The 72,089-nt window shown below is 39.6% G+C and overlaps 3 protein-coding genes across 4 annotated transcripts; 2 read left to right on the plus strand and 1 right to left on the minus strand.

Annotated features, from left to right (window-relative positions):
* Positions 1 to 13,314: 13,314 nt before the first annotated feature.
* Positions 13,315 to 16,387, plus strand: LOC122040701 (G-type lectin S-receptor-like serine/threonine-protein kinase At4g27290). Its single transcript, XM_042600128.1, has 7 exons — positions 13,315 to 14,675; positions 14,770 to 14,889; positions 14,961 to 15,100; positions 15,172 to 15,382; positions 15,524 to 15,761; positions 15,833 to 15,980; positions 16,053 to 16,387. The coding sequence occupies exons 1-7, from the start codon at positions 13,352 to 13,354 to the stop codon at positions 16,347 to 16,349; spliced, it is 2,478 nt and encodes an 825-aa protein (XP_042456062.1). The 5' UTR covers positions 13,315 to 13,351; the 3' UTR covers positions 16,350 to 16,387.
* A 398-nt stretch (positions 16,388 to 16,785) lies between these two features.
* Positions 16,786 to 23,443, minus strand: LOC122040702 (katanin p60 ATPase-containing subunit A1-like). Its single transcript, XM_042600130.1, has 7 exons — positions 23,225 to 23,443; positions 21,461 to 21,920; positions 20,095 to 20,292; positions 18,906 to 19,150; positions 18,343 to 18,501; positions 18,155 to 18,242; positions 16,786 to 17,383 (listed from the first exon to the last, which is right to left on the minus strand). The coding sequence occupies exons 1-7, from the start codon at positions 23,341 to 23,343 to the stop codon at positions 17,102 to 17,104; spliced, it is 1,551 nt and encodes a 516-aa protein (XP_042456064.1). The 5' UTR covers positions 23,344 to 23,443; the 3' UTR covers positions 16,786 to 17,101.
* Positions 23,444 to 27,917: 4,474 nt separating this feature from the next.
* On the plus strand, positions 27,918 to 33,503 carry LOC122040703 (brassinosteroid LRR receptor kinase BRI1-like). 2 transcript variants are annotated; one of them, XR_006128702.1, is made up of 2 exons: positions 27,918 to 31,539; positions 32,419 to 33,503. XR_006128702.1 is itself a non-coding variant. In XM_042600131.1 (1 exon), exon 1 carries the CDS (start codon positions 28,065 to 28,067, stop codon positions 31,452 to 31,454), a length of 3,390 nt encoding a protein of 1,129 aa, XP_042456065.1. In that variant the 5' UTR covers positions 27,918 to 28,064; the 3' UTR covers positions 31,455 to 31,768. The 2 variants fall into 2 exon arrangements, 1 of the variants encoding a protein (XP_042456065.1); XM_042600131.1 differs by lacking the exon at positions 32,419 to 33,503 and having other exon boundaries at positions 27,918 to 31,768.
* Positions 33,504 to 72,089: the final 38,586 nt, after the last annotated feature.

Below are 72,089 nucleotides of genomic sequence, written 5' to 3' on the forward strand. Positions count from 1 at the left end.
CAGGACTTTCTCCTTTACCAAGATCACACTTGGACTTTCCAATTGTCTAGCTCCTCACCAGGACTTTCCAATTGTCTAGCTCCTCATCAGGACTTTCTCCTGCCTAGCTCCTCACTAGGACTTTACCACTACCTAACTTCCAGTTAGGACTTCCATACGTCTAACCTCCAGTTAGGACTTCCATACACCTAACCTCCAGTTAGGACTTTCCGAGTCAAGTCTCCTGTCAACCTTGACCTACTTGACTTGTATTCTCATCAACTTGGTCAACCCTTTGACCATCTCTATAACCGGATGATTGCTTCAGCAATCTCCTTATATTATCAATCTCCTTTATTGTCAAACATCAAAACTCAAATCCCGACTCAAGCTTGACTTAACTCAAGCTTAGTCAAACTGGTCAAACTTGACCAAAGGAAATTGCCCCAACACACAGCGTCTGTAAAAAAATAAAACCTTTCATTTCTTTCCAACCAAGATTAGTAGCAATATCACAATTAAAATAAACTGAAATGAACAACTAATTAAAAATAAAAGAGACAAACATATTTGAATTGGTTACAACATAGGTGGTTGTTAATCCAAGATGGTTGCAAAGCTCTACTAGAAATATCTCCTTCTCTGTAGGTGGAGAAGTCTCTTACACTCTTTGAAAAGCTCAGAAAATCTCTAGGAAATGATTACAATAGTTGTTCTCAAGTTCTCTCTTTCCTAGGTCCAGGGGTCCTTTTATAACCCCTGAAAAATCTTATCTACTGCTTGAGGGCACCTCCAAGGGGCTTGGAGGGCGCCTCTAACTAGGCAGCAGATAAAGCTTTATCCGCTGCCAAAACGGCTACATAGACTGGGTCGAGGGCATCCTCAATAACATGGAGGGTGCCCTCAATACATCATGGAGGGTGCCCTCTATACATGGAGGGTGCCTCCTATACATCATGAAGGGTGCCCTCTGTATCATGGAGGGTGCCCTATATATCATGGAGGGTGCCCTCTATACATCATCGAGGGTGCCCTCTATATTATGGAAGGTGCTCTCTATATCATGGAGGGTGCCCTCTACCTGCAGCGTATAAATAGCTCCAGCTTTCCTTTGGATCTTCCGCTGCTCCGTTCGCTTGGGTGATTGCGGCCAACCAAAATAAGGCTCACCCGAACCTGATTTCCTACCTTCTCCTCGAGCAGGCTTCCGCTCCGGCTTCTCGTCCCTCGAACGTCGTGTACGTTCTTCTAGTCCACGAGTGTACTCTTCCATAGCTCTCTCGTCCCTCGGATGCACCGAACGCGTCGGCTCTCTTCCTGTGCCATCCTTCTCGCTAGTTGCGTCTTCCGCTCGACTTCCTGTGCTCCTAAGCGCTTGCACACTTAGACACAGGGATCAAAACTAAATAGGACCTAACCTAACTTAGTTGATCACATCAAAACAACCACGGGGTCTAACAATCTTTCCCTTTTTGATGTGCATCAACCGAAGCTCAAGTTAGGGTAATAACAAAAAAGAAATGACAAATAAAATTCAGACTTATAAAATAGAGTTTAGCAAAAATTCATAAAAATTCAGAATTTTGATAAAAATTCAGAATTTTGATAAAAATTCAGAATTTTGATAAAAATTTAGAATTTTGATAAAAATTCTAACTCCTCCTACTCCCTCTAAACTTGTACCTATTTCTCTCCCTTTGATCACATCAAAATAAATATGTAATTTTAAGTTTTAGGGAAAAGAAAAAACTTGATAAAACAAGTAAAAGAAATTTAAAATAATTTCTAATTTATGGAGTTTTTTAAAAATTGACAAACATTAAAAGTAATTATCTTAATTAATTTCACAAGCTTATCAATTTGTCAATTAAATATCTAATTCAATAATCGATTTCTAGACTATGGCGAGGCACTAGGTTTTCTTGGTTATTGGATCATCAACCACTTCTAAACAAAGAGAATCTAAACATTTAATCTTTTCTGAAAGCCTTAGAAAATTGTTTAATCTAAGTAAGACTTTGGAATCCAATATAGGTTCATTTCTATTAGGTTAACTAAGAATTTGGGAGGTACATATTCTTTGAGAATTTTTCTAAGTTGACCTTGGTGATGTCGAATATACCAATTTAATTTACCATAAATTCTAAGTTTTGATTTTTGAAAGTTATTCAAGCATGCATGGTCATTTTTCAATTTGTTGATTTCTATTTTCAATTTTCTATTTTCTAACTTTAGATTATCATACAATTGTAGAGGACATGTTTTTGCTAAATTCAATTTCAATTCAGCATCTTCCTTTTCTACTTTAACTAGATCTTTAGTAAGACTTTTAATAAATTTAAAGGGATGTTTGGGAGAGAGAGTATGTACCTCACTTACCTCAATTTCTAATGCTCCCTCTTCATCGTTGCTTTCTTCCGATGATCCTCCCCCTTCATCAATGCTCATCTCTGAGCTAGTTCCATCTTCCACTTGATGGTTGGCCATTAGGGCTAGTCCTGAGAAGGCTTCAACCTTGGACTCAGAGGATGATTAATCGTCTCATGTTGCCTTCAGGGTCTTGTGTTTGGAGGATGTTGGTCTTTTGTACTTTTCTTTTTCCTTGTCCCTTTTCTTCAATTTTGAACAGTCATCCTTGATGTGTCCTTCTTCATTGTAGTTGTAGCATCGAACCTTTCTTTTGTTTCGGTAATCCCTCTTTATCTGCGATTTAAATTTGTTAGACTTAATAAATTTATTAAACTTCCTTACCATTAGCGCTGCTTCATTTTCATCAATTGATTCTTCAGAGTTTGAATCATTGGTTCTTGCCTTCAGGGCAATGTTCTGACTCGGTCCTTTTTTTTGTCCTACGTATCGAGATTCGTGTAATTCAAAAATAGAGAAAAGACTTTCTAAAATACTTACCTCGAGATCTTTGGATATATAGTAGGAGTCTACTATAGTTGTCCATTCGGGTGTTCTTAGGAATGCATTTAACGCATACCTTTGTGTGTCCTGATTCGTTACCATTTCTCCGAGGTTTGTTAGTCCGGTGATCAGCTCCTTGATTCTTCCGTGTAGTTGTGCTACTGACTCTCCTTCTTCCATCTGGAGGTTTGTCAGTTGATTCCGAGCGTCCCATCTCGCAAGCTTTGTTTTGGAAGTTCCTTCGTGCAGTTCCAGGAACTTCTCCCAAAGTTCCTTTACTGAGTCATAGTTGCCGATTTGATTGGCCTCCTGGGGTGAAAGAACGTTGAGCAGATGGAATTCTACTTTACCGTTCGCCACGAAGTCGGCTTGCTCCTTCTCCATTGATATTCTTCTTTGTCTTTTGGAACTGTAAAACTATATTTCATTAATAAAAGAATTTCAAAATCTGTTTTGAAGAATACCTCCATTCGACGTTTCCATTGTGCAAAATCTCCCTCAAACTTCGGTGGATGAATGGTTGTACCAGTTGATCCTGTCTGAGAAGCTTGACAAAAATGGAGAGCTGGAAGGAAAAAAACTACTGATGGTGAAGAATGATACCTATAGAACGTCGATCCGAGAAACCCAAAGCGGATCCAAGAAGATGAAACCCCGGAGTGTCCTTCCGATGCAAAGTACCAATGGCGATGAAGAGATTCAATCGGAGAAAACCCAAATCTGGAGCTTCCAAGGCTTCCTGCACACAAGAGACCAACCAACATTATCGTTAGTGACCTAAGACCAGGGTGGGCATCCCTGGCTAGGCCCTCCGACTCTCAAGTCAGTGATATCTTTCGGTGTGGAAGAAGGAAGAAGAAAAAGAAGATGAACAGTAGTTAAAAAACTAGGGTTCTGAATGTGCACAGTGATCTGAACTCACCTGGCCAACGGAGAGGATTCCCCTTTTTATACCACTTCATATAACCTCCATAGTCATGAAGTGGACCCCGGTTTGTTAGAGTTTGTTATGAGATGACGTAAGCTGCATGCTTGTGGTAAATGACTTTTAAGGAATCTTTTTTATACCCCAGATGTACCTTCTTTGTCGTCTAGTACCTGTAAAATAGTCTAAAAACATATTTCCCGCCAAATATATAACACCTGTTATACAATCACATATTGCAAATATCTTCATTAACTACTTTATTTGAAATATTTACTTCTATCCTGTTTCATAAGTCCTTTTAAAGTGTTTCTATCGTTCCTACTCGCCCCTCCCGTTTTTACTATATCATAGATAGCTTAATATAGCAACAATGTTCCTTGTATCAGTGCAGCTGAGCTTAACTAAGTTTGGTCAATTATTATTACCTCTCATGAGGTTCCTTGGGCAATGCCCGTCCGTGCTCCTCTATGCTTATTAACCCGGCCAGCACTGGGCTATATTTTATCAAGTATGTAATTTTTATTAAGTATCTTTTCAAGGTATTATTCAACCCGGCTGATATTGGTCTTCCTTCCTGAAGGCATATCTCGATCGGTACTGGTTTGCTTAATCGGAAGTATATCTCGGCCGATATTGGCCTTCCTTCCTGAAGGTATGTCCCGATCGATATTAGTCTACTCACTCGGAAGTATATCCCGGCCGATCTTAGCCAACCTCCCTAGAGGTATATCTTGATCGATACGGGTCTGCCTCCTTGGAGGCATATCCCGACCAATATTGGCCTTCCTTCCTGTAGTATGTCCCGATCGATACTAGTCTACTCACTCGGAAGTATATCCCGGCCGATCTTAGTCAACCTCCCTATAGGTATATTTTGATCGATACGGGTCTGCCTCCTTGGAGGCATACCCCGGCCGATATTGGCCTTCCTTCCTGAAGGTATGTCTCGATCGATACTGGTTTGCTTACTCGGAAGTATATCCCGGCCGATATTGGCCTTCCTTCTTGAAGGTATGCCCCGATCGATACTGGTTTGCTTACTCGAAAGTATATCTCAGCCGATATTGGCCTTCCTTCCTGAAGGTATATCTTGATCGATACGAGTCTGCCTCCTTTGAGGTATATCCCGGTCGATATTGGTCTTCCTCTCCGCTTGATTATCTCTTTTCCCTTCCTTATCGGGGATTCATGAAACCTAACCCATATCACCGGCCATCGTCTTGATCTTGATACTTCAGTCGGCGGTTAGTCTTTCTTGGGTGGTTGGACTCTGATACCACTTGTTGGCGCAGCGGCGGGGTCGGTGAGAGGACGCAACGTCTAGAAAAAATAAAGTCTTTCCTTTCTTTCCAACCAAGATTAGTAGCAACATCACTATTAAAATAAACTGAAATGAACAACTAATTAAAAATAAAAGAGACAAACATATTTGACTTGGTTACAACATAGGTGGTTGTTAATCCAAGATGGTTGCAAAGCTCTACTATAAATATCTCCTTCTCTATAGGCGGAAAAGCCTCTTATACTCTTTAAAAAGCTCAGAAAATTTCTAGGAAATGATTACAGTAGTTGTTCTCTCTTTCCTAAGTCCAGGGATCCTTTTATAGCCCCTGAAAAATCTTATCTACTGCTTGAGGGCGCCTCCAAGGGGCTTGGAGGGCACCTCTAGCTAGGCAGCGGCTAAAGTTTTATCCGCTGCCAAAATGGCTACATAGACTGGGTCGAGGGTGCCCTCAATAACATGGAGAGCACCATCAATACATCATGGAGGGTGCCCTCTATACATGGAGGGTGCCTCCTATATCATGGAGGGCACCCTCTATATCATGGAGGGTGCCCTTTATACATCATCGAGGGTGCCCTCTATATCATGGAGGGCGCCCTCTATATCATGGAGGGTGCCCTCTACCTGCAACGTATAAATAGCTCTAGCTTTCCTTTGGATCTTCCGCTGCTCTGTTCGCTTGGGTGATTGTGGCCAACCGAAATAGGGTTTACCCAAACCCAATTTCTGGCCTTCTCCTCGAGCAGGCTTCCGCTCCAACTTCTTATCTCTCGAATGTCGTGTACATTCTTCTCGTCCACCAGTGTACTCTTCCACAGCTCTTTTGTCCCTCGAATGCACCGAACTCGTCGGCTCCCTTCCCATGTCATCCTTCTTGCTAGTTGTGTCTTCTGCTCGACTTCCTGTGCTCCTAAGCTCCTGCACACTTAGACACAGGGATCAAAATCAAACGGGACCTAACCTAACTTGGTTGATCACATCAAAACAACCACGGGGTCCAACAGAGAGGCTTCAATTAGATGCTCACCGATTGGACCACTAAAATGTTTGGCTACGAGGTGGAGGGAACCATAAAGCATCTACGAGAAGGTGGCTATCTGACAACCAACGTTCCTGGGAATTTCATCAAGCACCAGAAGATCCTGGAGATTGTTCCAAATGATGCTTTTGCTGACTTTGTATAATATCTTTTGTAAAATTTTCTGGTGTTCTGCAAGAACCTAAAAATTACTTGGCTTTGTAATCGTTTATGTAAATATTCCCCTTTGCTTTCCATCTTTTAATGCTTTTTATGCCTTAGCATTTTTCCGGACTTTCCGCTTTCCTTAGACTTGTATCTCCTAGTCTATTCGAACACTATTTTAAACGAACATCTACTTGGCCGACTCAACTCTTTGAAGATTTAGAGAGCCCTTGCATAACCATTAATCCTTCAAAGTTATAAGTATGTTGCATTTGCATATGTGAGCAAGTGTCTCTATAATGTGTTTGAATAGCTTGAAAATCAAAGGCTAGCAAACTCACTTATAACTCAGCTGATCGACTCTAGAGTCTGAGACTTAATCATAAGAGTAAGCTCACTTATAACTCAGTTAATCGACTCTAGAGTCTGAGACTTAGTCATAAGAGTAAGCTCACTTATAACTCGGTCGATCGGCTCGAGAGTCTGAGACTTGGTCATGAGAGCAAACTAATTTATAACTCAATCGCTCAGCTCGAGAGTCTGGGACTTAGTCATGAGAGCAAGCTCACTTATAACTCAGTCGATCAACTTGAGAGTCTGGGATTTAGTCGTGAGAGCAAGCTAATTTATAACTTGGTCGCTCGGCTCGAGAGTATGGGACTTGGTAGTGAGAGAAAGTTCACTTATAATTCAACTGCTCGACTCAAGAGTCAGGGACTTAGTCGTAAGAGCAAACTCACTTATAACTCGATCGCTCGGCTCGAGAGTCTGGGACTTAGTTGTAAGAGCAAGCTCACTTATAACTCGGTCGCTCTGCTCAAGAATCTAGGACATAGTTGTGAGAGCAAGACACTTATAACTTAGTCGATCAGCTCGAGAGTCTGGGACTTAATCATGAGAGCAAGCTCACTTATAACTCGATCAATCAGCTCGAGAGTCTAGGACTTAGTCGTGAGAGCAAGCTAACTTATAACTCGGTCGCTTAGCTCGAGAGTTTAGGACTTGATCGTGAGAGCAAGTTTACTTATAACTCAGCCGCTCGGCTTGAAAGTCTTAGACTTAGTCGTAAGAGCAAGCTCACTTATAACACGGTCGCTCGGCTCGAGAGTCTTAGACTTAGTTGTAAGAGTAAGCTCACTTATAACTTGGCCGCTCTGCTCGGGAATCTAGGACATAGTTGTGAGAGCAAGCCACTTATAACTTAGTTGATCGGCTCGAGAGTCTAGGACTTAATCGTGAGAGCAAACTCACTTATAACTTGGTCGCTCGGCTCCAGAGTCTAGGACTTAGTCGTAAGAGTAAACTCACTTATAACTTAACAGCTCAGCTCAAGTGTCTAGGACTTGGTTGCGGCCTGCTGTTGTTGCACCATTCTAGCCGCTCAAGTAGCTATCAACATCTCTAAATCTTCTCACGATAGTGTCACAGTAGTGAGTTGTCCCGTCTCATCTATCCTCACATCTCAGATGCAGGTGAAGTTTCCACTGACGGTGTCAAATATGATCCTGTCTAAAATCGATGGAGATGGAGTGCTAGATATGTGGTTTGGATATTGACCAAATAAAGACTCCTCACTATCCAAAGATAACTCCAAAGCAACTTTGTGAATCAAAAAGAGCGTTGGTGATCGAGTCAGGGAAGGGGTCATTAGCGTAGGTACTCTGACGCTCAAGTCAATCATCGAGTTTTAGGGCAATGAACAGTAGTGAATAGTAGAATTGTGTAGCCTTGTGTAATGTGCGCGTACCTACGTCTATTATCGATTGAGAAAGAAATAGTTTGACAATTGGATTATACAGATTTGATAAATATTTTTGCTTCTAAAATGTACAGATAGGCGAATAGTGTTTATATAATTATTTCAAATATTTATTAATTTTTTATTAATTTAATATATTATTTTTAATTTATTTGTGTATTTAGTGTATTTGTTATTTATAAATTGAATTTTACAATTATTAAGGTGGAAAAAAAAGGATTTTAGAGTGGGATGGCAAGCACGGCAGAATAAGAAAAAATAATGGGTAAGTTATTAAGGTACAGTTTATAAAATAAAAAAAAAAAATCTTAATGTCCCTTATAAGATTACAAAAGGATTCTTTCAAATTTTCAATGACATAACAGTCACCTTGCAAATGGCATTAAGAGTTGTTTTGGCAGTAATCTAGTCCGAATAAATCAAATCATTCTAGTGATGAAAAATATAATAAAAAGGCGGAGAAATAGAAATCAGAGCTCACAAACAGGCGCCTCATATCGAAATACGACCTCTTGAGAAAGCTTCAACAGAGCTCTCAGCTCTAAGCAATGATCATCGAAATACGACCTCTGTCCCAATTAGAAGTTGAGACTCGATTTTTAAAAGTCTAAAAAATTGGAAAGGCACTGACTCTTGTCTATCTTTTATTATTATCTTTTTTTTTGAAATTATTTTAGAGCCATTTGGTTTTATCCTACGAATAGGAATCGAAATAGAAATCATAGTATTATGGAATAGGAATGAGTATGAATATAGATATCGGAATAAATAATATTTAGTTAGTTGAATATTTTCTATCGGAATAAATTAAAATTTAAAATATGAGAGAAAAAAATATAATAAGAGAGGATGAAGAGAGAGAAAGTGTAATGAGAAAAAAATGAGGAGAGAGAGTATGATGAGATAGATTGAGGAAAAAGAAAGTACGATGAGAGAGAAAACATGATAAGAGAAAAGTGTGATGAGTGTGTTGAGAAAAATAGGGAGAAAGTGTGATGGGAGAGATTGAGGAGAGAAAAATATGATGAAAGAGAAAGTGTGATGAGAAGAAAGATAAAAGAGAGTATGATGTAAGAGTAGAGGCGTCAATTTGGGTTAGGCCCGTCTAGTTGGCCCGCCCCTCTAAACAATTTAAGCGGGTTGAGTTGGAATTTTATCAACCCAAGTCCGCCGCAGGCCGACCCGCGCGGGTCAGCCCGCGTTGGGCTTGGGTTGGCCCGTGGGTTGAGAAACGCATATAAGCAGTTTATATCAATAGTCAATGCTGCAACTACGAGAGTATCAAGGGTTAAATTGTAGCATTTCATTATCTTTTTCGTTGAGAGGAATACTAATTAAGAAAAGCTCATACTTGTAAAGTTGAGTGTGATAGACAAAAGTTACAGAAATATATATGCACACAAAGTTTATTAATCTTAAAAGTAAATGACTTTCTTATTTGATTCATTTATGGGATAAATCTGAAACATACATTATGCACAATGAAGAGCTTGGTGTGTGTACCCAAATTAGATGGTCTTCTTAAAAGTATATGACCTTCTTATTTGATTCGTTTACACACGCACAGCCAGGGTACCACTGATCTAAACTGCTCGATGCACAGCCAGGAGTCCTAATTACTATTCCTTTTCATTGTACAATTTTATGTCAGTTTATTATCTTTCTTTGTTATAATTTTAAAATAAAAATAGTACTTTGACCCAACATAAGTACTTGTTTATGTCCATTTATATTTAAAATACTTGTTTATGAATACATTTGATTGATAAAATATTTTCGAAGTAAAACATTGAAGATATAAACTATTTGTTTTAATTTTTTTAAAAAAAATTGATAGGCTCGTGGGTTGGCCCGCCAAACCCGCGACCCGCCTTGGATTGGGTTGGGTTGGAAATTTTCCAACCGGCCAAATTAACGGCCGACCCCGCCCCGCCCCATCATGAGTTGACCCGTCTGACAGCTCTATGTAAGAGATTGAGGAGAGAGAAAGTATGATGAAAGAAAAGTATGATGAGAGAGAAAGTGTGATGAGAAAAAAAATAAAGAAGAGAGTGTGATGGAATATATTAAGGAGAGAGAAAGTGTGTTGAGAGTGAAAATGTAAAGAAAAAAAAAGAGGAAAGAAAATGTGGAACCGGCACATCAGTGGCCTCCTAGAACCGGTCCCACGAATATGAAGGGAGGTAAATGCAGGTACACAGTTGAAAGCGCATGGCAGAGGAAAGAAAATGTGATGAGAGAGATTAAGGAGAGAGAAAGTGGGTGATAAAATAGAGAGAAAGTGGGTGATAAGATAAGGAGAGAGAAAATATGATGAGAGAGAATAAAGAGAGAGAAAGTGATATTAAAGAAAAATTAAATAAATATATTTTGATATTTGATATTAAGAAAGAAAATTTTAGTTTTTGGTCAAGGGTATTTTTAAAATAAGGAAATATTCTGATTATTGAAAATAGAGTAATGATTGAAGGGGGTATAAGGATTTATTCCCTTATTTGTATTTCCATTCTTATAGTCTAAACATCAACAATGACAATCAGAGTGCGTTTAATTGGAGGTTATCCTTGATGACTTTGGTTATCTATCCAAGGTTATCAACGAAAACCCTGTTTGGTTTAGGTAATCGATGATTCCCAAGTAATGTTTCATGTCCGACACGTCAGCAAAAGGAGCATGCAATCTGGAATCGAAAAACCTCATAAAACTAAGGTTTTTCTTGATTCCAAGGTTAACGAAATTTTTTTACCCAAAATACCCTCGAATAAGAGAAAAATGTGATAAAAAAAAGAAAAATGTAAAGAAAAAATATAAAATATAAAAAAATGTAAAAAAAACATTAAAAAAAATTAAAAATCAAAAAATAGAAAAACATAAAAAAATTTTAAAAAAAATAAAAAAAGGAAAAAAATTAAAAAATAGAAAAATAGGACAAATTTTTAAAAAATGTAAAAATAATAAAAATAATTAAAAATGGAAAAAATATAAAAAAACATTAAAAAATTTAAAAAAACTTTTAAAAAAATACACATAAAAATAAAAGAAATGTGAAAAAAATTTAAAAAATGTAGAGTTTAAATTAATAATAATAATAATAATAATTGATTTTTTAATTAAGGGTAATATAGTAAAATATTAAATTAGGTTATTCATTAAAACTTTAAAAAAAAAATTGTTACATTATCTAAGTTGAACCAAACAACATTTGATTATGTTTTATTTCTCATAATCTTATTTATGTGATTATTTGATAATCACATAATCAAAATTATACATGATAACTTGAATCAAATACGTCCTCAATAATTAATATTCTCATTCTTTACTCTTATTCTCTTTAAATCAAACGTCCCTTAATATAGATATTAAGAGGTTATCACATTGCGTTATGTAACATATCCATTTTAATAAATTAGTCAATGAAACAGTCGGCCAAATGATGCATAATATAATTTATTATACAATTAATTTAAATCTAATTACTGATGGTCTGTCCCCCATAGAATAAACTAGTGAAACTTTTTTCTTAAAAAATATTGCTTATCTAATTTATATCTAAATAAATTGTACTACGTGACCCTACTTATAATTGTCTAGTTAGTAGTTACCTCGCTTCAAACATGACGGCTTGACCGGCTCCATCCTAGATTTGATTTGACTAAGTGTGTTGACACGGTGAATTAGAATAAGGCAACGTCTTCGAAGTTGGAATCAAAATTAACATTTAAGAAAGTTGGTGATGGCAATCAAAATTCAACGCTCAGGATTAATATCATCGCATGGCTCGATCGAATAGTCTGGCTAAATAGAATGATTGATCGGACCTTTTGTCAGCTCGATGAAATCTCGAATCATTTTAGTTCAATTTAGATTTAAGTGCTCTCGGTCTAACTGAATATATTAAATATATGGCTCAAGTAGACTCCTTGTCGAGCAAATACCGAGTTCTCAATGACGTCAAGTTCTTAAGGAGGTTGAGTCCTCAAAGAGGCCAAGTCTTTAAGTAGACTGCTCGAACCCCCTCTAACACCGAGTTGGACATTGTTCTCAGATGAGGGCGGGTTATTAGCCCAACGATCTAATATCCTTTTTGATATTTTGTGTAATCATTGTTAGAAAATTAAGAGAATATGTCTTGTGCAATTTATACAATCGAAGATTCTATCATGCAAAGTAATGATGAATCTATTTTAGAAAGGTTGTCAGAATATCAGAATGTCAGAATAGTTATTCATTTTGTGAAAATATATTGATATTTATATATAGAGAAAAATTGACACTATATATCAAAGGTTTCCTCCTAAAAACACAGATACACAACACTAAACTTAGGAGTGTAAATGAGTCAAATCGCTTGTGAACTAATCGAATCTCGATTCGATAAAAGCTCGTTTGAGCTCGTTTAATAAGGCTCGTTAAGATAAACAAGTCAAGCTCAAGTTTCACAATATTCGGTTCGTTAGCTCGTGAGCATGTTTGTTATACTCATAAATCAATTTTTAAATAAAATAATAATAATTTTGATATTGAATTTATAGATTTTACACTCTACTTATGAAAAACATAGAAAATTATATTAAATTTATTTATTATAATAAAATTATAAATTTTAACAAGAATATTATAATTTTTTTAAAATATATAATTTAATTTTTAATAAATATTTAAATTTATAACTTATATTTATTAAGCTCATTAATTTATCGTGAGTCATGAATATATTTATTAAATAAAACTCGAGCTTAATTCGATTATAAACAAGTTAAACTCAAACATTCAAGAATTTGACTCAACTCAACTTAGCTTAATTACACCCCTAACTAAACTCTCAGAATTCATTATTCATCGTCATTATTCTCCATTTTCCTCAGCTCCTCATGTAACTTGAACATTTCAAGAGCTTACACCGAGATTCCTTCCTAACTCGATTGTTAACATTTTCTTCTTCTACATTTCTTTTAAAAGTAAGACCGCTCGGCACCGTTTTCTTCAAAGTCAAAATCTTCTCTCAATTAATATAATGCGATCTAATCAGCACATTATCTTTTCCGATCTCGAATTGCATCACGTGACATTTAGAAATCAGAGGTTACAACTCGATTAGTCCACCGACACAACTAAATTCCAAAGCGACTGGCTAAATTATGTCGCAAACTTTTCTTAATTTTCCCTAGATTCCAACGCGACTTTTGACTAGATCCATATCCATGTTGACTTGACTAAAGCGTGGCTTACGTTAAGAGGTCCAACCCATCGACGGCAGAAACAACTCGATAGACCTGCCGAGACAACTTTTCTTCCCCTTTGACGATGCAGTTGAGGATCAGCTGCAAACCTTCCATTTTCCTTCTCCTCCGCCTCCTCCTCAGTACTGGTCTCGTCTACCCCGCCATTGATGCCCGCAACATCCTGATTCCTGGCCAACCGCTTTACGACGACGGAACAACTTTAATCTCCTCCGGCGGCCGCTTCGAACTGGGCTTTTTCAGCCCTACCGCCTCCCGCCGCCGCTACGTCGGAATATGGTACCGCAACATCTCGCAAACACCCGTGTGGGTGGCCAACCGTTCGAGCCCGATCTACGGTCGATCAGGACTCCTTTTGCTCTCCGGTGAAGGCACGCTCATCGTAACGGCCATTAATAGCTCGACCGTCAACTGGTCCTCGTCGAATTTAACCAGACTCACGAACCCCAAGGCGACGCTCTTCGACGACGGGAACTTCGCCGTGAGGGAGGCGGGCAACGATGACCCCGACAGCTTCGCATGGCAGAGCTTCGACTTTCCGACCGACACGCTCCTCCCCGGCATGAAGCTGGGCTGGAACCTGACCTCCGGACTCAACCGCCAACTGACGTCATGGGCGAGCGCCTCCGACCCGTCGCCAGGTGGCTACACCTTGGGCATTGACCTGCAAGGTGACCCACAACTGTTTGTATGGTTTAGATCGCAGCCGCTTTGGCGAGGGGGCCGATGGAACGGCCTTTATTTTACCGGTGCGCCAGGAATGGACGATCCACTTCTTTTCAACGCGACGTTTGTGGTTGACCCACGCCAAGTCATCTACTCATTCAGCCTTCGCGATCCTTCGATCGGCGGCTCGGTGTTGGTGGTGGACTACTCGGGTGAGTTGCAACGTCTTGATTGGATGGATGGCGCCGAGGTGTGGGATGTAGACTGGAGCATGCCGAAGGATCCGTGCGACACGATGTCTGCGTGCGGCGCCAATGCCGTCTGCGATCCGAATGCCCGACAGATGTGCAGATGTCTAGCCGCCTTTCTTGTAAATAACGCATCGACTTGGGATCCTTCGAATCCGAATGGTTGTTCGAGAATTTCTCCACTCAACTGTGGGAATTCGAATGGGACGGGTGCGTTCTTTAAATTCTCCAGGTCGAAGCTACCGGACACATCGATATCGGTGGTGGACAGAAGATCGACGAGCCTAGACCAGTGCAGGGAATCATGCATGAAAAATTGCTCTTGTAACGCCTATGCGAGCTCCGACATCAGTGAAAGTGAGAGCGGATGCATAATGTGGATGGGTGATATTACGGATCTCAGATTGTACAGCGGTGCTGGAGGACAAGATTTGTATGTGAGGATGACAGTTTTCAACTCTTCCAATTCGCAAGGTGAGATTCTTTTTTTGACCACCACCACGGCACCACCATCACGGTGATTTATTTAATTTAAAAATAAATTAAATAAAGTTGTGTGTCTCAACAGATGGGACATCGAATCGATCATCCAGACGGAGTCATTTAGCTGTGACAATTGCAGTTCCTGCTCTGGCCGTTTTTCTCCTAGTTTGCGTTACATGCTGTGTTTGCAGACGCAGGAAGAGAAGTATCATCGGAACTCTACCTTCTGATTAATGCTTCTTCAATGCCATAACACGTCTTGTTATTTGCTTGCAGACAACAGCAACGCTGTTAAAGAAATAGAAGAAGAGGATCTGGACTTGCCTTTATTCGACTTGGACACAGTTTTAGATGCAACAAACAATTTTGCAGCAGAGAACAAGCTGGGTCAAGGTGGATTTGGTCCGGTGTACAAGGTATGACAAAGTCTCTGTAAGAATGAAAGCATAGAACAGTAATATGAAATATGGTGATATATATATTTCAGGGGAGGTTGGGTGATGGACAAGAGATAGCTGTGAAAAGACTATCCAAAACATCAACACAAGGCATCGATGAGTTCAAAAATGAAGTAGTGATAATCGCTAAGCTACAACATCAAAACCTTGTTCGCCTTCTTGGCTGTTGCATTCAAGGAGGAGAGAGGACGTTAATCTACGAGTACATGCCCAACGGAAGTTTAGATGCATTCTTGTTCGGTGAGTTACTCTTTAATTTCTAATCAAAAATGCCTTTTAACATTATCTATACCTAGTATCCTTCTAAAAATTGCCTTCAATTGAATACCAAATATTACCTCTTTAGTCATCTTTTCGATTGAAAATTGTGCTTGTAATCAGATGAAGAGAAGCGGATGTTGTTGGATTGGAAAACACGATACGATATCATAGTCGGAATTGCTCGTGGCCTTCTATATCTCCATCATGACTCAAGACTCAAAATCATTCATAGGGATATGAAGGCTAGTAATATCCTTCTTGACAAGGACAACATTCCTAAAATATCAGATTTTGGCTTGGCGAGGATATTTAGAGGTGATGAAATGGAAATAAATACAAGAAAAGTTGTTGGAACATAGTAAGTATTATTTTATCTTTATGTAGTTTAAATTTATTATAAAAAATCTAATTTTGTCATGAATAATACAGTGGATATATGTCTCCTGAATATGGAATGAATGGAATTTTCTCAATAAAGTCGGATGTATTTAGTTTCGGTGTGTTGATACTTGAGATCATTAGTGGTAAAAAGAACAGAGGAGCTTATCAATCCGACTACCTAAATCTTCTGGGGCATGTAAGTTTGAAAATAATACCATATACATTTGAGATTTGTAATTATTAGTAACCATAACAATTGCAATTACAGATATGGAGCTTGTGGGAAGAAGGTAAAAGCGTGGAAATTGTTGATAAATCAATTGGCTCTTTCTCAATAGTTGAGGTCACACGGTGTATAAAGATAGGTCTTTTATGTGTTCAAGATCGACCACAAGATAGACCGACAATGTCATTGGTAGTTACAATGTTGAGTAGTGATAGCACGATACCAGAACCTAAACAACCTTGTTTCGTTGTTGCATTAGATTCATCTAATTCTTTAATCGGAAAGCAATATCCGCCATCCATCAACAATGTATCCAATACAACATTAGAAGGTAGGTAAGATATGAAAAGTGGAATGTTGTGGTAACAATTCAAACAGTTATTTTTGTTAGAATTGTTTGTGGAGTGTGATTTACTTATCCAACTAATCAGGACAGTTGATTGTGCATGAAGAATTGTTCACGAAACTTGTCAGGTTGAATCCTGCAAGCGCAGAGAAAATGTATTATGTGGATCAGAATTTAGTAAGGATATCATTTGGTTGAATTGGGCAAAATTAAGATTGATAATGGTAATAAAAGATGAAATTCATCATATCCAACGGTCCCACACGGTTGGTTCCATGGTCATATGTAAAGAAGTTACGATTGAAAATGTTCTATCTATGCCTCTCTTTGTTCCACAGCAGTATGATAATAATGTTATTATATTAACATTATCGCAATCCCACATAATCCATCTGGAAGAGATATCAGCCAAACAAGTCAGATGTTCACTTGACAAATCTCACAGACTACTGCACTAAAAGGTTTTTTGGAAGACAACATTCTAGTGTTGGAAAATACAACAAAAAAAGCGTAGAAATACAAATCACAACTCACAAACAGACGTCTCATATAGAAACATGGTCGCTTGAGAAAGCTTTGACACATCATCCGTGCCACAAATTAATCAGCTAATAATTTATGCATGTCAGCACCGAACTATAGAGCAGATCATAAAGCAACTTTTCCGGTTGCGATACTTTAATGCCGATGAGTCTGAAGTATCAAAATCAATTCTGATGTCTTTCAGTATCGGTACAAGACGCACCTATGCAGATCCAAACTCTGAAAACCACTTCTCATGGCGTTCTATATCAGCACTGGAGACACTCCTCTGGACTTTGGCTAGTGCTTCTTCAAAGTCGCACATTGCCACAGGGTCCTTTGAGATCTCCTCTTTTGCCATGTTTTTTATCTCATCCCTTGTTTTACCAGCAATTTTGCGTCTCATACCATTCAATGATGCATCACGACAAACATTTGTGAGATCATCTCCACTGTATCCTTCGGTTCGACGGGCTACCTCATCTATATCTACATCTGCAGCTACCTATCATAGTAGTTGAACAAAAATAATGTAAAAGCAAGCATAGTAATCATTGTTAATAATGACCTAATATGTTCATTATATGAAAAATCATGCATCCCGACATCATCAAGAATGCAAAATCAGCTTTTTAATTTGCAAATATGTTTTGTTTAACCCCCCGCACACGTGTCGGCATATTTCTTGAACTGACACACACCATGAAAATTTAAGGTTCTCTCGAGAGAATCTTTTTACCCTAGATATTGCACACTAACCCGACAACTATATGCAACACTCTAGATCACCTCTCATCCTCCCATCTGTCCACCCCAAACTCCTTTGTGTATAAATCATTGTCAACAACTTCAGATCCTTGCTCTCTATTTGATTCCTCAAAGTAGAAATCATTGCTGACAACCTCTTGGCTCCCAACTCTACACATCGATCAGTGACAGTCTTCCTTAGAGCTCAAATGGAGGAACGAATTTCATAGCCAACCCAAGTAATTGGGAGAAACCCAGCTTGGCGATGATCATATCTGAATAAATGCAATGAACAGTATGACAAACAATTGTTGTGGCTTGGTAATGATTGTATTTCCATTTGATGCACCCAATACACAAAACACTAATGTTTTATAAATGAAACTAACAAGCCTAATAAGGTCAAACTCAATCGACTAATACTTTGACTAGGAGAGCAATTAGTTTTGCATGAGTATGGAGAATAGAGTGAATTCAGATGGAGAGTAAATAAGTTACCAGAAATTTGATACGAGATGCAATCCCATACCTCAACTGTTCTAAGATTTATCTTTATAAGCTCTTTTCTACTTTCAAAGTTAGGAAGAGGTATATAAATCCTCTTTTCCAGCCGCCTCCTGCAATGAATCAATGTGAGAAACGTAGCATATAAGAGAAGGTGACTAAGCCAAAATGAAGTTACATGGCATAATCATCGGTGCTAATCATGCATCTCACCTTAGTGCCTCATCTATGTCCCAAGGAAAATTGGTAGCTGCCAAGACCATCACAATTTTCCTTTGACCATCTTCACCAGTAGAGCTATTGTTGACTCCATCAATCTGAACTAGAAGTTCTGACTTCACTCTCCTAGATGATTCATGCTCACCTGAAGCTCTAGTCAAACAATTTTTAAAAAATCAATTGGCATCAACATAATTTAGATAAACTAAGAGAAAATATGACCAGGGTTACATATGTCAAACAAATTTCAAAATGCCTCACATAATAGCAAAAGGAGGAAAGTAAACCAAAATTTCTTTTTCTCTCACCAGTCACCATGCTTAAAAGGAAATTATTAACAATAGACTAATGCACCATATCAAAGAACTCAAATAACGCATTGCAACATAAGCATGTATCTACTATATTGCTTGTCTCTCATTCTTAACTTGCACAAGCATTGCATTTCTATACCCGTTTTAGAAGTTACCATAATATCACAAATTCATTCAAAAGTCAAAAAGAATGTCCTAAAATTCATTGAAATTGATAATAGCAACAATATTATACACACATACCCTCGAGAATTGCAAAGAGAGTCAATTTCATCAATAAATATTGTACTTGGAGCATAGGCTCTTGCAAGCTCAAACAAGCAGCGCACCATCCTTTCACTCTCTCCACGCCACTTTGAAGCCAGTGTAGCAGAAGAAACATTGAAGAATGTTGTACCACATTCTGTAGCTACAGCCTTTGCTAAAAGAGTCTTTCCAGTACCAGGTGGGCCAAACATTAGAACTCCCTTCCATGGCCGTCGAATTCCCTAGTCGAATAAAAATTGAGATGATCTCACATTCGTACATTGTGATAGCAAACAGTTGAACTTTGCTGCTGATAAAAAGATTATCATTGTATAATGCAGATGCCAAAATATCTCAAGCCATGATACAAATTCACAATAAGATTCTTCCAGGCCCAACTATATAAATCCAGTTTTCATTGAGATAAAATTGGTCTAATATTTCCAGAATAGGGAATAGCATTAGCAGAAAATGGAGGTGAACACCCTTTTGTCTGTAAAGCTATGATAGTGCCAAAATGTGATGGTTGAGATCTAATGAACATATTCAATGTGAGGTCAGTCACAAACTCACAATATTGGATGAATTTGGGAATCCTTCCTATTCTTTATATGATTCTATATTATTTCAAAACTGTGATAATTCTTCTTTATGAACGCATACTATAGCATGCATGAGAAGCTCATGTGATGAAGGTTTACTTGTATAGGAGTTACATTTTGCTTATTAAATACTGTTGTGTTATGATAATTTATTGTTGCTATTTAAAAGCTTTTATGGACATTTATATTGTTGATTATGAGAAGCATCTCTGAGTTATGATAATGTGAATTGCAAATATACATGCAAATATGTATTATGAGACTCCAGTGACAATAGATATGAACAGCATGACTTATAGACACATCCAACCAACTTGTATTATCGGTGTCATTCATCTTAAAATAAACTGTCAAATTACAGTGTTCTATAGTCCACTTGCTTGAGAGAGCATGAGTTCCACCTAGAGTGAAGGGTGAAACATATGGTTCCATTCTTTGATTGGATCATGCATAGATATCTCATAATAGCATTGTATCTCTTGCAAACTTTTGCAATTATGAGTTTCTTTTCCTGCAAAATCAAACTCCTTAGGATATAGGATACCATTGTTTTTAGGTGTCACTGTAACATGCGATGGTAGTACCTGGAAGTACTCAGGCATCCATAGAGGAAGAACTACAGCTTCCTCTAGGAGTCTTTTGGCTTCACTTAGTCCTGCAACATCATCCCATCTCACCCCAGGAGTAGTTTCTAAGACATCCCTTTCAAGCATTGCAGCTAAGTCAGCATCAGGACCTTCGTATTGCCCCTTTTTCTGTTTTCCCTCTTCTGCATCACCATTCTGAAATACTAATGATAATCAATGACTTAAACAATGATTATTAAAAAATAGTAAAATAAGAACAAAATAATAATGAGAAAAAAAGGTAACTAGAAATATAAAATGCTGATGGTGCAAATTTTACTTCTTGTGAAACATAATCCCTTACTGAAAATAAAAAAAGGTCAAGGTAAGGGTAGACATCACTGAACCAAATTATATAACATGAGAATTGAGAGAGCCCCCAACCTTCATGTTTATCTACAGAATTAAAAGAATTCAATTGCACGTTAGTGGTTGTTTGAATATTGAGTACCTGTGGACGTACTATGACTCACCTTGCTCAAGTGTTAACAGTACCTAAGATTTCTACATGTCCGAATAAACTTAGCCTTTAGTGTGAAAATCCAACATAGGTGTGGATCTAAGTATCTAACATGATTAAAAGCTTTGCACGTGATCCATATTGGTTTCTGTTGTAGACTTGGGTTGTCAGTGCAAAGTTTTGATGTTCAACAAGGATCTAGAGGGGATAAATGAAGAGTCCAAGTACCCCCAAAATTAACTAAAATTATATTACTTATTACAACCGACCCCACCTAGTAGGATAAGGTTTGGTTGTTGTTATATTAGTTATTACGCAAGTGTGGTTTGGGAGAACTTGAATGAATCTTGTAAGATAGGGAAAAAAAATCCAAAACATGCATGTCATGCATTGCTAACATACAACATGCTGGAATCAACAACTGATAATCTGTCAAGACACTTGTTCACTATAATTTGTACACTGAATTTCCTGATGGGTCCTATTAATCTCTGCAAATCTAAGCCAAAATTCAGTTTTAATCAGAGGGGCTTCAATGCTTTTCCATAAAAGATTCTAGTGGCCATTTTATCATTTTGGTGGAGTAATTAAAAAGTAAATAATAATCAAAAATAAATCCACAGTCAATTGAACAAAAAAATTGATCCTATCATCATTTTAAAAAAGGAATTTGTCATATTGATGAAATTCATTAACTATCTACACATGGCAAGCTAAAAGGAAAGTGTGGGAATTAGCATCTTTCTTATTTACCATGCAGTGTACAGATAACGGAAATAATAACAACAATAACTTTGAACAGCAACTTCATTACAAGGTTGCTACCAACTAAGAAACCAATTCTAAGAGGATAACAGAAATTACCTGAGAATCAACCTTACTAGAGCTTGATTTTCCCTTCTTCCCAGCAGCAGCTGATGACCTTGCATTTGAACTACTTTTACTTGCACTGGAGTTAGCTGCCCTTCCAATTGTTCCTGTCTTAGAAGAACCACGTGCCCATTTAGCATCTTGGTTGGAATTCCTTGCACCAGGCCGAACAGTTCTTGATGGTCTTCTACTCTGAGAGTCTTGGCTGGGTGGTCGCCAAACATCAGGATCATCAGAGGCACCAGACGATGCTGGATACTCATCCAATGGTTGGAAAACAAATGAGGATTTAGCTGATATTGGGGGTGAAGAGGACCTCCTTGTCCCTGGAATTTCTTTAAAAGCCCTTAATTCAGCATCCAATTGTTTCACAATATCTACTTCCTCGGAAATAGCTTTCTTACAACTCATCCATTTTGCACGAATTTCAGTATCATCCAGAGTGCTCATATGCCTGTAGGAAAATACAACAATGACTGAACTTGCATGCAAGTGCTAAAATTAATCAGGAGGATAGAAAATGTATTCTTTACTTTTCCCACCACAGCCTCCTCAAAATAAACCTAATTTTTTTAACATCTTTCGTAGAAGTGTTTTAAAGTATTGCTAATCCAATAAGACTTTAACCGAACAACTAATGAAATGTTATGTTTTGTCCAATGCATGCCTTAATACATATTCAAAAATAATCTCTCAGAGGAAAGGTTATGTCGGGACCTAAATTTTCTGTCTTCCTCTAACTGTCCCATTCTAAAATGATAGAGACAGGTCCTACTTACACCAAATTTTATCTACCTATCTTAAACATAATGTTGCAAAAGGTAGCAAAGTATGATTTGTGCACATGTATGGAGTAAAAGTTCATATTATCGATATGGAGATGAAAGGTCTAGGTAATATGACTAGTAGGTTAATGGACAGCGTAAAAGAAGTTTATCCAAAAATAGACATGATTTATAGACAAAGTTCAATAATTTCCATATATCCATATTGTTTAAGTTGACCAATTCAAATGTGCATATTTTTTGTATATAAACTTGAATGCTGAAGGTTTATTAATACATTTTTTTAAGTTTCTCAGTGAGTAAACAGACGCCGAAGGCTAGTATTAAATAGTAGAAGCCCTTATTGAGTTTGAATAGCAGCATTTGAAGAGCTATCCCCACTTGTAAATGTGTCAGGAGTATTAAGTCTCAGTAGAATAGATGCTGATTAATAAATGAAAATCTAGAAATGTATCTTCTAATTCCAAATTACTTTCCCATCCTATTTCTGTCTCTGATCCTCATTCCATAGGGATGTAGCTAACTGTAATATCAGTGCAAAATTAACTGGCAATGTGTTTACAAAATTTAGTAGATGGTCATAAAATCCCTGGATTTGTTCATCTGAAATATAGAATACTTGAAACTTAAAATAGATAATATAGCACCAATTTGCAACCTTGGATTCCATTATCTAGTGTTTGAGAACATTGGAGTTTCAGCAAGAAACTTTGGCACCCACAAACAAGAACTAGGCATTTTAAAAATTCATATCAAACAGCAACATCTTGTTGCATTACTAAAGTCATTCCGACAAGAAAATATTTCAGTCGCAAAAGAAACAAGAGGTTGCATCCACATTAGGCAGATAAAAAAAAAATCCTTGGAGCAATTCCACGAAACATACACCGTAGAGTCAAATCCAGCGCGGTAAAAGGGCAATCTGCTAGATCGAGAAGCGAGGCTCGGTTGGGAGGAAAAGGAGAGCGCTTACTTGTTGATCTGAGCGATGGCGCCGTCGAAGAAGATGATGGAGGTGTCGTAGAGACCCTCGAGCGCGTACTCCCGCGCGAGCTTGATGTGATCTTGAAGGCCCGTTAGGGTAGCAGCCATTGCCAGATCACGAGATCCCAATTTTGGTCGGGAAGAAGAATTCGGCGAGGAGATGCAGTTGAGCCTGTAGAAGTCAGAACAGACGCCGACCACCACTTGTTCGCCCTTTTCTTTTGGAAAATATAAAAATAAAATAAAATAATATCTATTTTTTTTATTAAAAATCATAAATTGCTTAATTTATAATTCTACTATTTTTATTTCCTTTAATTTTCTAGTATTTTTAAACAATAACAACCAGATCGGGTCTAGGGTAAACCTAAATTTTTGGGTTGTGTCCAATGCAGCTCAGGACAAATTGAGTGGAGCAGCTAACTCTAAGCAGAGATAATAATTTATTCTAAAGTAATTGAGGGATATCTAATATCCAACTTAAATACTTAACTAAATTTTATATATATATATATATATATATATATAAAATAAAAATTAAACATCTATATAACCTATTTCTAATATCAATAATTTTTAATATTAATAAAAAATAATGAGTGAGTTTGAGAATATACATATATATATATATATATATATATATATATAATATTAATTTTAATATACGTTTATTGAATAATGATAGTTAGATAGGAAATAAGAAAAATTATTACTATACTTGTTAGTATAGAAGATATTCCATTTTTTAATGGATATGACTATAAATATGATAATGGATATCAAATTCTCGATTAATATGGAAACGAAAGTTATGAAATTCGATCCTAGATTTATTCATTACCATTCCTACCCTAAAGTCACAAACCATGTACATAGCATGACTCGTGATTGGTCGAGTAGAGTTTGACTTGGCGTACTATAAAATGAATTGAAGAGACGTTTGGTTCTTTCCTAGGAATAGGAATCGGAATGAGAATTATTGTATTGTGGAATGGGAATGGGTATGAGCATGGATATCACTGTTAAAAGTAATATTTGGTTAATTGCATATTTTCTATCGGAATAAATCAAAATTTCCTTTTTTATCCTTAGAGGAAAATAAGAGAAAAAATTAGATGTGAGAGAAAGATGAATGTAAGAGAAAAATATGATGAAAGAGAATGATGAGAGAGAAAGTGTGATAAGAAAGAATGAAGAGAGAGAAAGTGTGATGAGAAAAAATGGGAAAAGAGAGTGTGATAGGAGAAAGCATGATGAAAGAAGATGAGAGAGAAAATATGATGGAAGAGGATGAAGAGAGAGAAAATATAATGAGAAAAAATGAGGAGAGAGTGTGATGAGAGAGAAAGTATGATGAGAAAAAAGAGAACGGTGAGTGTGATGTGAGAGATTGAGGAGAGAGAAAGTATGATGAGGGAGAAAGTGTGTTGAGGAAAAAAAAAGGAGTGTGATAAGAAAGATTGAGGAGAGAGAAAGTATGATGAAAGCGAAAGTGTGATAAAAAAAAAGAGAAAGAGAGTGTGATGAGAGAGATTGAGGAAAGAGAAAGTATGATGAGGGAGAAAGTATGATGAGAAAAAAAAAAGAAGGAAGAGAGTGCGATGGAAGAGATTGAGGAAAGAGAAAGTATGATGAGAGAGAAAGTGTAATGAGAAAAAAAAGGAAAGATAGTGTGATAGTAGAGATTAAGGAGAGAGAAAGTGTGTGATAAAATGGTGAGAGAGAAAATATGATGAGAGAGAACAAGGAGAGAGAAGTGATATGAAAGAAAATATATATATATATATATATATTTTGATATTTGATATTAAGGGAGAAAATTTTAATTTTAGGTCAAGGGTATTTTTGGAATAAGGGAATATTTTGATTGATGAAAATAGGGTAATAGCTCATTGAATGGGAGGTACATGGGAAATAGTTATTATCCAATTTCAATGATTCATTCCCTTATTTGTATTCCTATTCCTATAATCCAAACATTAACAATGACAATCAATGATTCTCATTCTCATTCCCCACTCCTATTCCCCTAAATCAAACGACTCTTGAATCATATTTAAGTGATGTTTGTATATTACTTATATCGATTAATTTTAGGATAATCGATTTAATTTTATAAAAGTTTTCTAATAACCATCAGAATAAATTAAAAAGTGCTTGTAATGAGCAGTCCATCACTCTAATATTTTTAGGTCAAATGTTATTAAAAAAAATTCATCTGTTAACCTATCTGAAAATGATATTTAAGAACCTAAATAGACTCTTATTATGGTTGCATAATATATTCCTATAAACATAGCACCTTCCCAACCTCATGGCACTTATTAGTACAATTTAACCCCGAGAATATTACATAGGATCATAATACATAGAAGAATTTAAGTAGAAGAAGAACGAAAAAGACTTAGAATATCCAATAGGCTAACAATGTGGATCATTTCCAAATCACTACTACGAAACAAAGGACACTGAAATGTCCATATTGCTACATGGGCAACATAGTGAGTTAATCAAGGGAGCGTGTCGATCTGTTCCGATATTAGAAAACCTAAATGTCAAGGGAGGTCCTTACTAACATGTACAAAATGTGGGACAAGTAATAACAATGTCCAAACTTGTTTTAATGAAAAGAAATGTCTCACTATCAATTACTTAGTCTTGAGACGATAAGTAGACAACATCACTATAAACTAAGGCGACGTCTTATAAGTTATATATATATATATTTTTTTAGAAAAAAAAAGACAATCAAGATATTCTTATAAACACATGATTGCGTATCAAAACTATAGCAAAATTGCCATATCTAACCAAAAATTGAATAGCCATGCATTTTGCTCCGGCCACGAGAAGATAAGATAGATATATAACAATACGTTCCAAAGAAGTTTAAGTCGTTGGTGAAGGAGATCGAATCGAGCATGTACAATTGAATTGAATTTAAAAATTAATTATAAATATATGAACACTACTGTTTATATTATTTTTTTTTTCAGTTGGTATCATATATTTAATTTTTTAAATTAATTAATGTTCCAATAATACTATGTCCATTATTTATTGGAGGTCGAGATTCAAACTTTAAACATTATCCGTTAGGAGAATCAAACCGCCCCATTATGTCGGGGTTAAAAAAAATTATGTATGAAAATGATATAGCCTACGGAAATTACACTGTTAAATATTCTTCATCACTACGATACAGGTAGGAATCAAATTGAAATTACGGATGTAATCGAGTCGAATTGAGTCGAGCCGAATTCTTGAATGTTTGAGTTTGACTCGTTTATAATTAAATCGAACTCGAACTTTATTTAACGAATATATTCATGGCTCACAAACTTATTCGAACTTTTATCGAAACTAGACCAGTTTAATAAGTATAAATTATAAATTTAAATATTCATTGAAAATTAAACTATATATTTAAAGAAAATTATAATATTCTTATTAAAATTTATAATTTTATTCTAATAAATAAATTTAATATATTTATCTATATTTTTTTATAAGTAGAGTATAAAATCTATAAATTTAATATTAAAATTATTATTTTTTAAATTTAAGAGTTGATTCATGAACTTAACGAATATGTTCATGAGCTAACGAGTCGAGTATGTTTATCTTAACGAATTTCATTAAACGAGCTCAAACGAGCCTTTATCGAATCGAGCAAATAGTTCACGAGCAGCTTGATTCATTTACACCCCTAATTTAAATTAGAAATTTGAAATTAATCTCATTTAAATATTCGACAACTTTAAATTTAGTAATTTATCGAAATAAAAAAATGGACACGTAAAAACTTACTAGATGCGGAAAGAAAAATTATTACTAGCATCGATTTCGCTATCCCTTTCAGCGTGCGCCCAATCAGACCCATCCATCTTGGCGGGCCCCACGCTTATCCGTCACGTCCTCCCTGACACCCCCGTCTGGTCCCTGACTCCGACACGTCACCCCCATCGTCGACAGCAGCATGTGTCCACCAGGTGACTGGGCCCCGCCTTTATTTAAGGCCTACACCTCCACAATTCCCACCCCATTTCCATCCTCCGCCTTTATTCGCCTTCCTTGTGGGCCCCACCAACCGAGTCGTTTAATCCTTTCGTCATTAATTAATCTTTACTCGACATCTTACCTGCCGTGTCAGTGTGCCAACCTGCAAGTTTCGCCCGCTCAAAAGTGTTGGTGGAGAGGTGGGTAAGATTCATGAGGCCCAGAAGCTTCACTGTCAAAAAAAGTTCCATTTCGCTATTTTTCTATCTGACTTCCTTCCGTTTTTAATTACTTTTTGATTGGTTAATAAACAATTTACAATTATTTATTCATTTTAAAGATTTTTTTTATTTATTGATAAGTTTAATAAGATTTTTTTTATTTATGAAATATTAATAAGTTGAGCGTATATTTTATATCATTAAACTTTTATTTGTTTATAGCTTTACTCATCCGTCGGTTCAGATTGATCCCGCCACTCCCAACGGCCGAGATCTCATAATACTACTCTATCTGTCAGGCAAATCTTAGGACGAAAATGCCATCATTGGCCATCCACACGTGCTATAAAGTGGAGAGGGTAGTCTAGTCATCTTTCGTTGCGTCTCTCCCTGACCTCTCGTTGCCCAATCTGGTGGGATTGGGAGCCAATAAAAGCGCTGGTAAGTTTGTGGGCATTTAAGCTTTATTTTGTCAAGTACAAAAATGGCGTCACGTAGCTCGCCCTGCAATTTCACTGGTTCTGCTTCTGCTCTTGTGCTTCCGTTTGCACCCTGCAAAACCCTTCAACCCTCTCTGATGGAAAGCTAGCCTAGACCTCAGGCGATGCCATGGCAGGAGAGCACCGACGCCGCTCCTCCTTTTCCTCCTCCTTGATCTGCCTTGCCCTCCTTGTCTGCCTCCTCCCCTCCGTCGGGGCGAGCGGCGCCGGCGACTTGCAGCTGCTGATGTCGTTCAAGGGCGCAGTGGGTAACTCACAGTCGCTGCAGAGCTGGGACCGTCTCCGCAGTCCGTGCTCCTTCGCCGGAGTGACCTGTGACTCCAGCGGCAGCGTCGCTGCCCTCGCGCTGCAGAGAGTGCCCCTTGTCGTCGACTTCGGCGCCTTCTCGTCTTCGATCCTTTCCCTTGAGGGACTCCAGCGTCTTTCCCTCCACGATGTGAACCTCACTGGAACCTTGTCTGGATACGTCTGCGGTAGCCAGTTGGTTGAGATGGATCTGTCCGGCAACGGCCTCCGCGGCTCTCTAGCTGACGTTTTCACTTTTGCGGCTGTTTGCGCCGGGCTGAAGTCGCTCAACCTCTCCCGCAACTCTTTCGGGAATGGACCGACCGCAACTGACAATGCTCCTGTCTTGGCGGCGCTCGAGATTGAGACGCTTGATCTCTCCTTCAACAAGCTCTCCGAAGAGTATGAGCTACGGGGTCTGCTCTCCAACCTAGGCAGTCTCCGCCGCCTTGATCTGGTCGGGAACCGCCTTTCAGGCGGGCTTCCGTCTGTCGTCAACTGCTCCTACCTTCAGCGCCTGGACCTTTCTTCCACCGGCCTGTCCGGCGAGGTCGGCGCCGATGTCTTCACCGACTGCCTGAGCTTGACATTCTTGAACCTGTCTGCCAACCACTTCACCGGCAGACTCCCGTCCAGCCTCTCATCTTGCGCTTCCTTGACCACGCTCAGCCTATCCGGCAACAACTTCTCGGGCGAGTTCCCTGCCGACATCCTCGCCTCGCTACCCAACCTCCATGTTCTGGAGCTGGCGTTCAACAACCTCAGCGGCAGTCTTGGGAACACCATCGCCGCGATGCCCAATCTCGAAGTGTTCGATCTCAGCTCCAACACGCTGACGGGAGCCATTCCCCCGGAGCTTTGTCCTAACCACCAGTTCGCATTAAGAGTGCTGTACCTCCAGAACAACCAACTCTCCGGCGACATCCCGGCGTCTCTGAGCAACTGCACGAAGCTCGTCTCCCTTGATCTCAGCCTCAATTACATCACTGGAACCATTCCGCGTGGACTCGGTTCGCTTTCTTCCCTACGAGACCTCGTCATGTGGCAGAATTTGCTCGAAGGCGAAATTCCGCCGGAGCTATCCAACCTCCGAAGCCTCAAGAACCTCATTCTCGACAATAATGGGCTCACCGGACCGATTCCTTCCGGGCTGGCGAATTGCACAGGTCTGAATTGGCTTTCGCTATCAAGTAACCATCTCAATGGAAGCATCCCGTCCTGGATCGGCCAGCTTCACAATCTTGCAATACTTAAGCTCGCGAACAACTCCTTTTCTGGCCCGATCCCGCAGGAGCTTGGAGACTGCAAGAGTTTGATTTGGTTGGACTTGAACAACAACCAACTCACCGGATTAATCCCGCCGAGCTTGGCCAAACAGTCGGGCAAAATCGCGGTGGGCTTCTTAGGCACCGGCGAGCCGTACGTGTACTTGAAGAACGACGGCACCAGTGGGTGCCGAGGCACCGGCGACCTCCTGGAGTTTGGTGGGGTTCGGCCGGAGGATCTCGACCGTTTACCCAGCCGGCACTTCTGCAACTTCACCAGGGTTTACAAAGGGATAACACAGTATACCTTCAGCAACAATGGATCTATGCTCTTCTTCGATCTTTCCTTCAATCAGCTGGACGGGGAGATCCCCAAGGAGCTTGGAGACATGTACTACCTTCTTATCTTGAACCTTGGCCACAACAAGCTCTCCGGCGTGATTCCACCGGAACTGGGGAACCTGAGGTATGTTGCAGGGCTCGATCTCTCACACAATGATCTTGAAGGGCACATCCCTCAGTCCTTCTCCGGCCTTGCCATGCTAGCTGAGATTGACCTCTCCAACAACAGGCTAAATGGGTCCATTCCTGAACTGGGTCAGCTGGCAACCTTCCCACGGTATGGCTATGAGAACAACTCCGGCCTTTGTGGGTTCCCTCTCCCGCCCTGTAAAGACATTGCCGGGGCTACTTTGGACACACGGCACAAGAAGTCTCATCGCCAGGCTTCTCTCGCAGGGAGCCTTGCAATGGGATCTCTTTTCTTCGTCTTCTGCATTGTTGGCCTCATCATCATTGCAGTAGAGAGCAAGAGGAGGAAGAGTGAAAATAAATCTAAGAGCAACCGTGCTGGAGACATCTACTCAGATAGCCGATCTCACTCCGGCACTGCCAATTCAAACTGGAAGCTGACTGCCACCAAGGATGCATTGGCCATCAACCTTGCCACGTTCGATATGCCTCTCAAGAAGCTCTCCTTTGCGGACTTGGTCCAGGCAACCAATGGCTTCCACAATGACAGCTTGATAGGTTCAGGTGGATTTGGTGATGTTTATAAAGCCCAGCTGAAAGATGGAAGCGTCGTTGCCATCAAGAAACTTATCCATGTCAGTGGACAGGCAGACAGAGAGTTCACAGCTGAAATGGAGACAATTGGAAAGATCAAGCACCGCAACCTGGTTCCTCTGCTGGGCTACTGCAAAGTCGGAGAAGAGCGTCTGTTGGTTTATCAGTTTATGAAGTATGGTAGCTTAGACGATGTCTTGCATAACCGAAACAATGCTGGAATCAAGCTGAATTGGGCAGCTAGAAGGAAGATTGCAATGGGAGCTGCCAGAGGGTTGGCATTCTTGCATCACAACTGCACACCTCGTATAATTCACAGAGATATGAAGTCCAGCAATGTTCTTCTCGATGAGAATCTGGAGGCAAGGGTCTCTGATTTTGGGATGGCAAGGCAGATGGGTGCAGTGGACACCCATTTGAGTGTTTCTGCACTAGCAGGCACCCCTGGTTATGTGCCACCTGAGTACTACCAGAGCTTTCGGTGCACCATCAGGGGTGATGTTTATAGCTACGGTGTTGTCTTGCTCGAGCTGCTCACTGGGAGACGACCTACTGATTCTGCAGACTTTGGGGATGACAATTTGGTTGGGTGGGTCAAGCAACACTCTAAACATAGGATAAGCAATGTGTTCGACCCTGAGCTGTTGAAGGATGATCCCTCTCTTGAACTGGAGTTATTAGAGCATCTTAATATCGCTTGTGCCTGCCTCGATGAGAGGCCATTCAGGCGACCGACAATGCTGAAGGTGATGTCAATGTTTAAGGAGATACAAGCAGTTTCTTCTTTAAGTTCCGATGTCTGTGTCACTGTGGCTTCAATAGATGGGAGCCTCTGTGAGGGGGATATGAGCTTGAAGGAAGAAGACAAAGAAGATCGAGTTTGAATGAGGTGGTATCTTCAAACAAACTGGTTCCATTCACCATTGAAGGATTGAGAGGACAGCAGGTCTCATTCTTCATCTCGCAATGGTATGAAAAGTTTTCCAATGTAGCTTATGTCTAGAACATATCATACGTCCTTGAAACAATGTTCTATCTCTTAGGTTTTTCCCCCCCCTTTTTTTCTCATTCATATACCTTGATCTAGTCTTTTCACAAGTCCTGTACATATCAAGTGAATTTTGTGTGGCTCATCTTCCAATCTAGAAAACCCTGTTGATAATTTAATTGCTTAATCTTTTGCTTCATCTGCTTCAAATTTAGTATTCTTGTTAAATATGTATCTGTGTATCTTCCTTTCGGCCATCTTTGTTTGTGTATTCCTTCTTGTTAAAGAGCATTTAGAAACCACAGTAGAACCCTTCTGAAGTTAGTGTAAGACATTAGAACAAACCAGATTCATGTGTTTAGTTGTTGTTCATCTCCATGTGACACAAGTCCTTCAGCTGGTTCACCTCCATGAGAAAACTGCCTTCCAGCTTTGTCTCCGGATTGATACAATACTAGGAGCCTAAGAGGTCCTCGGTAGCAAGCAATCATTTAGCTTTCGACCGCTTCCCTTTACGCGGTTAGTGGTTGATTAAGATGTCTCTGTCCAACTATCTTGTAGCTGGTAGACCATTACAATCCATTCCAACCAGAAAATAAGTAAGCTCCATGTTAAACCAGCCTTGCTTTCAACGGTGAAGTTCCATAACCAAGTCTGAGGATGCTGGGGAGCGATTATTGGAACAAACAACTTAGAGTTAACATTGAGATCTCTTATGAGTTACATAGATCTAAAGTGCTAAGTTCATACGCAATCTATGAGTTGCATAGATCTACAGTGCTAAAATTTTGTCTACCACTAGCTAGCAGCAGTGTTCATTAGGGTCTTATCTGCCTATATGGTTGCCCTGTCTAATGTAGGATGACGAGACAAACATGCGCTCTCAGAGGAGTTGGTTTAACTTCACTACTGTTTCAGAACAGGAGAAGAAGAATTATTGGGGGATTCCAGCTAGTCAGTCTGTTGTGTTGTTTCCCCATCGGCTGACATTTGATATGGCAGTGACCTCCAACAATTATGCAAATATTAAGCAATGAAGCGGATCGAAAAAGACAGATGCCTTGAGTGGTCTGGATTGTGTGACCTCTAGCACATGAAAACATGATTGGCTTGATTAGGGCTGTTAAGGCGACGGTTTCATCTTTTGCTCCAATGATTCGCTTGATTAATTTTGAAGGTAAATGGATTTTATGCACACTCAGAAGTCATCTCCGGCTTTAGGGGGAGTGTTACAATACACACAAGTATGATAATTGAGCTGGGGGGTCCTCCAGAGAGTAATGTCTGTACTCACTTCCCAGTTGTAGAGTTTACGAGGTGGAGCGAGGTGCATTATTGTTAGGTGTTTGTCTGTAAAGTAGTCGGCAAGCTTGCGAGTCGCCATCCATTATTTTGTTTGGGAGCAACTATCTGCCAAGGGAATATTGTAAATTATGATAGTTGTTTTTCGTGTAAGACTATCTTTTACATTAGAGAGGCAGGTTGGTCGTGAAGTGTGATGGTTGCTGCTGAAGTTTGAAAAGGATGCTCTTCTTGGAACAGGATCGTTATCGTTTCAGGATCGTTGTCAAGGTGGTTTTCCTTGTTGATCCCTATGGATGGAAGGAGAGATATTTGGTTTACTACTCTTCCAATTCACGGTGGAGTCACAACAGTGCCTTCAGTGCGAGTTATTGTTGTATGTATGATGCAAATGGGTTGAGATCTGAGTGAGGTTCAAGTTGTGGCAAGGTTTAGTGTGGTTGAGGTTGCGAGGAGGTTTGGTGAGGATGATTGTTTGCAAGCAAGGTGCTGAGTGAGAGCTACTAGCTATAAGGATTATTGTAGACCTGATGCGATCGAAAGTACTTTCTTATGAGTAGTGGCAAGGTGCAGTGGAAGAATGTTAGATTCAATTGGGCATATGTTGACATTGAATTTAATAAAAAAATATGGATTGGATGATCATAGGTTGAAGTATCCATGGGTGAAAAATATTCATAAGTTTATCTTCACAAGCGTATTACTGATTCAGTATATCGGTGAGAAAATTTTATAGTATTGCATCCATCATTTTTAGGATTAGTTAAATAACCGAACAACTAGATTAAAAAAAAAATTGTCTTATGAGTACGGTGAATATGAGACACGGTAAGTTACTTTTGTCATTTTGTCTTTCGTTATTCTTTCTCATCATCATTTCTTATCCAAAGAAATATCAATAATTTATCAAATGATACACTTAAGTTTCTAAATTGACCAAAATGTTATTTTTATATTTAACAAAGGGTGCATTTTTTAAGTGTATTTCCCATTCTACCTTTTTGATAAATATGACTTTTTTTAACTTTTTTTCTCTTTCATTTTTTTCTCTTTTTTATTTCCTCCCTCCTATGCATGTAATTTTTCTCTTATTTTTCCTCTCCTTTTTTTTCTCTTTCTTCCGTCTTTACGAGCATGGATAACATTTTATAAAGTTTAATTAATTTTTTTATAATATTTTAATACATTTAGAGAAGTCGAAATAAACACTGGATAACATATTTGAATTTCTTGTTGTAGGATCCTAAAGCACTAGAGGGGGTGAATAGCGCTCATGGTTAATTCGTTCGTTTTGAGTAAATACGCAGTGGAAAATAAAGATAAACACAAACATTAAAAATTTACTTGGTTCGGAGCCTGTGGTGACTCCTACTCTAAGGCCCACACGTAAGAGTATTTTCGATAAACAGTCACTAATCAGTCAGAAAGAGTACAAATATAGTTTTACAAGTAATTTGAAAATTAAAGAATACAGATTGTTAGGATGTATACTAAAAGTCTAGCTTTTGTATGAACATTTATTGAATGAACATTTATTTTGTAATAAGAATTACATTGGTCAAATGTCTGCATTTATGTTAAATGTAGTTGTCTATTTAATTTATATTGTAGATAATATGGTGTGTGATGTCACACAGAAGATCATGTTATCAGTTTTTTATAAATTATAAATAATAGTTCACAACCAAGATGGATTGGGGTAAACCATTGGAATGGTTGTAATGTAATTTGGTATTAGTTTATCTTAACTATAAAATTACACTAGTACACTATATGTGTATTGAGTAAGACAATTTGAGATTATTCCTTTTATACTGTCTGCATAAAAGAACATAACCTCTGTTATTATGGATGTGCGTACTCTTAATCCGGATATAATAACTGTTAGGATCGATGGTCGCGGCTAGAGAGGGGGGGTATGAATAGCCGACCCCAAATCTTCGTTTCTTTCTACAAGTTGACGTTAGCGCAGCGGAAATAACTAAATAGAAACGTAAAAAGGAAAGATCAAACCTCAAACTCGAACTCGACGATGTAACGAGGTTCGGAGATGAAACTCCTACTCCTCGGTGTGTCCGTAAGGTGGACGAAGCCTATCAATCCGTCGGTGGATGAGTCCCTGGAAAACCGGCTAATAAGAACTCCTTCTGGGTGGAGAAACCTCACCACAAACTCTTGCAACAGCAAGATCATAGTACAAGTACAAGAAGCACAGCAAGATACAAATATAAAGATGAATGTAACAACTCTTGCTTGCCTTCTCGTCGTCGACTGAAATCTGTAGATGAAGCACCAACTTCACAGAATCACAGCAGCAGCTGAAACCAGTCGAAGAAGTCGAGGAAGCTCACGCGAAGCTTCGGAAGCGAGCTTAACAAAACTCTAGAACAGCAAAAGCAATAACTTGCAGAAGCAAGGAGAAGATCAAGAAGAAGCAAAAGCTTCGGAGAAGGAGAGTAAGAATGTAGCAGCCCTCGATCTCCTTTCATAACCTCTGATATCCTAAGCCAACCTGTGAACCTGCAAGCAAAAAGGCCAGAACACAGACGCCCGAAATAGCCTAGCCGTTGAGTCACAACGGCTAGGCCTGGACCGATCAGGCTCCACCCTGATCGGTCCAGAGCCTATCTGATCGGTCATGGGGACCGATCAGGCCCTAGCCTGATCGGTCCCCAGACCGATCAGCTGTTCCTTCCCGAGCCTGTTGCCTCCTTCTGATCGACCTTCTGATCGGTCTCCATACCGATCAGATAACACACAGAAGCTCACTGTGTGGTTACTGATCGGTCACCAGACCGATCACTCGTATCGCTGGATAAGTCACCAGACCGATCCAGGTTTAGAGCTCCAGCCCTAAACCCTAAATGGTCCTAAGAACGAGCTACCGAGCCCTCTCTTGACCTAGTCCGGAGAACGAGCTACCGAGCCCTCTCCGACTTCGTCCGGTCCAGAGAACGAGCTACCGAGCCCTCTCTAACCATAGTCCGGAGAACGAGCTACCGAGCCCTCTCCGACTTTTCGTGTCATCTCCGTGCCAAGTGTCCATTCTTAGACTTTTCCCGTGCCAAGCTCCCTGCTTAGATTTTTCACCAGATGTCTGGTCAACCTTGACCCATCTGGATTTCCCTTGCCTGGTTTCACTCACCAGGACTTTCCGAACTGCCTGGTTTCACTCACCAGGACTTTCACAACTGCCTGGCTTCACTCACCAGGACTTTCCCCAACTGCCTGGCTTCACTCACCAGGACTTTCACTTTTACCTAGCTTCACTCACCAGAATTTCTCGACTGCCTGGCTTCACTCACCAGGACTTTCCGAACTGCCTGGCTTCACTCACCTGGCTTCACTCACCAGGACTTTCCAACTGCCTGGCTTCACTCACCAGGACTTTCCCCAACTGCCTGGCTTCACTCACCAGGACTTTCACTTTCACCTAGCTTCACTCACTAGGATTTTCACCTGGCTTCACTCACCAGAATTTCTCGACTGCCTGACTTCACTCACCAGGACTTTCCGAACTGCCTGGCTTCACTCACCAGGACTTTCCGAACTGCCTGGTTTCACTCACCAGGACTTTCCGAACTGCCTGGCTTCACTCACCAGGACTTCCGAACTGCCTGGTTTCACTCACCAGGACTTTCCGAACTGCCTAACATTCCAGTTAGGACTTCCCAGTCAAGTATCCGGTCAACCTTGACCTACTTGACTCTTCTTCATCCAACCTGATCAGACCCTGATCAGTATCTCTCCGCATGGACAACTGCACCTGCATTGTCCATGTCTACATGTCTTTCTGTATTGTCAAACATCGAAACCATGACCAAGGTTTACGCTTGGTCAACTAGGTCAACCTTGACCTACTGGAAATTGCACCAACAATCTCCCCCTTTTTGATGTTTGACAATACTTTTAAGTTAGGCTAATCCAATAGCCTCAACTTTCTTCATGCCACTAGGTAATGAAACATAAGTTACAGCCTTACATTCTCCTTCTAAGAAGGCAACCTCCTTCTCAGATAATGAAGGCCTAACTTAAACTCTTCATTCTCCCCCTATTGGCACACATCAACAAACTCTCCCCCTGAAAAGTAAGTTATCGTTGTTCACAACTTCACTCGTTGTGATCAACAAACTCTCCCACTAACTCCAATGTTCTTCCTTGAACATTCTCTAGACATTCTCCATTCTCCCTCTTTTTGACACACATCAAAAAGAGTGAATCAAGGTCAAGAGTTTCTTCCTAATGAAAGTCCTATACCTTTCATTGAAACCCTTAATTTCCCCCTTGATACTCAATTCAACAATCAACTTAGTGATAATCCCATATCACTCATCCTCAAAGATTTCAACGAGTAAAAACTCCCCCTAAAAGTCAACTCCTCTTGACTAATAGGTAAAACTCCCCCTAAAGGTCAACTCCCCCTTGACCATTACACCAACAATGTCTTGGAGAGTTCCAAACCTTTAGAAATCTAAAACACCACTTCCCGAGCTGAAATTTCAGACAACCAGTCGAATTTCAGCAAGTTGGCACGCCCTGATCGGTCACCAGACCGATCCACACTCTCCTGGATCGGTCCTAGTGACCGATCCACACTTTCCTGGACCGATCAGAATTCTCTCTGATCAGTCCACAAGTCTGATATCAGAATTTCTGATTTTCCTCCCGAAATTCAGAAACTCCTAGAAAATTCCAGAAAATTCTAAAAATTGTAAAACTTTGAGGATACATTCCTCATAACATATACTATCAAGAAAAAATAGTTTTCTATGAAAATAACTTCCATTTTCAAATCTTGATACAAAGTTCGAAAAGTTTTGAAATAGCTCAAAGTTAACTCATCTTTGTATCACTTTGCTCAATGATGAGAGCTATCACTAGAAAAGCTTCATCAAGGTTTTTCAAATCAATTTTAAAATGATTTTAAACCCTTTAATTTAGGACCATAATCTCAGGACTATATGTACATGACTTATACACAAGTTTTTCCTATGATCCCCAATTTAAAATTAGGCTCATCTAGGTACAAGAACTATGCACCTTGATCCTAACTCATCATCCTAATATCTCACACACATCTAAGGTGTATCAAACACATTTAAATCAATTTTGATGTGAGATATGGGTTTAGGTTAGCTTAATCTAAGTTCTCATGCATTTTTCTAAATAACAATTTGATCTCCATATCAAATTATGTTTTAGTCCTTAAATCAATTTCATTGATCATTAATGCACAAGATGATGACATGACATATAATTGTATCATAAATGGAAACATGTGTCAATGTCATGATGTCATGACATAAAGTATGAAACTTAAATAAAGTATGACATTTAACTAACCTAAGCATTATCATGACATTTTAAATGATCATAAAATAAATATGATGTCATGACATGGCATATGGCAAACAATACATGGCAAATAATATATAAAGGTATAGAAAATACCTAATTCTAGCCTTAGTTGCCATTTTTGATAATTTTGATCATTTTACCATAGGTTCTATATTCCTAAGTGTAATAGACCTAGCATCTTATACCAAAGATTTTTAGATTACTATGTGCAAATTAGATTGACTCAAGAAAACTCCTCAAATTTGATTGGCACATTCTAATCACCTTAGGAATAATTCTTAATTTCATTTTCAAGGCTTGATTATACCTTGAAAAATCCTAAAGTGCCACATTTTGCCATGATTAAGTTAACTACCTATTCAAGTAAGGTTGGCACACCCTAAACCATCTAGTGTGATGGAATCACACTCTTAGGAACCCAATACCTATTGGAGCTCATTGGGTTCACTAAGTATTCACTAGGGATGACTTCCCTAGCTACCCTTCTAATGACCCTCCTAGGCTTTGAAGCCTTGGTCATTTGGGACTCATCAAGATCAACTCTAGGGGTGACTCCCCTTGTGACCTTGGTGATGGTCTTCCTAGCCCTAGATTTTGTTCCATAATCGAATGGAACATTATGATAAGTGGGCTTGACCACTTGGGACTTAGGTTTGTGACCCAAACCTTTCTTGTCATTGGACATTGGTTTTTGACCCTTAAACCCTAGAGATGACTTCTCCAAGTTCTTAAGAGCCTTTTCCAAAGAGTCAAGTCTTGACCTCAAGACTTGATTCTCCTTCTCTAATACCTCAATTTTTAATTTTTCATTTTTCTTTGAGGTATTTCTAGGCATGTGTCTAGTTGTTTTGGGGTTTCTACCTAGATTTTCCTTAGCCTTAGATGGGTTAATTCTAGGGTTGACATTTCTAGTATTATCCTTATCTAGGTTAACATGTTTGGCTCCTAAGCTCATGTATTGGTTCCTAAAATTAACATGCTTATCATTATTAGCAATTGTAATAAAACTACTAGCATGTGTCTTATTGCAAGAATGAGACTTAAATGTTACCTTAGGGTTTGCCTTAGCTCCCCCTATTGACGTGCTCGGTCTCTTGTCCTTGTGAGGTTGCCTCCCCCTCGGACATTGACTCCTATAGTGTCCCCTTCGCTTGCATTAGAAGCACACCACGTGCTCCTTGCCTTTGCATGTCGGGACTCCAGCTTCCTTGACCTTTGGCGCCGGTGGAGTCTTCCTAATCCTCTTTGGACACTTACTCTTGTAATGCCCAAATTCCCTATACTCAAAGCACATTATATGCAATTTATTTGAACTTAAATTGCTTGAGTTACCTAGGATTGAGGATGAGCTCTCTCCTTCATCCCTTCCGGAGGTAGAAGCTTCTTCTTCTTGCTCCGATCTTGAAGAAGAACTCTCCTCCTTTTCTTCCTTAGATGTTGAGTGACCCTCAACTTATAATTCCATGCCTCCATGAAGTGAGCTACTTGGCTCACTTGACTCCTCTTCATGACTTGAAGTGGAGTTCTCCTCATGGAACTTTGCCAAGTTGTTCCACAACTCCTTGGCATCGTTATATCCACCTATCCTACACAAAACATCATTAGGTAAAGAAAATTTAAAAATTTTCAATACCTCATCGTTGACTAGGGATTGGTGGACTTGTTCCTTGGTCCACTCCTTCTTCTCTAGGGTTTCTCCTTTCTTGTCCATCGGAGGCTTGAAACCTAATTGAACACAACTCCAATTTTCAAGGTTAGTCATAAGAAAGTACTGTTAGGACCAAAAGTAGCTAGAGGGGGGGGGTGAATAGCTCGTCGCGTTCGCTCGGTGCTCGGCGTTGCTTGGCGTTGCTTGTTTCTTCAAGAATATGCAGCGGAAAATACAGAAACAAATGCAACAACGCTAACACGGTTGGTTTACTTGGTATCCACCTCACAAGAGGTGACTAATCCAAGGATCCACACCAACGCACACACCCTCCACTATGAATAACACTCCTTTATGGTAACTACCAAAGGCGGAGAAGCCCTACAACACTCTCAATACAAGAAGAAGAAAGGGAAATACAAGTTAAGCAAAAGCTTACAAGATGTGCCGTAAAAACCCTAACCCTAACTTCTTCCTCTTGCAATAGATCCGCCTCTTGACTTGGAAAGCCTCCAAGAACCTTCAAGAACTGGCGATCACATGCTTGTAGAGAGCTGTGGAGGAGCTGGAATGAATCTGAGAAGAGAGCTCGTAAAGAGATGCCGAAGACCACGCTCGCCTGCGGCTTTAAACCCGACGCAACGGTCGGATCCCGATCGATTCGAATGTTCCGAATCGATCGGGGAGGCTTTGGATCGATCCACGGATCGATCCGGAGCGCCTGCTCAGGCCTCGGATCGATCCACGGATCGATCCAACGCTTATCGCGCGACGGCATCGTCCGATCGATGGATCGATCGGGACCTCGATCGATCCACGGATCGATCCGAGTTTCGCTGGGAAGAATCTAGATCGATCCACCGATCGATCCACTGATCGATCCACGGATCGATCCGACTTGGTTTTGCCCAAAACCAAGTTCCAAACCTCCCTAACCAACATCCGGTCAACGTTGACCTGTTGGTACATCATGCCTCGCATCCGGTCACCCTTGACCTGCCAGACTCCCCACCAAGTGTCCGGTCAACCTTTGACCCACTTGGACTTTACTCGTCGTGCAAGTATCCGGTCCCCCATTGACCTACTGGACTTCCACCAGATGTCGGGTCAACCTTGACCCATCTGGACTTCCTTCCTTGCCAAGTATCCATCAATCCTTTGACCTACTTGGACTTCCAAGACCGGATGTCCGATCATCCTTGATCCATCTGGATTTTCCCTTGCCTGGCTTCACTCACCAGGGCTTTCACCTAGCTTCACTCACTAGGGTTTTCCATCTGCCTAGCTTCACTCACTAGGACTTTCACCTGGCTTCACTCACCAGGGCTTTCACCTAGCTTCACTCACTAGGGTTTTCCATCTGCCTAGCTTCACTCACTAGGACTTTCACCTGGCTTCACTCACCAGGGTTTCCATCTGCCTAGCTTCACTCACTAGGGTTTTCCATCTGCCTAGCTTCACTCACTAGGGTTTTCCATCTGCCTAGCTTCACTCACTAGGACTTTCTTCTGCCTGGCTTCACTCACCAGGACTTTCATTTTGCCTAACATCCCAGTTAGGACTTCCCAGTCAAGTATCCAGTCAACCTTGACTTACTTGACTCTTCTTCAATCAATATCTTATTGTCAAACATCTAAACCCAAACCAAGACTCAGCTTGGTTACCCAGGTCAACCTTGACCTGAGGGATATTGCACCAACAATCTCCCCCTTTTTGATGTTTGACAATACCACAATAACACTTACAATCCCATATGTAAGTTAGGCTAATCCCATAGCCTCCTTCTTCATGCCACTAGGTAATGAAAGCATAAATTAAGCTCTTCATTCTCCCCCTAAGAGGGCAACTCCCTCTAGGTAATGAAAGCCTAACTTACTCCTTTCATGAGTCCTTTCATTCTCCCCCATGACCTTCCCATAGGTAATGAAGGACTAAGCTTAACCATACATTCTCCCCTATTGGCACACATCAACCCATCGTTGGACACACATCAACCGATGCTCCAATTCTGGGCACACTTCAACAAATCCATTTGTTGAAGACTCTCCCCCTGAAGAGTTGCTCATCGTTGTTCACAACATCACTCGTTGTGATCAACACGATAATGAAGATCCCATACCCTTCATTTATCCTTAACTTCTCCCTCAATGTAGACAACTACCCAACCTTGAGCATTATCTACCACATGAGTGTCCACTTGAAATAATGAGGATATCCACTCCCCATTTCTCCCCATTTCAAGTTTAAATGCTCAACCTTGAGCAAGTTCACAACAGAAGGTTAACCACCTTCCAAGGTTCATGAAAAATAATTTTCATGTCTTTAAAGAGTCCCTCCCCCTAAAGACATGGTGGTAAATTCTGTCATTGCACCAACAATGACTTGGAATCCCTAAACCATTAGGAAATCCAAATTTGGAAGTTTTGAGGTTCAAATATTCAAAATTTGAAACAACCTCAACCTAAACTTCTACTTAGTCTTCGTTAACCAATCCATCCTTGTTTTCAACATGAAAACACCCTTTGTATGTATACAAATGTATTTAAGGGTTTGGAATGGTTACCTAGACTCAAAGAGGTTCAAAGATGCTGAAATCGGGCCTTCCCAGCCAAAATCAGCAACTTGGATCGATGGAGTTGGGTTCCAATCGATTGAACCTTTTTCGAATCGATCCACGGATCGATTCAGACTCCTGGATCGATCGGCTGATCGATCCAGCGAGCTTCTGCTCGCGGAATTGCCATTTGAATCGATCCATGGATCGATTCAGAACTCCAATCGATCCATGGATCGATCGAGCTCGATAGTTGCTGAAATTCTATTTCAGTCAACCCCTAAAAATTCTACAAAATCCAAAAATTATGAAATTTCGTGTAGACATTATTTAGAGCATACTTAATCATGGAAAAATAGCTTTCTATGAAAATACATCATATTTTCAAAGATTGACACAAACTTGAAAGCTTGCAAAAACTTTAGTGTTTTTCTTCAAGTTTGTGTCTAACTATTCAATGGTGATTACTATCAAAAGATAGTCTTCACCAAGGTTTTCCAAAAACATTTTAAAAACATTTTCAAAACCAATATCCCATCATGTTCCTTGGGCATAATGCACATGACTTGTACATTAGCTTTCCCAATGATGGGAAAACACATAACTATGTGTTTTGATGAACCTAAAACTCAAAAGAATGCACTAAATCAACATCTTGAGTTTTGTTCATCATCCTAACATCTCACTTGTATCTAATGTGCACTAAAACACATATAAGTCACCTTATAGTCTTTGTGAGATGTAGATTTTGGTTTTGCCCTAATCTAGGGATCATGCATATCTATCTAGGCATTTTAGAGATATTAGACATCCACCTAGGATGTCACTTGTTAATAAGTGTTGTTAAATGCCATTCGTCCTTAATTACAAGGAATTCAACTTAATGCATGATTATGTTATGGCATACATCAAAATAAAATAGCTTTCAAAAGAAAGATTTCTATAACTACATGATGTATGTATGGCATGACATGGTATTTTTGTATTTTTCATGATAAGTCATGAATGTAAAATCCAAATAAGATAAAATATGATGTCATGGCATATTATGAGCAAACAATCATGGCATGGTTTAGCATAAATAAAATATACCTAGATTACCTATCTAAGTATCATTAATCTTAGCTAATCCTAAAACTTAAACCCTAGATTGCCCTAAAGTGCTTCAAGAAAATGCCAAAGCCTAAGTTTGCATTTCTTATTCCCTTGATTAATTTATGCCAATTAAAATAAACATGTCCTCAAATGTTGGCATATTCCATTTTTCCTCAAGAGTAGCACTTTTAAATTTAAGGCCCGGATTGCCTTAAATTGCCTAAGAACATACCACAAACCCAACTTGATAGTTCTTATTAATTTTCCAATATGTGCCATTTAAGATAAAATCAATACTTCTCCAATTTGGCACATTTACTCTTTCAAGGAGTAATCATTAATTCCATTTCATTTTCAAAGGTTAACTAAAACCTTGAAAATGCTCCTTGAGTGTCAATTTCCTCAAAGTTGGGTTAACTACCCTTCTAATCGGAGTTGACACTCTCTAACCCATCTATGGGGTAGAGAAGATGCTCCTAGGAACCCAACACCTATTGGTGCTCCTTGGATGCTCTAGGTACTCACTAGGGATAACTTCCCTAGATACCTTCCTAGTGACCTTGTTGGGCCTCTTAGAAGCCTTGGTCACATTTTCTAGGTCAACTCTAGGGATAACCTCCCTTGTGACCTTGTTTGTGACTTTCTTAGACTTCTTAGAAGTCTTAGTCACATTTATTGCAAAAATACTCTTAGGGATGACTTCCCTAGTATTCTTGGCTTGACCACTAGACCTAGGGTTTGTTCCATAACTATATGGAACTCTATGGTAAGAGGGCACATCCTTCTTAGCCTTTGGTTTGTATCCCAAACCTCTATGGCCATTGGATGACTTTTGTACCCCTAAACCTAGGTTATGCTCATTTTGCCCTAATAGGATATTTTCCATCCTTTTTAGGGTCTTTTCCATTTTATCAAGTCTTGACCTCAAGACTTGATTTTCCATCACTAAGTCCTTAGTTTTTGGTTTTCCATTAAGTTCATGAGCATTTTTGTTTCTAGGCTTGTATCTTACATCCTTAGAGTTATCGCCTAGGTTTTTACCTACATTCCTAGCCTTAGGGATAGTAGTTTTGGCATGTAGGGCCACATGCTTTTCCTTAAAGCCCTCATGCTTCCTATTCTTATGGTAAATTGCATTAAAATGATAAAAGTTAGAACCATCATGCTTTTTACCATAATGTAAAGGGGCAGGCTCAATAAATGTTACCTTCTTCTTTACCTTGGAGGCTCCCCCTTGCCTAGTGCCTCCTTGAGCCTTGACCACCTTCTTCCCCTTGGGGCATTGACTTCGGTAATGCCCCTTTTGATTGCAAGAGAAGCATATAATATGCTCCTTGCTCTTCTTTGTGTTGGGAATGATCTCCTTGGGCTTCGCCTTGCCCTTTTGTGCCACTTGGCCCTTCTTCTTGGCCAATTTAGGACACTTGCTCTTATAGTGCCCATGTTCCCTACACTCAAAACATATTATATGATTTTTATTATTAATTGAAATGTTTATACCTCTGCTTGCAGGGGTGGCATCTTTTTCTTTGGATCCGTAGGTAGAAGCTTCCTCTTGATCGGACCTTGATTCTCCTCCATTTGATTTTTCTTGACTTTTGGAGGTAGAAGCTTCTTCCTCCTCTTCTTCTCTTGACCCGGATGTAGAAGCTTCTTCTTCTTCTTGCTCCGGTGTCACCAAGGATTGCTCCCCCTCAATCCTAGAGGTGGAGGCTTCATCATCTTGAATGTGAAACAAGGAGTATGCTCCCTCCTTGTTCCCTTCGGTGCATTCCCTTGAGGATGAAGCTTCTTGGATTTCCTCTTCTTCGGAGGTTGAGTATCTCTCAACCTCGGAGTCCTCCTCTTGGTCTTGCTCCAAAGAGTCACCCTCTCTGGATTCTTCATGATCTTGTACAGTGGAGGGGATCTCTTCATGAAGCTTGGCCAATTTGCTCCATAGCTCCTTTGCATCTTCAAACTCTCCAATTTTGCAAAGGATGGTGCTTGGCAATAAATTGACCAAAAGCTTGGTCACTTTGTCATTGGCCTCGCACCTTTGGACTTGCTCCGGGCTCCATTTGCTTTTCTTTAGAACTTTGTCCTTTGAATTTCTTGGAGCCTTGAAACCTTCCATTAGAGCAAACCATTGCTCTATCTCCATCATCAAGAAATTTTCAATTCTTGATCTCCAAGAATCGAAGCTTGCCGATGTGTATGGTAGAGCCACCCTTGTGTCAAATCCAAGTCCATCTCGGAATTGCATCTTGAAGTTGAGCTTGATAAAATCTTGAACTTGAAGAATTTGCTCCAACTTCTTCACCCTCTAGCTTTTCTTGTTATGCTTGACCCTTCCGGCGATGATTCCGGTGAAGAGCGGCCTCGCTCTGATACCACTTGTTAGGACCAAAAGTAGCTAGAGGGGGGGGGGTGAATAGCTCGTCGCGTTCGCTCGGTGCTCGGCGTTGCTTGGCGTTGCTTGTTTCTTCAAGAATATGCAGCGGAAAATACAGAAACAAATGCAACAACGCTAACACGGTTGGTTTACTTGGTATCCACCTCACAAGAGGTGACTAATCCAAGGATCCACACCAACGCACACACCCTCCACTATGAATAACACTCCTTTATGGTAACTACCAAAGGCGGAGAAGCCCTACAACACTCTCAATACAAGAAGAAGAAAGGGAAATACAAGTTAAGCAAAAGCTTACAAGATGTGCCGTAAAAACCCTAACCCTAACTTCTTCCTCTTGCAATAGATCCGCCTCTTGACTTGGAAAGCCTCCAAGAACCTTCAAGAACTGGCGATCACGTGCTTGTAGAGAGCTGTGGAGGAGCTGGAATGAATCTGAGAAGAGAGCTCGTAAAGAGATGCCGAAGACCACGCTCGCCTGCTTATTCAACGCCAACGGTTGGATCCCGATCGATTCGAATGTTCCGAATCGATCGGAAGGCTTGATCGATCCACGGATCGATCCGGAGCGCCTGTAGTAACGCCCTCCGGATCGATCCACGGATCGATCCGGCGCTTATGCGCGAAGAAGCATCGTCCCGATCGATCGGCCGATCGATCGACCTCCGGATCGATCCACGGATCGATCCGTGCTTCGTATTGGGAAGAATCTAGATCGATCCACCGATCGATCCACCTGGATCGATCCACGGATCGATCCAGACTTGGTATTTGCCCAAAACCAAGTTCCAAACCTCCCTAACCAACATCCGGTCAACGTTGACCTGTTGGTACATCATGCCTCGCATCCGGTCACCCCTTGACCTGCCAGACTCCCCACCAAGTGTCCGGTCAACCTTTGACCCACTTGGACTTTTACTCGTGTGCCAAGTATCCGGTCACCCATTGACCTACTTGGACTTCCACCGATGTCCGGTCAACCTTGACCCATCGACTTCCTTCCTTGCCAAGTATCCACCAATCCTTTGACCTACTTGGACTTCCCAAGACCACATGTCCGATCATCCTTGATCCATCTGGATTTTCCCTTGCCTGGCTTCACTCACCAGGGCTTTCACCTAGCTTCACTCACTAGGGTTTTCCATCTGCCTAGCTTCACTCACTAGGACTTTCACCTGGCTTCACTCACCAGGGCTTTCACCTAGCTTCACTCACTAGGGTTTTCCATCTGCCTAGCTTCACTCACTAGGACTTTCACCTGGCTTCACTCACCAGGGTTTCCATCTGCCTAGCTTCACTCACTAGGGTTTTCCATCTGCCTAGCTTCACTCACTAGGACTTTCTTCTGCCTGGCTTCACTCACCAGGACTTTTCTTCTGCCTGGCTTCACTCACCAGGACTTTTCTTCTGCCTGGCTTCACTCACCAGGACTTTCATTTTGCCTAACATCCCAGTTAGGACTTCCCAGTCAAGTATCCAGTCAACCTTGACTTACTTGACTCTTCTTCAATCAATATCTTATTGTCAAACATCTAAACCCAAACCAAGACTCAGCTTGGTTACCCACGTCAACCTTGACCTGAGGGATATTGCACCAACAAGTACTTCATTCTTACCTTCCAAAACGCGAAGTCATCGCAATCGTAGAAAGGTGGAATTGTGACATCTTCTCCAAATAACTCCATTCTCTAGCTCGTGCTCCCCTGGGTGTTGATCCAACGAAGAGCGACCTTGCTCTGATACCACTTGTTAGGATCGATGGTCGCGGCTAGAGAGGGGGGGGTGTGAATAGTCGACCCTAAATCTTCGTTTCTTTCTACAAGTTGACGTTAGCGCAGCGGAAATAACTAAATAGAAACGCAAAAAGGAAAGATCAAACCTCAAACTCGAACTCGACGATGTAACGAGGTTCGGAGATGAAACTCCTACTCCTCGGCGTGTCCGTAAGGTGGACGAAGCCTATCAATCCGTCGGTGGATGAGTCCCCGGAAAACCGGCTAATAAGAACTCCTTCTGGGTGGAGAAACCTCACCACAAACTCTTGCAATAGCAAGATCATAGTACAAGTACAAGAAGCACAGCAAGATACAAATATAAAGATGAATGTAACAACTCTTGCTTGCCTTCTCGTCGTCGACTGAAATCTGTAGATGAAGCACCAACTTCACAGAATCACAGCAGCAGCTGAAACCAGTCGAAGAAGTCGAGGAAGCTCAAGCGAAGCTTCGGAAGCGAGCTTAACAAAGCTCTAGAACAGCAGAAGCAATAACTTGCAGAAGCAAGAAGAAGATCAAGAAGAAGCAGAAGCTTCGGAGAAGGAGAGTAAGAATGTAGCAGCCCTCGATCTCTTTTCATAACCTCTGATATCCTAAGCCAACCTGTGAACCTGCAAGCAAAAAGGCCAGAACACAGACGCCCGAAATAGCCTAGCCGTTGAGTCACAACGGCTAGGCCTGGACCGATCAGGCTCCACCCTGATCGGTCTAGAGCCTATCTGATCGGTCATGGGGACCGATCAGCTGTTCCTTCCCGAGCCTGTTGCCTCCTTCTGATCGGTCTCCATACCGATCAGATAATACACAGAAGCTCACTGTGTGGTTACTGATCGGTCACCAGACCGATCACTCGTATCGCTGGATAGGTCACCAGACCGATCCAGGTTTAGAGCTCCAGCCCTAAACCCTAAATGGTCCTGAGAACGAGCTACCGAGCCCTCTCTTGACCTAGTCCGGAGAACGAGCTACTGAGCCCTCTCCGACTTCGTCCGGTCCAGAGAACGAGCTACCGAGCCCTCTCTAACCATAGTCCGGAGAACGAGCTACCGAGCCCTCTCCGACTTTTCGTGTCATCTCCGTGCCAAGTGTCCATACTTAGACTTTTCCCGTGCCAAGCTCCCTGCTTAGACTTTTCACCAGATGTCTGGTCAACCTTGACCCATCTGGATTTCCCTTGCTTGGTTTCACTCACCAGGACTTTCCAACTGCCTGGCTTCACTCACCAGGACTTTCACAACTGCCTGGCTTCACTCACCAGGACTTTCCCCAACTGCCTGGCTTCACTCACCAGGACTTTCACTTTCACCTAGCTTCACTCACTAGGATTTTCACCTGGCTTCACTCACCAGAATTTCTCGACTGCCTGGCTTCACTCACCAGGACTTTCCGAACTGCCTGGCTTCACTCACCAGGACTTTCCAAACTGCCTGGCTTCACTCACCAGGACTTTCCGAACTGCTTGGCTTCACTCACCAGGACTTTCCGAACTGCCTGGTTTCACTCACCAGGACTTTTCGAACTGTCTGGTTTCACTCACCAGGACTTTCCAAACTACCTAACATTCCAGTTAGGACTTCCCAGTCAAGTATCCGGTCAACCTTGACCTACTTGACTCTTCTTCATCCAACATGATCAGACCCTGATCAGTATCTCTCCGCATGGACAACTGCACCTGCATTGTCCATGTCTACATGTCTTTCTGTATTGTCAAACATCGAAACCATGACCAAGGTTTACGCTTGGTCAACTAGGTCAACCTTGACCTACTGGAAATTGCACCAACAATAACAAGCACATATACTTAATATTTATTTCTTTAATTTATCAATGGGTGAGATTTATTCGTTAAATCAATAGGCCTAATAAGTTGGGAAATAATATTATTTATATTGTGTGTTGTTGATTATAGAAGGAAACTGTGTCCTAGTTATCTAGGTTGATGATGTCCTCTTGAGGAGCTCATAAGGATTGTCATGTAAACCCTGCAGGTGGACTTAGTCCGACATGATAATGAAGTTGAGTGGTACTACACTTGGAGTTAGATATTAATTAATTGAGTTGTCAGTAACTCGTTTAATTAATGGGCATTCGATATCTTAAACACAGGGAGATTAATGCACTCATGATAAGAAGGAGCCCATAATATAATATGGGATTGGTGATGTAGTTTAATAATAAGTCTTTAGTGGTATGAGTTATTATTGATGAACTTAAGTTGGGTGTTCGGGTCGAACACAGGAAGCTCAAGCTCATCGGAAGGTCAAAATCAATTCCTTCTCTCAGTCCCTGTTGTAGCCTCTATAAAGTCTTATATCCATCAAGTCTACTTCTTACCCAAGTAATGGACCGGACATATCCTTGCTTGGTGCAAGGGGGTCGGTCAAGCATTAGCTTGGAGCCCAAGAAGAGGTCGGCCAAATCATAGCTTGGTGCCCAAGTTGGGGGTCGGCCATTAGGATTAAAAGGGGATTTTATTTTTATTAAAATCTTTCCTTTTATAGTCATCCACATGGTTTTAAAAGAGAGTTTTAAATTTTAAAATCTTTCCTTTTATAGCTATCTACAAAAGATTAAAAGAGATATTTTAATTTTGTTAAAATCTATCCTTATTTGTAGTGTTTAAAAGAGATATTTTAATTTTAATAAAATTTTCCTTTTTTGTAACCATGATTTAAAAGAAAAGTTTTAATTTTAATCTTTCCTTTTTTATAGTCATCTACAATATTTAAAAGAAAGAGATTAATTTTAAAACTTTCCTTTTATAACCATCACAATAGGAAATTTAAAAGAGAGAGATTTTAATTATTATTGAAATTTTTTTTTTTGCCATGACCAAGGATTATAAAAGAGATAGATGGTGCCTTATGGGGTAACACACAACCTAATGTTGGACCCCGTGGTAGTTTTGATGTGATCAACCAAGTTGGTTAGGTCTTGCTTTGTATTTGATCTCTGTGTCTGAGTGTGCAGGAGCTTAGGAGCGCAGAAAATCAAGCGGAAGACGCAGCTAGCGAGAAGGACGGTACGAAAAGGGAGCCGACGGGCTCGGTGCGTCCGAAGAACGAGAGATCTGCGGAAGAGTACACCGGTGGGCGAGAAGAATGTGCGCGGCGTTCGAAGAACGTGGGAGGAAGGTTGCTCGAGGAAGACCGGAAATTGGGTTCGGGTGAGCCCTATTTCGGTTGGCGAAATCACCCAAAAGAACAGAGCATCGGAAGCCGAAGCAAAAGAAGCAAAAAGCTGGAAATGTAGCTTAAGGCGCCTCAGCCAGTGTTGGAGGCGCCTCCACCTTGGAGGCGCCTCAAACAGCACTGGAGGCGCCTCAGCTAGTGCTGGAGGCGCCTCCACCTTGGAGGCGCCTCAAACAACACTGGAGGCGCCTCCAAATGGTCAAAGTGATCGTTTTGAGTTGCGAATAAAATTTTATCCGCTCACCCCTTGGAGTCGCCTTGGACCCCTGTTGGAGGCGCCCTGGACCCTCGAGATCAGATTTCCAGAGGTTATTTAAAGGCCCCTAGAACTAGGAATTCAACAACAACTCAAGCAATCAATTCTGTAGTACTTCCTAGCAACTAGTGAGCATTTTAACTATGTAAAAGGCTTCTCCGCCTTCAGCAAAGGAGTTTTCTTACTGCGTTTTTCTTACTGCCCTGGATTAACAACTCTCTTCGTTGTAACCAGGTTAAATTCTGTCTCCTTTTATTTCTGTTATTACTTTTATTATAGTTGCTTTACTTTTGAGTTGAAAATGTTGGTATTGTAAGGTTGCAAACATAGTCTCATATTGAAAACACATGGGAAAAATCATAGGTTTATAAAGAGAAAGATATCTCCATTGGCATAAGGCCTTTTGGGTAGAGCCCAAGAGCAAAACCATGAGGGCTCAGGCCCAAAGTGGACAATATCATGTCATTGTGGAGATATCTAAATTATTTTCGATCCTACAATTGGTATCAAAGCCCGGACTGCCAGAAGGTTTAACCGCCGACTGTGCACAAGAGCTATGGTCTGATTGAGCCATGTGGGTATAATATTGACCTTGAACAAAGAAAGTGAGGGCTCCTATGTTCACATCAAGAGGACTAGATACCAGGCAGGAAGTCCTAGTTGCGGCTAGGCAAGGAAGTCCTAGTAGGTTGGGTGGACCGAGGGGCAGGAAGACCTTGTGGGTCGAGGATTGGACATGGGAAGCCTGTGGTCTTTTGTTTGAGGGGGGATTGTTGGTGTTGCAAGGTTGCAAACATAGTCCCACATTGAAAACACATGGGAAAGATCATGAGTTTATAAAAAGAAAGATATCTCCATTGGTATGAGGCCTTTTGGGTAGAGCCCAAGAGCAAAACCATGAGGGCTCAGGCCAAAGTGGGCAATATCATGTCATTGTGGAGATATCTAAATTATTTTCGATCCTACAGAAAGATCCGAGGAGGGTATCATTTTAATTTTTTTAGAAGCAATTCACTCCCCTCTTGCCGGCCTCAGCTGCACCTACAATTGGTATCAGAGCCAGATCGCCTCAGAAAGATTAACCGCCGATTGAAGCACAACGATCAAGACGATGGTCGGAGCAAATATTCATCCTCCGAAGTTCGACGGAGATTTCGTCACATGGAAGCGAAAAATGGAGGTATTTTTTAAAATTGAATTTGATATACTTTTAATAATGAAATATGGATATGCAGCGTCGAAAGATAAAGAAGAAAACATGTAGAGCAAGAAGGAGCAAGCCGATTTTGTCGCCAACGGAAAGACTGAGTTCCACCTGCTCAGCGTTCTGCCACCTCAGGAGGTAAATCAGATCGAAAGCTACGACTCCGCGAAAGATCTCTGAGAAAAATTCCTGGAGCTTCACGAAGGTACCTCCGAAGCGAAGCTAGCCAAACGCGACATTCTCCGGACCCAGTTAACGAACCTCCGGATGAACCAAGGCGAGAAGGTAGCGCAACTCCAAGCAAGGATCAAAGAGTTGATCACGCAACTAACCAATCTTGGGGAAGAAGTAACGAACCGGGACTCGATCCGATACACGCTCAACACCTTCCCCAGAACTCCAGAGTGGGCCTCCTTAGTAGATGCGTACTACATCTCTAAGGACTTTGAGGTAAGTACTTGATCCTGTCCGAACGATAAATCAACGGACGTTGGGCACGTGGCGCTCTTCTAACTGCTGACGTAGATCTTCGACCGGTCGTGTGGACCTCCGGCGAACCTGTAAGGAAGTCGGGCAGGGAGGGGGTTCCCGGCGACGACCCTCCGACGCTCAAGTCAGGCAAGAGGAAGACGAGAAAGTGGCTTCGAATATGGGAGAATGCGTACTTTCGGTGAAGTGTGAGGCCTCTTATATAGAGCTGTGAAGAGGCTCACGCACACCTACCGAGGCGAATACGTGTCCTCTAACCATACCTCAGTATGGGCTTGTCAGAAGAGCTTACCTGACACTATACTGCTACAGTCCGAGCACATCTCTGATGAGACAGCGGAACCCTCTGTCGTAAGATCCTATGTATGGCCTGGTCGTTGAACATACCCACTGTCAGAAGATGTTCCCTTGTCCTTTTGTCTCTTCTTACCCCATGCCGAGCGTCCGGCCGGTCGGCAATATCCTCACGTCCGGCCGGTCGTATGTGCTGGTCCGCTCGGGAGATTTTCGGGTCGTGTGCTCTGTAGAGACTGTTCACAGTATTGCTACTTTATACCTTCGGCCGAGCGGACCCTAAACCCGCTCGGCCATACAATCCTGTTCAACATGAGCGTCGGAACCTCGACTCCCAGCCGGGATGTCTTTGCTTCCGCTCGGAACATTCGGCCAGTCGCCCAAATCTTTATCCGCTCGGTCGAACCCCTGATTGACCTTTTACCTTTCAACCTCCACGTGGCGTGGACTCTGCTTAAGGGGGGGTCCCCCCTCCTCACTGCCGGATCAATACTCTAGAACAACTGTTTTCCACTTTTGAACTTCACGAATCTCGAGTTTCAGAGCCCAATGGAGTAGAGAAGACCAATCAGAACATTGCCTTAAAGGCAAAAATGAACAGTTCTGACTCCGAAGCCTCGGTCGACGAATCAGAAGCGACACTACTGGTAAGACGCTTCAATAAATTTTTTAAATCTAACAAATTTAGATCACAGAGACATGAGAGAAAAAGGAGAACGACTCGTTGCTACAACTGCAACGAAGAAGGGCACATCAAGGATGGCTGCCCGAAATTGAAGAGCAAGCAAAAAGACAAGGCAAAGACCAAGTACAAGAAACCATATTCCTCCAAACACAAGAACCTAAAGGCCACTTGGTCAGACTCATCCTCCGAATCAGACGTCGAAGAATTTTCGGGGTTAGCTCTAATAGCTAACCATCAGCTGGAAGAAGAGTCAAGCACAGAGATGAGTATCGATGAAGGGGGAGGAACATCAAAAGAGGAAAGCTGTAGTGAAGGGGGAGCCTCACCGAGTCAGGTAAGTCAGGTACGTAATCTAACCCCGACTCAGTCTTTTCGCTTTATTAAATCTCTTTCTAAAGACTTATTCGAATTAGAAAAAGAAAATAAAGAATTGAAAATGAAATTGGTAAAAGCATGTCCACTTGAGATGTACGATAGTATAAAATCAGAAAATAATAAATTAAAATTAGAGATTGAAAAATTGAAATCTGATGCATGTTTAAATAAATTTTCAAAATAAAAAATTAGAATTTATGAAAAATTAAATTGGTACGTTAGAAACCATCAGGGTCAACTTAGAAGAGTGTCAAGAATTATATACCCCCTAAGTATCTGATTAATCAAGTAGGAAGGAACCTCTATTGGGTTCCGAAATCTGTACTAAATTAATTTATTTAATTAAAGCTCTCAAAAGCAAAATTAAATGTTAAATTTCTTTATGAAGCTTTGTCTAAGGAAGTGGTTGTTGCTCCAATAACCAAAAAGGCCTAATGTCTCGCCACGACCTGAAAACTAAAATATTAAAATAAAATATTTAATTAACTTTATGAAAAAAGCATTAAAATAAAATTAAATAATGCTTTGAAAGTTTTTTCAAAAGTTTTTTTTAATTCTTAACTTAGTAATTAAATATTTTTTTTAAATTCTAAAAATACAATTAACTTAGGATTTTTTTCTTTCAACTTAAAAATATGATACATATTTTTTTGTATTATACTCTTACCCCATTTTTGCTGTGATAAAAGAGGGAGAGATTAGTACAAGTTTAGGGGGGGTTAGGAAAATTAAAATTTTTAAATATTTGTCTACACTGTGTTGCAATTTTAAAAATTGTAAATTTATACTTAACATGTTAGTTTAGTAATTTTTCTTTAAAATTATTTTTTGTGTCTGTTTCTACCCTAACTTGAACTTGGGTTGATGCACATCAAAAGGGGGAGATTGTTAAACCCCGTGGTAGTTTTGATGTGATCAACCAAGTTGGTTAGGTCCTGCTTTGTGTTTGATCCCTATGTCTGAGTGTGCAGGAGCTTAGGAGCGAAGGAAGTCGAGCGGAAGACGCATCTAGTGAGAAGGACGGCACGGGAAGGGAGCCGACGGGCTGGGTGCGTTCGAAGGACGAGAGAGCTGCGGAAGAGTACACCGGTGGGCGAGAAGAACGTGCGCGGCGTTCGAGGGACGTTAAGCCAGGGAGGAAGGCTACTCGAGGAAGGCCGAAAATTGGGTTCGAGTGAGCCCTATTTCGGTTGGCGAAATCACCCAAAAGAATAGATCATCGGAAGCCGAAGTAAAAAGCTGGAAATGCAGCTTAAGGCGCCTCAGCCAGTGCTGGAGGCGCCTCCACCTTGGAGGAGCCTCAAACAGCACTGGAGGCGCCTCCAACTGGTCAAAGTGACCGTTTTGAGCTGCGGATAAAGTTTTATCCGCTCGCCCCTTGGAGTCGCCTTGGACCCCTGTTGGAGGCGCCCTGAACCCTCGAGATCAGATTTCCAGAGGCTATTTAAAGGCCCCTAGAACTAGGAATTCAACAACAACTCAAGCAATCAATTCTATAGTACTTCCTAGCAACTAGTGATCATTTTAAGTATGTAAAAGGCTTCTCCGCCTTCAGCAAAGGAGTTTTCTTACTGCGCATTTCTTACTGCCCTGGATTAACAACCCTCTTGGTTGTAACCAGGTTAAATTCTGTCTCCTTTTATTTTTGCTATTACTTTTATTATAGTTGCTTTACTTTTGAGTTGAAAGATCCGAGGAGGGTATCGTTTTAATTTTTTCAGAAGCAATTCACCCCCTCTTACTGGCCTCCGTTGCCCCTACACCTAAGTCTCCTCTTCTATTCCTTGGTGGCCGACCCTTTATCTCCCTTTCTAGAGGCCGGCGGCACCTCTCTTCATCCTTGGTGGTCGGTTGTTTGGTGGAGAAGAAGAAGGAGGAGGAGGCCTCTTCACCTTGTTTTCTTCCTTAGGGCCGACGGCACGTCAAGAGACATCTTCTTGTGGTCGGTTGCTTGGAGAGGAAGAAGAAGAGAAAGAAGTTTCCTATTTTGATTTCCCTTGGTGGCCAAATTTCTTGGAGGAAAAGAAGTTGTTTGGGTGGATTTCATCTTGGTATATCGTCGCTCACACGACGTCCAAGAAGAGGAGAGGAATACAACAGAATATCAAGATGTCTTTGTTTACAAAGAAAGGTATAACAAGTTCTTAATTCCGCAGCGAAACTAATTTTTCTTTGTATGAATTCTGAAATACCAACACAAGAGGCTAGAGATTTCGTGTCTCATTTTTTTTGTATTTCAATTTAGTGTTTTGATCTTGTGCTTCTATTGAGGTCTCTGTAGTTAAACCTAGGGTTACTGTAAGAAGTTTAAATATCCAATTTCTTTGAAAAATTTTGTCTAGGAAGTGGTGGATAATCTCATACCCAAGAAGGTCGAGTGTCTCGCCATGTTTAACTTGGAAGTCAATCCTTGAAATAGATATTTAATAAACTTTTGTAACATGAGATGAACTTGGATTAATAATGTTAAGTATCGTTTGCAATCCAAGTTTTAACTACTGAAGAACACATGAGTTGAACTTAAAGTAAAAATATTAAGTTTCGTTTCCAATTCAAGTTTAACTCATGAGGAACACATAGGTTGTTAGGAAAGTTCTGTGCTTGTATAAATTTTTGTACAGGTGAAGCAGAACGGAATTCCAAGTAGCGACCAACACCGACAACTTTGTATAAGGAAATCTCTAGTAGAATCGTTGTTGGAGCTTTCGGGTGTCGTAGAAGCATTTTCTGAGCAGCTCGAAGAAACAAAAGTTGTTCATAATATTGTTGTTAAGCTCCTGGTCGAAGCCTGCTTTTATAGGCTGTTCCGGGCGCCTGGAATTCCTCCAAGCGCCTGGAACACGTGGTTCGGCCAATCAACGCGCGTCACATTAGCTTTCAGATAACTTTGGAGTTCCAGGCACCTAGACTGACTCCGGGCGCCCAGACCAGCTTTTTCCAGTCCCTTATTCTCCGTAAAATAAATTTAGTCCAGGCATAAAACAATATATACAATATGAGATTTGGCAACCTCTGACTGCCCGATTCTGACTTTGAGTTTCATCGAAACTCTAGGCCGAACCGATGCCTACTGTTCCCTCTTTGGGGAACACGTCCTCACCTACTCCTCTTAGGAGAAGTCACCTGTTACTAGACTGGTCTTCCAGACCGACTGGACTTTTGCTCAGCGCCCGAGACTTCTGGTCTTCATGCTGGACGTTCGCTCCACGACCCTGTTGGAGTGTATACTGAAAGCCTAAGCTTTGTAAACATTCATTATGAATAAAGAATCACATTTGGTCAAATTTTCTACATTTAGTTGTAGTTGTTCAATTAATTTATATTGAAGATAATATAGTATGTGGTGTCACATACAGAAGATGATATTATCAGTACCTTATAAATTATAAACAGTAGCTCACGACCAAAATGGAAAGGAACAAACCATTAGAAGGTCGTAGTGTAATTAGGTATCAGTTTATCTTGACTGTATAATTACACTAGTACACTTAGTGTGTATTGAGTAGGACCATTTGAGGTCGTTTCTTTTATACTGACTTTATAAAGAAATAAAGACCTCAGTTATTATGGAAGTGTGTGCTCTTAATCCTAATATAATAACAAGCACATATATTTGATATTTATTTCTTTAATTTATCAATGGGTGAGGTTTAGTTCGATGAATCAATAAGCCCGATAAGTTGGGAAATGGTATCACTTATAGTGTGTGTTGTTGATTATAGAAGGAAACTGTGTCCTAGAGATACTAGGTTGATAATGTCCCCAAGAGGAGCTCATAAGGATTGTCATGTTAAACCCTGCAGGTGGACTTAGTCCGACATGACGATAAGGTTGAGTGGTACTACTCTTGGACTTAGATATTAATTAAATGAGTTGTCAGTAACTCACTTAATTAGTGGACATTCGATATCTTAAACACAGGAGACTAACACACTCATAATAAGAAGGAGCCCAAAATGTAATTTGGGATTGGTGCGTAGTTCAATAATAGTTCTCTAATGGAATGAATTATCATTGATAAAATTAAGTTGTGTGTTCAGGCGAACACGGGATGCTTAATTTTATCGGAGACCAAAACCAATTCCTCCTCTCGGTCCCTATCGTAGCCTCTTAGTTATAGAGTTCTATACCCACCTATACCCACCTTCTATACCCACTCAATAGCCGGCAAAGCTAGCTTGGGAAACAAGCTAGGGCTGGCAAGTAAGGATTGGTCGGCCCTAGCTTGAACCCAAGCTAGTAGGGCCGCCAAATTAAATTAAAAAGAAATTTAATTTTAATTTTATTATTATGTGGAAGATATAATTTAAAGAGAATTAAAATTAAAATATCTCTCTTGTAAAAGATCTACAAAAGATTAAAGAAAGAGATTAGATCTCTTTCCTTATTTGTAGATTGGAGAGATGTTTTATTTTCTCTTTAAAAATTATTCACATGTTGATAAAATTAAAATTATAGAAATTTCCTTTTATCAACCATGAAGAGATTTTAAAGAGAAATTTTATTTTTTAAAATTTCCGGAAACAAATTAGGAAGTTTTAATTGTTGATTAAAACTTGTCTAATTTTTTCCTTCATTGATGTGGCCGGCCATTGGTTTTAATTTGGGAAATTTTATTTTATTTTTCTCAATAAAATCATGTCAAGGAAATTGAGGAAATTTTATTGTAATTAAATTTCCTAATTTGCCTAGGCCAAGGAATATAAAAGAAGGGGTGAGGGTGCCTTCATGTGACAACCTCTATTATTTTCTCTCCCTCTTTTCCTTGGTGTTGTGGCCGGCCATCATCTCTTCTCTTCTTCCTCTTTGTGGTGGCCGAAACTCTCTATTGCTTGGAGCTCTTGTGAAGGCCGGATACTACTTGGAGAAGAAGAAGAAGAAGGAGAGGAAGCTTGCATCTCTTAGAGCTTGGTTGGTGTTTTTCTTCTTCCTTTGTGGAGCTTTCTTGTTTTAGCCGAACCTAGCTAGGAGGAGAAGAAGGTGCTTGGTGGTTTCTCATCTCGGAAGATCGTTGCCCACACAACGTCCGAGGTTAGAAGAGGAATACGGTAGAAGATCAAGAGGTTTTTCTACAAGGTATAACTAGTAATTTTTCTTTCCGCATCATGCTAGTTATTTATGGAAATAATACCAAATACAAGAGGCTTACGTTCTAGAATTTCGAATATATTTTTCGAAGTTGTGTTCTTTTGTTTTTCCTTTTCCTTGTGATTTGATTTTTCTCTTTGGTTAACCTAAAGTTATTTTAGGAAATTAAATATTATCTTTCTATAAAAGGTTTTGTCTAGTCAGTGGTGGTTGCTCCCATATCCAAGAAGGTCATGTGTCTCGCCACGTCAGTACTGGGAACCAATTATGGAAATTAATATTTAATGGAATTAATTGTTGGATCGAAAAGAATTTAGATATCTCCACAATAACATGATATTGTCCACTTTGGGCCTAAGCCCTCATGGTTTTGCTCTTGGGCTCTCCCCAAAAGGCCTCATGCCAATGGAGATATCTTTCTCTTATAAACCCATGATCTTTTCCATGTGTTTTCAATATGGGACTATGTTTGCAACCTTGCAACCCCAACAATCCCCCCCTCAAACAAAGGACCATGGGCTTCCCACGTCCGATCCTTGACCCACCAGGTCTTCCTGCCCCTCGGTCTACCCGACCTACTAGGACTTCCTTGCCTAGCCGCAACTAGGACTTCCTGCCCCTCGGTCCACCCGACCTACTAGGACTTCCTTGCCTAGCCGCAACTAGGACTGCCTGGCCGGTGGCTGGTCCTCTTTATCCAAACATAGGATCCCCCACTTTCTTTGTTCGAGTGCAATGTTGTACTCACATTGTTCAATCGGACCATAGCTCTTGTGCACAGTCTGGCAGTCCGGGCTCTGATACCAATTGTTGGATCGAAAAGAATTTAGATATCTCCACAATAACATGATATTGTCCACTTTGGGCCTAAGCCCTCATGGTTTTGCTCTTGGGCTCTCCCCAAAAGGCCTCATGCCAATGGAGATATCTTTCTCTTATAAACCCATGATCTTTTCCATGTGTTTTCAATATGGGACTATGTTTGCAACCTTGCAACCCCAACATTAATAACTTAAGGAGACTTGGGTCGAACGTGTTAAGTTCCGCAGGAGATCCAAGTCAAAACCTAAAAGAACAAATAGATTAAGTTTTGGATCAAACGTGTTAAGTTCCGCAGGCGATCTAAAATTTAATTTAAAAGAACACGTGGTAGCTAGGAAAAGGTTCAGACCTTTGTACAAAAATTTTGTACAGTGAAACCTATAGGTTTTCTGAGTAGCAACCAACAATTGGTATCAGAGCTAGGGTTTTGCCTCTGTGTATTTGGTATTTAGTTTAATTATGCACATGTCATACATAATTTAGGCAGGTTAATAGTAGGATGTGCTAACTTTGTGGATGCAAGATCCAACTATTATGGCTTTTAGTTATTATGTGTGTGATTGGACCCTTGGACATGTCAAGGGCATTTATCTGTGTGTGCATGATTGTATTAAAATACAAGGAGTGATTTAGTTTTATTAGGATTTTATTTTTGATCTAGATACATGTACATTCCTTTTATGGAATATAGGATCAAAATGTAAAATTCTATTTATGTCATGGATCGAATCTTGCAAAGCGTGGAACCTTCTAAGGACCAGAGGCGCAGCGGAACTAGGAGCAAGATGGATCCGGTGGCGGTGGCCAAATATGGCAGCAGTTAGGGATGACAACACACGGAGGACAATTAGTGATAAAAGCCATAATAGTTGAAAATTAAATTTTCTATTTATTGCTTTTATATTATGTGTGTGCATGTTAGTTTACAAGTTTTAGTAGGCTAGCATAGTTAAAATTCCTCATTTATAAATAACTATGGGAGAGGGATTTTTAAATAAATCCCATGGTCTCCATTACTGGTTTGTAAGTGATGCAAACAAGCTTGCGCGTTGGCTCTGAGTGCCTTCCTCCATAACGGATGAGCTTGTTTGTGGATCACTAGAACAGACTTCCATTTTTGGATGACTATAGGAAGTTAATTAAGAGCGTGTGATCTTCCCCAACGGAAGGGGCATAATCTTATTAATGGACTTAGTGTCAAGTAATGGTATACACTTAGACACATCTAATAGTATCCTCCCCATCGGAGTCACTGCTATTATTTGTGTGACCAAAAGACACCAACTATTAATTTTATTTGTCAAAAAGTTAGGTTGACAAGATAATAAAATTAATGGGTTAAGACCCTCCTTTTACAAATGTTTAATTTGTATACGTCCACACTAACGTGGCATACAAAATTCACGGTGTTTTGAGGTGTTGGTTAATTTAAAATAGTATTGTTTGAGGAATCAATATTATTCTAAATTTAGAGTTCTGATCAAAAGTTATTTGTGATTCTTAGGATGACTTTCAACCCACTGTCCATCATACTTCAACAAATAGACTTACTGGACCTAATTACATAGATTGGAAAAGGAACCTGGACATTGTTCTGACTGCTGAAAGCTATAAATTACTGACTGAGCGTTGTCCTGATGCACCCATCGGTGAATCTACCCAAGAGGAGATTGAATATCATAGGAAATGGGTAAAAGCAGATGAGATGGCACGGTGTTACATTTGGCTTCAATGTCAAATGTATTGCAACATCAACATCAAGATTTACCAACAACCTATGATATTATGAACAATCTCAAGGAACTCTTTGGTCATCGTGGATAGAGCTTCTAGGCAAGAAGCCATGAGAAAGATAATGACAGCCACCAAGAGGGTACTCCGTAAGGGATCATATCCTAAAGATGATGGCTTATCCGAATGAGATACAAAACCTTGGAGGAGAAATTGATGGGGAAACCCAGATCGATATGATCCTCCAACGCTACCTAGAAGTTTTGAGCAGTTAGCCTGAACTATAATATGAATAAAAGGGTTTATTCATTAGCGGAACTACCGATAGAACTTCAAGCAGAAGGATTATTTCGTCACAATGCTCAAATTCACTATGTCGAAAATGGTTCTACTTCTAAACCGAAAGGAAAGAAGAAGAAGAAACAAGTTGGTTCAAGAAAGAAAGTGAATAAATCTCGAGTACGGATTTAAAGTCGGAATGAAGAAGTCAAGGGCAAGTGCTTCATCCGTAAGCAGTGACATTGGAAGGCGACGTCCTCGTAGGAACCAAAACAAAGGTATATCTCATACTCTAGTTGTTGAAACATGTTTAGCGTGTTATCTACCACACCTGTGTGTAGATACAGGAGCCATTGATCATGTCTGCAATTCCTTGCAGGGGTTCCAGAAACCCGACGACTATCTCAAGGAGAAATTACCGTCTCATGGGCAATGCTACTAAGGTGGCACATGGGAGACGTCTACTTATCTTTTAGTAGAAATAGAAATTTGATTTTAAGAAATTGTCTTTATGTACCCAGTTTTAGAAAGAATTTAATTTCAGTTTCTAAACTGTTTTTAGATGGATATTCAGTTTCTTTCAGTAACGATGTAGTTATTAAAAGAAATAAAGTGATTATCTGTTCTGGTGCATTAGTTGGCAATTTGTATACTTTAAATCTAATTTCTTCCACAAAGCAAAACATGGAAATTTATAACTCATCTTCTAACTCTAATAAGAGAAAAGAACCTTCGGAGATGAACCAAGCATATCTTTGGCATCTAAGGCTTGGTCATATTAACTTAAGTAGGATTCAGAGGCTTATAGCCGATGGACTTTTGAGTTCATTTGAGTTGGAAAATTTTTCAACTTGTGAATCTTGCCTGGAAGGTAAAATGACCAAGAGGCCGTTCAAGGCCAAGGGGTATAGAGCCAAAGAGGTGTTAGAATTGGTTCATTCTGATTTGTGTGGTCCTATGTCTGTCCAGGCAAGAGGAGGTTTTGAATATTTTGTCTCTTTCATAGACGATTATTCAAGATATGGATACATTTACCTAATGCGCCGCAAGTCCGAGTGCTTTGATAAGTTCAAAGAATACAAGGCGATGTGGAGAAACGACTAGGTAAAGTATCAAGACACTACCACGATCGTGGTGGCGAATACCTCTTAGAGAGTTTAGGAATTACTTATCGAGGCCGGATTCAATCCCAATTGTTGCACCTGGAACACCCCAACATGAATGGTGTAGTAGATCGAAGGAATAGGACTCTTATGGAGATGGTTAGATCAATGATGAGTTATTCGAATTACCAAATTCATTTTGGGATATGCTCTGAAAGCGATATCGTTCGAACTTAGTACCTTCTAAATCGCTTCTTCTACTCCCATAGAATTGTGGAATGGGCGAAAGCCCAGTCTAAGACATATTCGGATTTGGGGTAGTCCAGCACATGTGCTGAAACCAGATGCTGATAAGTTAGAATCCCGTACAGAAGTTCGCGTGTTTGTAGGATATCCCAAAGGAACGAAAGGTGGTTTATTTTATAGTCCTAAAGACCAGAAGGTCATTGTTAGCACCAATGCCCAGTTTTTAGAAGAAGACTATATAATGGATCACAAGCCCAGTAGCAAAGTTGTTTTAGAAGAACTCAGAGAGGACACGTCTACTTCAGTACCAACAGTACAAGATGAAGTACCACAAGAGACTGCAACACGTGTCACACATGATACACAACCACAGACAGTGCCTCGTCGTAGTGGGAGGGTTGTAAGGCAACCTGAAAGATTCATGTTTTTGGGAGAGTCTTCGGATTTGATCCCAGGTAAACATGAACCTGATCCCCGGACATATGACGAAGCACTCCAAGATATAGATGCAGCATCTTGGCAAAAGGCGATGAATTCTGAAATAGAGTCTATGTACTCTAATAAGGTCTGGGAACTTGTAGAACCACCTGATGGTGTAAAAGCCGTTGGATGTAAGTGGATCTACAAAAGGAAAAGAGGGATGACGGAAGGTAGAAACCTTCAAAGCTAGGCTTGTTGCGAAGGGTACACTAAAGAGGGAATCGATTATGAGGAAACCTTTTCACCGTAGCCATGCTTAAGTCTATCCGATACTCTTATCCATTGCTCATATGGATTATGAGATTTGGCAAATGGATGTCAAACAGCTTCCTTAATGGAAGTCTTGAAGAGAACATCCATATGAAGCAACCGGAAGGGTTCATTGAAAAGGCAAAGAGCATCTAGTGTGCAAGCTTAATCGGTCCATTTATGGATGAAGCAAGCTTCAGGTCTTGGAACATCCGGTTTAATGAAGTAATCCAGTCATATGGATTTATTCAAAGTCCGGATGGGTCTTGTGTATATAAGAAGTGTAACGGAAACGTGGTGGTATTTCTTGTACTATCGTAGATGATATTTTGTTAATTGGCAACAATGTCAAGGTATTATCGACGTAAGGATATGGTTGTCCAAACAATTTGATATGAAGGACTTAGGAGATTGTGCACACATTCTTGGGATCAAAGTTATAAGGGATCGTAAGAAAAGAATGTTGTGTCTATCCCAAGCTTCATATATAGATACAATTCTTGCTCGTTTTAGCATGCAGGATTCCAAGAAAGGTTTCTTACCTTTAGACATGGAGTAGCTCTATCTAAAGAGATGTCTCCAAAGACGCCGAAAGAGATAGAGGACATGAAAGCAGTTCCTTATGCTTCTTGTAGGAAGCCTAATGTATGCAATGCTATACACGACACGATATCTGCTTTGCCGTGGGCATGGTCGCAGACATCGTAACCCTGGACAAGGACATTGGAATGCGGTAAAGCATATATTGAAGTACCGAGAAGGACTAGAAATTATATGCTAGTTTACCAAGCAGATCATCTGCTCCGTGGGTTACACGGATTGATTTCCAATCGATAGGGATAACAGTAAACATCAGGCTATGTGTTTACTTTAGGAGGTGGAGCCATTTCATGGAGGAGTGTTAAGCGGAATACGCTTCGGACTCAACCATGGAAGTCGAGTATGTAGCAGCCTCTGAAGAAGCAGTATGGCTCAGGAACTTTCTAATGGACTTAGATGTGATTCCTGGTTTGCCCAAAATCATCACAATTTATTGTGATAATAGCGGTGCAGTTGCAAACTCGAAGGAACCACAAGCTCATAAGGCAAGTAAACATATAGAGCGCAAGTACCACCTGATACGAGATATCGTGAAGCGAGGAGAAGTTGTCATCGCCAAGATTGCATCAGCAGATAACCTGGCAGATCCTTTCACTAAGGCCCTTCTGACGAAAGCTTTCAATCAGCATGTGGAGGGAATGGGAATCAGATGTATGGCAGAAGATATGGCAGCTTAGTCATTAGTATAAGTGGGAGATTGTTGGAATGTATACTGAAAGCCTAAGCTTTTGTAAACATTTATTTTGAATAAAGAATCACATTTGGTCAAATTGTCTACATTTAGTTGTAGTTGTTCAATTAATTTATATTGTAGATAACATAGTATGTGGTGTCACATACGGAAGATGATATTATCAATATCTTATAAATTATAAACAGTAGCTCACGACCAAAATGGAAAGGAACAAACCATTGGAAGGTTGTAGTGTAATTAGGTATAAGTTTATCTTGACTATATAATTACACTAGTACACTTAGAGTGTATTGAGTAGGACCATTAGAGGTCGTTTCTTTTATACTGACTTTATAAAGAAACAAAGACCTCGGTTATTATGGAAGTGTGTGCTCTTAATCCTGATATAATAACAAGCACATATATTTGATATTTATTTCTTTAATTTATCAATGGGTGAGGTTTAGTTCGATGAATCAATAAGCCCGATAAGTTGGGAAATGGTATCACTTATAGTGTGTGTTGTTGATTATAGAAGGAAACTGTGTCCTAGAGATACTAGGTTGATAATGTCCCCAAGAGGAGCTCATAAGGATTGTCATGTTAAACCCTGCAGGTGGACTTAGTCCGATATGACGATAAGGTTGAGTGGTACTACTCTTGGACTTAGATATTAATTAAATGAGTTGTCAGTAACTCACTTAATTAGTGGACATTCGATATCTTAAACACAGGGAGACTAACACACTCATAATAAGAAGGAGCCCAAAAATGTAATTTGGGATTGGTGCGGTAGTTCAATAATAGTTCTCTAGTGGAATGAATTATCATTGATAAAATTAAGTTGTGTGTTCGGGGCGAACACGGGATGCTTAATTTTATCGGGAGACCAAAACCAATTCCTCCTCTCGGTCCATATCGTAGCCTCTTAGTTATAGAGTTCTATACCCACCTATACCCACCTTCTATACCCACCCAATAGGGGCCGGCAAAGCTAGCTTGGGAAACAAGCTAGGGCCGGCCTAGGTATGAGTGGCCGGCCCTAGCTTGAACCCAAGCTAGTAGGGCCGGCCAAATTAAATTAAAAAGAAATTTAATTTTAATTTTTATTATTATGTGGAAGATATAATTTAAAGAGAATTAAAATTAAAATATCTCTCTTGTAAAAGATCTACAAAGATTAAAGAAAGAGATTAGATCTCTTTCCTTATTTGTAGATTGGAGAGATGTTTTATTTTCTCTTTAAAATTATTCACATGTTGATAAAATTAAAATTATAGAAATTTCCTTTTATCAACCATGAAGAGATTTTAAAGAGAAATTTTATTTTTTAAAATTTCCGGAAACAAATTAGGAAGTTTTAATTGTTGATTAAAACTTGTCTAATTTTTTCCTTCATTGATGTGGCCGGCCATTGGTTTTAATTTGGGAAATTTTATTTTATTTTTCTCAATAAAATCATGTCAAGGAAATTGAGGAAATTTTATTGTAATTAAATTTCCTAATTTTCCTAGGCCAAGGAATATAAAAGAAGGGGTGAGGGTGCCTTCATGTGACAACCTCTATTATTTTCTCTCCCTCTTTTCCTTGGTGTTGTGGCCGGCCATCATCTCTTCTCTTCTTCCTCTTTGTGGTGGCCGAAACTCTCTATTGCTTGGAGCTCTTGTGAAGGCCGGATACTACTTGGAGAAGAAGAAGAAGAAGGAGAGGAAGCTTGCATCTCTTAGAGCTTGGTTGGTGTTTTTCTTCTTCCTTGGTGGAGCTTTCTTGTTTTGGCCGAACCTAGCTAGGAGGAGAAGAAGGTGCTTGGTGGTTTCTCATCTCGGAAGATCGTTGCCCACACAACGTCCGAGGTTAGAAGAGGAATACGGTAGAAGATCAAGAGGTTTTTCTACAAGGTATAACTAGTAATTTTTCTTTCCGCATCATGCTAGTTATTTATGGAAATAATACCAAATACAAGAGGCTTACGTTCTAGAATTTCGAATATATTTTTCGAAGTTGTGTTCTTTTGTTTTTCCTTTTCCTTGTGATTTGATTGTTCTCTTTGGTTAACCTAAAGTTATTTTAGGAAATTAAATATTATCTTTCTATAAAAGGTTTTGTCTAGTCGGTGGTGGTTGCTCCCATATCCAAGAAGGCCATGTGCCTCGCCACGTCAGTACTGGGAACCAATTATGGAAATTAATATTTAATAGAATTAATAACTTAAGGAGACTTGGGTCGAACGTGTTAAGTTCCGCAGGAGATCCAAGTCAAAACCTAAAAGAACAAATAGATTAAGTTTTGGATCAAACGTGTTAAGTTCCGCAGGCGATCTAAAATTTAATTTAAAAGAACACGTGGTAGCTAGGAAAAGGTTCAGACCTTTGTACAAAAATTTTGTACAGTGGAACCTATAGGTTTTCCGAGTAGCAACCAACAGACCCGTCTAGACTTCCACCCGATCCACAACCACCAGGATTTCAACCTAGAGTCCCCGACTCTAGGATTTTGCCTAAAGCACTCGACCCCCAAGACTTTCCGCCTAGGGTTACCTCCCCCTAGGATCTAGGGTTACCATCCCCTAGGATTTTCCACCTACCTAACCGCAGCTTGGACTTTTCATCATTTAGGGTTATCACCCCCTAGGGTTTTCCACCTGCCTAGAATTCACTAGGACTTTTGTCTAAGAACATTTAGGATTTTTCCTGCAAGCTCAATCAACCTTGTTAAATCACAAGATAACTTAACTTTGGACCCTTTGTCATAATTAAGACACAGGTTCGATCGTCTGGTGCTTCCCGCACCAACACTTGTAACTCCAAAAATCTAAAGAAACTAAAATGGTTGTAATCTGAGATCTCTAGGTCTATCAATGAATTTTGACCGAAATTCACTTATAGACCTAGAGAGCTCCGATTGTACCTATTTCAGTTCCTGTGAATTTCTGAGGTTATAAGAAGTTCAAATATGTTATTCATTGTTTATTTTGACTTCTTGGACGTGTTAAAATGTAATAAGGAAGAATCATTAAAACTTTTTACGTTGGACGTAATATGTATCATATCAGACCCAATGTGTGTCTGATATGGAATGATATCAGGTCTCACATTAGGCCTGATATGATTCCATATCAGACATAACGTGGAGAATTTTGGTGGTTATTTTGTATTGCATTTTAACATATCTGAGAAGTCAAAATAAATAATGAATAGTATATTTGAACTCTTTGCTACCTCAGAAATCCACAATAATTGAAATAGGTACAATCGGAGCTCTCTAAGTCTATCAATGAATTTCGGTTAAAACTCACTGATGGACCTAGAGATCTCAGATCGCATCAATTCGGTTTCTGTTGATTCTGGGGTTGTAAGGAGTTCAAATATACTATCCATTATTTATTTTGACTTCTCGGATGTGTTAAAATATAATAAGAAATAATCGCTAAAAATCTACATATTAGACCTAATATGGAATCATGAATAATGATGAGTAGGCAGGATGAATGCTACTTTCTTCCTGTGTATTTCGAGAGGCTTGAATCTTCAAGTGTTCAAGGAATCAAATTATAGTAGAACATTTTCCACCAACTTATAATAAAAGTCAGATCATTAACAAGAAACAATCTTCTATGTTTTTTTTCCTATTTGTTTACTTAAATTTAGCAAATGATTTGAAGATTTGGGCATTCACTTGGGCTCCATCCCTTTTGAAATTCACAGTTGCAACCAGCTAGAGGATTCAAGTACAAACACATCATGATTTTTTTTTAATTAAACACAAAAGCACCAATTTAGCCATAATCTTATTACTACTATATAAAGGGTCTCTGAAATAAACAAGACTCAAAAAAGATATATAGATGATGCTAATTATAATCATTTTACATGAATCTTTTAAACATTTTCATCACTTCTACTACTACAACTACTAGGGTCATTGAATGAATTGATGAACTCTGTTTTCTTGTACAGAGTTTATGTAAATCTATCTTTCTTATACCTTTTTACTTATTTATTTTTTTATCTTCCCTAATAAACAAAGTATTTAATGTACAATTTTAGGAGAATTTGCAATAAAATTGGGTGGAACATAAGGTCTTTTATCTAAAAATAAAAAACTTGTGTATCCTTGAGTTATTATCTTCTCTCCTGGAAATAATAAATATACTTTAGAAATAAAGTTAGTGTTTAAGATTTTAATAAATATTTTTATTCCTCACAAAAATTATGGTATTTTTTATACAGTAAAATAAAGTTGAAAAGATTAAATACCATCAGAGCTTGAAAGATGAATAACTCTAAGGGGCGTTTGGTTTAGGGGAATAAAAGTGGGAAATGGGAATGAGAATTATTTATTGTCATTGTTAATTAATGTTTGGATTATAGGAATAGGAATACAAACAAGGGAATGAATCCTTGAAATTGGGTAATAACTCAATCCCATGTACCTCCCCTTCAATGAGTCATTACCCTATTTTCATCAATCAAAATATCCCCTTATTCCAAAAATACCCTTGACCTAAAATTAAAATTTTCTCCCTTAATATCAAATATCAAAATATATATATTTATTTTTTCTTTCATATCACTTCTCTCTTCTTGTTCTCTCTCATCATTTTATCACACTTTCACTCTCCTTAATCTCTCCTATCACACTCCCTTTTCTCTTTTTTCTCATTATACTTTCTCTCTCCTCAATCTCTTCCATCGCACTCTCTTCCTTATTTTTTCTCATCATACTTTCTCTCTCCTCAATCTCTCCCATCACACTCTCTTTTCTCTTTTTTTCTCATCACACTTTCGCTTTCATCACACTTTCTCTCTCCTCAATCTCTCTTGTCACACTCGCTCTTTTTTTCCTCATCATACTTTCTCCCTCATCATACTCTCTCCTCATTTTTTTCGCATTATATTTTCTCTCTCTTCATCCTCTCCCATCATACTTTCTCTCACATCATATTTTCTCTCTCATGTTCTCTCATCATGCTCTCTCTTATCACACTCTCTTTTCTCATTTTCTCTCATCACACTTTCTCTCTCTTCATTCTTTCTCATCACACTTTCTCTCTCATCATATTTGCTCTTTCATCATATTTTTCTCTCACATCTAATTTTTTCTCTTATTTTCCTTTAAGGATAAAAAAGAAAATTTTGATTTATTCCGATAGAAAATATACAACTAACCAAACATGCTTTTAAGAGTGATATCCATGCTCACACTCATTCCCATTCCACAATACAATGATTTAATTTCTATTCCAATTCTTATTCCTAGAAAAGAACCAAACACCCCCTAAAATCTAATAAACTAATGAATAAGCAAGTAGGAAGAGGATAAAAACAAACCTCCTCTCCATCTTACCAATTTTAGATGCTTGCTACCATGCCATTCCTATTTAACTTATAGAACAAAATTCAAAGTCAAAGTCATATGGCGTGCATGGTCTCTTCACGTTATCTATTTGGTCTGATTTTACCATTTAGATATATTTTATATCAAAATTGACTTAAAAAAAGAATAATTTTGTGTTTGATGGAAAAAAACATAATCTCCTCCCTCCTCTAGATTAAGCTAATCTGGCGAGCCAATTAAGTAAATTAGTTGAATTATAATCCTATTCTCCAAGTTGAAATGATCAGAGGAGCCAAAAATCACCACGTTGGGCCTTACGGAATGATATCAGACCCAACATGAAGAATTTTGACAATTCTTCTTTATTATATTTTAACACCTCCGATAAGTTGAAATAAACAATGGATAACATATTTGAACTCCTTACAACTCTAGAAATCCACAAGAACTGAAATGGATGCAATATAAGATCTCTAAGTATTTCAGATTGCATCCATTCCAGTTCTTGTGGATTTCTAGGGTTGCAAGGAGTTTAAATATGCTATTCATTATTTATTTTAGCTTCTCGGGGGTGTTAAAATGTAATAAGGAATAATAGTAAAAAATCTTCAGATTGGGTTTGATATGGAATCCTAAATCCTAAATCTCAACGTGGGTTTGATATCATTCCATATCAGGCTCATATTGAGTCTAATATGATACATATCAGGCCCACGAATCAATTTTCATTCAAGAAAACTCAAAATAGTACACAAGGTGTAGCAATAATAACTCTTACGTATTCATTAATTTGGTTACTTCTATAAACCTAATATCTGGGAATATAATAGGAACTTAAGCTCAATATCTTAGTTTTATGTTAAATACAATGATTATTCCTTTATGCATTTTTGGATATTGACTACTTTGCTTTGTTAGATTTATTACTTTATTAGTGAGTATAATTCTAACAACCACGGTAATATGACTTCTATTTTTTTATATATATGAGATGCACTGATATCAACATTTGTCAAAAACACCATTTCATATTCTCAATAGGATATAATAGAATAATATGGATTTTTAAGAAGTTGTTAAGGAAAGAAGAACAAAAAAACACCACGGAGCTTACTATTTTTTTTTATCATATTAATTCAAGAGTAGATAGTTTTATAGTTCTAGTTTTCTGATATTAAAATACATTCTAATTTTGGTTCACATCTCTAAGAGATAGGTTATTTAGCAATAGGTTGCTACTCATAAATAACACCAACTCTTTTTGGGGTTGGTTCATGCTGTTTCTTGAACTTCAATTTCAAT

The sequence above is a fragment of the Zingiber officinale genome, chromosome 2A (assembly GCF_018446385.1).
Source record: "Zingiber officinale cultivar Zhangliang chromosome 2A, Zo_v1.1, whole genome shotgun sequence".
NCBI classification, from domain to species: Eukaryota; Viridiplantae; Streptophyta; class Magnoliopsida; order Zingiberales; family Zingiberaceae; genus Zingiber; species Zingiber officinale.

What these genes read in the sequence shown, in the direction of transcription:
- LOC122040702 (XM_042600130.1), bottom strand. Translation starts at nt 23,343, where the DNA reads ATGGCTGCTACCCTAACGGGCCTTCAAGATCACATCAAGCTCGCGCGG. An exon ending in GCCATCGCTCAGATCAACAA is followed by an intron (nt 21,921 to 23,224) that starts GTAAGCGCTCTC and finishes ATTTTCCTACAG; the next exon opens with GCATATGAGCACTCTGGATG. An exon ending in GACATAGATGAGGCACTAAG is followed by an intron (nt 18,243 to 18,342) that starts GTGAGATGCATG and finishes GATTCATTGCAG; the next exon opens with GAGGCGGCTGGAAAAGAGGA.
- LOC122040703 (XM_042600131.1), top strand. Translation starts at nt 28,065, where the DNA reads ATGGCAGGAGAGCACCGACGCCGCTCCTCCTTTTCCTCCTCCTTGATC.
- LOC122040701 (XM_042600128.1), top strand. Translation starts at nt 13,352, where the DNA reads ATGCAGTTGAGGATCAGCTGCAAACCTTCCATTTTCCTTCTCCTCCGC. An exon ending in CAACTCTTCCAATTCGCAAG is followed by an intron (nt 14,676 to 14,769) that starts GTGAGATTCTTT and finishes GTGTCTCAACAG; the next exon opens with ATGGGACATCGAATCGATCA. An exon ending in ACCTAAATCTTCTGGGGCAT is followed by an intron (nt 15,981 to 16,052) that starts GTAAGTTTGAAA and finishes TTGCAATTACAG; the next exon opens with ATATGGAGCTTGTGGGAAGA.